The 72,089-nt window shown below is 37.6% G+C and overlaps 1 protein-coding gene across 6 annotated transcripts; it reads left to right on the top strand.

Annotated features, from left to right (window-relative positions):
• Positions 1 to 30,315: 30,315 nt before the first annotated feature.
• SALL3 (spalt like transcription factor 3) lies at positions 30,316 to 64,513 on the top strand. 6 transcript variants are annotated; one of them, XR_004593279.3, is made up of 7 exons: positions 30,333 to 30,487; positions 44,056 to 46,995; positions 47,212 to 47,552; positions 49,435 to 49,689; positions 54,379 to 54,526; positions 56,789 to 56,835; positions 64,498 to 64,513. XR_004593279.3 is itself a non-coding variant. In XM_060682066.2 (5 exons), exons 1-5 carry the CDS (start codon positions 30,409 to 30,411, stop codon positions 56,795 to 56,797), a joined length of 3,624 nt encoding a protein of 1,207 aa, XP_060538049.1. In that variant the 5' UTR covers positions 30,333 to 30,408; the 3' UTR covers positions 56,798 to 56,875. The 6 variants fall into 6 exon arrangements, 3 of the variants coding, with proteins under 3 accessions (XP_034285216.1, XP_060538049.1, XP_087746505.1); XR_015733330.1 differs by lacking the exon at positions 64,498 to 64,513 and adding an exon at positions 55,859 to 56,031 and having other exon boundaries at positions 56,789 to 56,991; XR_004593280.3 differs by lacking the exon at positions 64,498 to 64,513 and having other exon boundaries at positions 56,789 to 57,266.
• Positions 64,514 to 72,089: the final 7,576 nt, after the last annotated feature.

The following is a 72,089-nucleotide window of genomic DNA, read 5'->3' as shown; positions in this document are numbered from 1 at the left end:
AAGGCTGTGTGCTCTCTATATATCTTCTATATATATATCAATGACTGCATCTCAAACGATCCATCTGTTAAACTACTGAAGTTTTCAGATGACACAATAGTGATCGGTCTCATTCGAGACAATGATGAATCTGCATACGGACGGGAGGTTGAACAACTAGCCTCGTGGTGCAACCAGAACAATCTGGAACTGAACCAGGGGTGAAATCCAAAATTTTTCCCTACCGGTTCTGTGGGCGTGGCTTGGTGGGCGTGGCAGGGGAAGGATACTGCAAAATCTCCATTCCCACCCCACTCCAGGGGAAGGATATTGCAAAATCTCCATTCCCTCCCCTCCTGGGGGAAAGATACTGCAAAATCTCCATTCCCGCCCCACTCTGGGGCCAGCCAGAGTGGTATTTGCTGGTTCTCCGAACTACTCAAAATTTCCGCTACCAGTTCTCCAGAACCTGTTAGAACCTGCTGGATTTCACCCCTGAACTGAACACACTCAAAACCGTAGAAATGCTGGTGGACTTTATATACTACCTCCCATACTACCACCTCTTACAATTCTAGACAACACAGTATCAACAGTAGAGACCTTCAGATTTCTAGGTTCTACCATATCCCAAGACTTAAAACGGACACCTAACCTCAAAAATGTCATCAAAAAAGCACAACAAAGAATGTTCTTGCTGCACCAACTCAGAAAGCTCAAACTGCCCAAGGAGCTGCTGATACAGTTCTACAGAGGAATTATTGAGTCTGTCATCTGCACCTCTATAACTGTCTGGTTTGGTTCTGCAACCCAACAAGACAGACACAGACTTCAGAGGATAATTAGAACTGCAGAAAAAACAATTGCTACCAACCTGCCTTCCATTGAGGACCTGTATACTGCACGAGTCAAAAAGAGGGCTGTGAAAATATTTACAGACCCCTCACATCCTGGACATAAACTCCTATCCTCAAACCGATGCTATAGAGCACTGCACACCAGAACAACTAGACACAAGAACAGTTTTTTCCCAAACGCCATCACTCTGCTAAACAAATAATTCCCTCAACACTGTCAAACTATTACTAAGTCTGCATTACTATTAATCTTCTCATCCTTCCTATCACCCATCTCCTCCCACTTATGACTGTATGACTGTAACCTTGTTGCTGGTATCTTTATGTTTTATATTGACTGTTTCCTAATATGATTTGATTGCTTATTTGTTCCCTATGACTATCATTAAGCGTTGTACCTTATGGTTCTTGATGAATGTATCTTTTCTTTTATGTACACTGAGAGCGTATGCACCAAGACAAATTCCTTGTGTGTCCAATCACACTTGGCCAATAAAGTATTCTATTCTATTCTATTCTATTTTGCAAGATGATATTTCTAGATTAACGAGAATCTTATCACAAAATAAACTACCAGTGTGGTTACCTTGATCAAACTGAAGCCTGCTCTGGAGTTTTACAAGTTAAATAACACAAATAGATCGAAGTATATTTGTTCCATTAGGCATATTATAGAGATATTATTAATAAATTTTGCCCTCGTATAAATACAGGCTCAGATTATTTTTAAAATGCTTAAGGGCAGGAAAAGATTTTGATAGACTACTCTAAAAGCATTTTTTTTCTTTCCATGAAGAACAGTATATTATACTGAGCACCATAGTTTTTTTCCTTTTTTCCTTTTTCTCCATGTAGCATTACTCAAAATGTCCCCATAATGCATAATTTCAGTAATTATCCACCGTTCCATACCAATGACTGGAAATTCTACTTAGTGAAATTCCTTTTAGGTAACACTGTTTAATCAAAATCAAGGTATACTTTTTTTTGTTTAAAGCACTTACATGGTCACCCAACTTGAACAATTAGATTCTGTGCAATGTATAAAAAACTAATAACAAAAATGCCAAAAACAAAATAATAATGCCAACTAAAAAATCAATGTAACAGTTAATTGGAAATCAGGCACTCAAATTTAGTATATGTCACCGTATAGGAATTTGACACACCCTGACCCAAATGCTTAAGGAAAGAGCCAAACTTTCTCTGCCTTTCTAAAGGTAGAGACTCAGTTCTTTGCTAAGTCAGAATCAGGCATCTTTTGGGGAAAATCCTTCCATATAAAAGTTACACTGTCTGAATCCCCAGGATTACATCATTTCAAAAACGGTCTGTGCCATGTATGTCCTTGAATTGCATCTAGAAGCCTGTTGCAAACTAGTGCAGCTTGCAAAATAGTGGTGTTACTATTTGGACATATAGAGGAAATCCATAACAATCATTACCACCATGTTCTAGACCCATGATGGCGAATCCGTGCCCAAAGTGGCACACAAATCCATGTCGCCCGGCACACATGACTTTGCCTGTTTGTCTTCCGGGTTTCTGGTGCGCATGCACACGTGATGATCAGATGTCCTTCATGCACATGGCAATGTTGAAAACTGGTGTGCGCATGCGCGCCAGCCAGCTGATTGTTGGGTGCGCATGCGTGTCAGAACCTGGAAGTTCAGCTTTTCCAGAGCACAGCCCCAATGTGCGTGCATGCATGTGCGCAATGTTTCCGTTCGCCATCACTGTTCTAGACCAATTGCAGCTTTTGGATGGTCTTCTAGAGCACACTGCAATAGTCATGACCAAGGCATGAATGAGTATAAGAAGGCATCCTGATTCAGGATTGGGCACAAATGGAACACAAGATACAATTGTGCAAATGTCCCCTGGCCACCACTCAGTAGCTGTAAGTCCTGGGGGACTCCTAAACTGCACACAAGATCTGAGTGAAATAATGCAGCCCCATTCAGAATCACCCCTATCCAAGCCTGTCTCAGCCATTGACAAGTATGACCAAAGCTGACGGGGTACTATTTCCCAGTCTGAAACCTTGCTGGAAAGGGAACCAGATAACCTGCTACCTCCAACACCCATTCAATTTGTAGACTGGCCATCTTCTCAACCATTTTTCACTTACGAATCACTGCAGTTCATACATTAGTAACCCAGTTGTTAAGTGAATCTGACTTCTCCATTGACTTTGCTTGTCAAAAGATCACAAAAGAGGATTACATGACCTTGGGACACACCAATGGTCATAAGGATGAACCAGTTGCCAAGCATCTGAATTTCAGTCACATAATCATGGGGATGTTAACTATGAAAAACGGTCATAAGTCACATTTTTCAGTGCTGTTGTAACTTTGAACGGTCACTAAATGAACTGTTGTAAGTCAAAGTCCACCTGTATTTTTCCATCTATTCCAAAGAAAAGGTGTAGGAACATTTACATTTTTAAAACATGAAAAGTGTCCGCCAATCGCAAATTTGAGCACAAACTGGTTACATGGCCCACAGCCCCTCTCAGAGGGAAATGGGCTGTTAAGAAATATGAAAAGTAATAAATAAATAAATAAATAAAGTAATTAAGTAATTAATTAATTCCAAAAACTGTCTCATTCTAAGCTAAACTTGGAATGATTGCATAAATCAAAAATTTGGATTCCTGTTTTCATCCCTTTTACCAGTGGTGGGATTCAGCCGGTTCTGTCCAGTTCGGGCAAACTGGTAGCGGCGACTGCTGTAGGCTCTGCCCACTCACCCGGACATAATGATGTCCTATTTAGCCATGTTTTTGAAGCCGTGTGCATGAGTGAAAGGCGCGCGCACGAGCAAAAACCATGCATGGAAGGTGCATGCCCACATTTGTGAACCGGTAGGGAAGGAAAGTGAATCCCACCTCTGCCTCTTACTAAGATGGGGAATTGATAAAAGGAGTTAATTTCATTACTGTGTATAATGAAATTTATGGCAAGGGGAAAGTGTCAGTCATTGCCTCTTTTAAATTTTGTTGGGCTTCTTTTTACAGCAGACAAATCTCCATTTTTAGATCCAGTTGTCTCTTCTATGGGAATAAATACTGACAAATGTCCGACAGTTAAGTACAAAGGGAAAATGTAAAAAAAGGTATTTTTACAGTATGGGATGATTGAACAAGTTTATTCATCCTCAAATTGTTTAATAGGCAATTGCTAGAGTAGACATAACTATTGGTTGCAAAACAAATCAAAGCTATTCTGCCGTATGAAAGAAAGATAGCTGCAGGAAATGTCATTCTAAAGGACTGATTTAGGATACCATTCCATGGTCTTATTTCTCCAGAGTCCTCATTTTCCTTCTGCCAAAGCGGTATCATCCAACCCAGGGATGTCCAACCTTGTCAACTTTAAGACTTATGGACTTCAACTACCATGGCTGGCTGGGGAATTCTGGGAATTGAAGTCTACAAGTCTGAAAGCTGCCAAGGTTGGACACCCCTGATCTAACCTTAATATTGTTGCTTTTTTGAAGGGAAAGCTAAGCAAAATCAGTATCCCTGCCCCCATCCCACACTCCTGCTGACAACAAATAAAAGACATACCGTATTTTTCAGAGTATCAGATGCACCTTTTTCCCCCAAAAAAGAGGGTGAAAATCTGAGTGTGTCTTATACTCAGCTTCTGAGTATAAGAATGTAGCCCTGCCCAGCTTCTCAAATGGAGGTTTCAGAGGCTGAAAAAAGCATCAGAAATGAAGCTTCAGAAAAGAAGCCCCCAAACAATGCTTCAGAGGCTTTTTTTCTGAAGCTCTGTTTCGGAGGCTTTCAGAGGCAGAAATTTTTTTTTTCCTGAAACGGAGTTTCAGAAGTTTCAGAGGCAGAAAAAAAAGCAAAAAAAAAAGCAAGGCACAGAGCTCACAACCAAGGAACCTGTTGCTAAAATTCACCTCTGGGAACACCTGACTGGGGTTATTCTGGGAGGCTGATCCACCTGCCAATCAGCTTTTTTCTTATTTTCCTCCCCAAAAACTAAGGTGCGTTTTATACTCCGGTGCATCTTATACTCCGAAAAATACGTACACCCAAATTTTCTGTGGAAAAGGAAACAGGATTAGGAGCTGGAACCTGAATGGAAGGAGAGACCCCAACATCTAAATGAATCTGGATTTTGTGAAAAAGACAACCACTTATATGACATTAGACACAATTAACTGCATATAAAGATTTTATTTATTAATTGTATCCACTTTTGTGATCTTGCTTCTTTTGAAGTGAGACAGTTAGAAATAGGTTTGTTCTTAGTCTGTTGTTCAAGAACACCTAGTCAAAGTTACATCAACATTCTGTAGAAATCAGAAAATATATTCAACTAATTGAAGCCATGTTCTGTTTATGAGTAAGATTCTCTGAATTGTGTCACATGTGGGTACCATAACTCATAAATGCGTTCTTGGGGTTGCTTCTAAAAGCTATGTCAGAAATTAATCGAGAACCGGATATTTTATTTTTCCAATTGAATCAGAATTCAGTAGATCAATCATCTATCAGAATGTCCGAGCCCTGGTGGCAAAGTGGTTAGAATGCACTATTGCAGGCTAACTCTGCCCACAGTCTGGAGTTCAATCCCAATGGGCTCAAGATTGACTCAGCCTTTCATCCTTCCAAGGTCAGTAAAATGAGAACCCAGATTGTTGGGGAAAATATGCAAGTAATGCTGACATTGTCAACCATTCAGAGAATGTTGTAAAGCATTAAGGAACAGTATATCAGTATTATTTCTATTGCTACGGTAAGTGCTATTGCTAATAGTGTAGTATATTATAAAGATAGTATAATATGTTGTTAAATATTCAATGCAATTTTGGCTATTACTTATTCAAGATCAAATTTTTCTTCCATTATGATATTGATGGCACTTAGAAGCTTCCTCTCTCCATACATTTTTGAAGCATTCTTAATCAGGTAATTTTATTTGGAGGAATGAGAAATTCCCCATCTTCCTATGGGCTCTTATCTCCAAGCTATTTACACTATAGGAGAAGAGAATTACACATTGACATATACTTAGTTTAGATGTCTCTATTCAGTTTTCTGCTTTGGAAGAAAATTTTCAGATAAAGGAGAATTAAAAGGTTCCTGGCATTCATCCCACAACATTCTATTGTTCTTTTTATAAATAATAAATTAATAGTTTGCTTGGCTCACCACCATAACATGTGGACATAGCTGTCTTAAGATCTGGCGGGTGCTACTGGTCAGGTTGAAATGCCCTTCTGTTGTTCTGTTCCTTAAGCATTTTTACTTTCCTCAGAAACATTTGACCTCCTTATTTGCTTGTGTGTAGTGAGTGTTTGGAGCTCACACATGGTATGGGCCATAAAACTCAGCATGCATGCATAATGAAGAGATAGTCGCGTGACAAAGATTGTAAGAGCTACTGTTAAGGAAGACTGTTCAACAGATGAATAGATTAAAATCCATCCCAAATGATGTTGCAATCACAAAGGAAAACAAAAAAGAGGAAATGTCTTTTGTATATAGTTAATTTTCACTATATGTTATATTTTACTGCTGCCAATGAGAAGAGGCAGTTATGGGATTATCTGCCTCAGGTTTTATTACTGCTACTTTATATCATGACTGGGAAAGAATGACAGGATGCCCTTGGCTGCCACTGATTTGAAAACAATATTTCTTGCGTATGCCAAAGCAGAATGATCTGCTATAAATGTATATAACCTGCAAAACCTCAACTAGTGCTTCATTCGAGTATCTTCTCTCCATCTAGATTTGTGTTCTCTTATACTTCCAGAAGAGAAATACTGAATCTGTGCAAATTACTGCATTTCATGAGTAATTTCACAGGGTTTGCCCATGTAATCCATCACAAATCTTTAAAGCAGCTATGTCTTCTTTGAGATCATGTAGATCTCAGTCCTCTGCTTTAAAGGGATGCTATTTCCCTCCCCCATAGGCTCAAAAATATGTGAAGCATTGCATCAATCTGATACACAATATTGTCACAATACTGTCAACTTCACCTAATTAATAAAACTGGAAATGCTGGCTGGCTGACGGGGAAGGTAGCAGATTCTCCATGAAGTGACAGTCTTGTACAGTGCACACTCACACTTCCAGAGAAGAAACTGTGAACTGAAGATGGCTGTGCTAAAAGTGGAATTGACGACCATGATGGAATAAAGACTGACAAGTAGATTGTGACTGTGAGATTGTCCAGCAGGTTTAGAGCTCTGGGAATAAGCATCTCGTTCAAATCAAAGTTGATATCTTTAAAAAGACACTGGGTTCACACACTTCCTTTTCTAATCACTTTGTTAACTGCTTTTCAGCTATTATGAACCTTTAGATTGACAAGTCTGAAAACATTGGGTGAGTTTCCTTCAATCCTTAGTGAAAAAAGTTTCTTATACAAATTGAAAGGCTTAAAACATTTATTTGAATGTGATAAAAGGGTGATTAGAACTTTGATTTTGAAAAGTTACAAACGGACTAAGGGTTCGTATGGATCTGAAATAAGATTTTGGAATCAATTATAAAAATTGTTACTGTGAGCAAATGCTTTTGTTTTGAATTTGTTAAAAAACATGATAGGATGAGACTTTGAAGTTTGAACACAATAGGGAACTAGAATGAACTGAAGGAACTAAAGACTACAATGAATCTTAAAGGAGAAAAAACACTTTGACTTACTAATATAGAATGGGAGAAAATATTTTAACATTGGGCATATTGAAGAATAGTTTTGAACAATAGACCCAGAAGTTAATTTTAAGAGGGTCTGCCTCTAGAGAGAGAATATTCTTAAAACATGATATGACTGACCTGAAAGTAGATTTAAAACTGACAGCCTACAAAAATGATATGAAAAAATATGCTGCACTGTAGATACAAAAGAAACCAGCTGATGTCTTAATAATTAAAAGGGATGTATAATTAACAAACCAAGACAGTGACCTGGATAATCTTCCTATACTGGATTTACAAAAGAGGCTTGTTAAAGCTTTGAAGAATTTTATGAGAAGGGACAAAGAAAAAAAATGAAGGGAAATCAATTTTTAGAACTGTATTTGAAGGGACTGAAGTTCAAGATTGTTAAAAGTAAAAGGAAGAAATGTAAAGTTGGTTTACTTGATCAACATTAAAATAGATATGTTGTTATCTCTTATAACCCTAAATGGACTTTTGCTAATCAGGACTGAAATGATAACGTTTTTAAGGATTTATTTAGAGATAAGAAAAGGAATATGGGACACTGGAAGAAGAGATCATTTGCATTGTTTGAAGAGAAGCTGATAAGTTACTAAAATTGTTTATACTCATGGTGATGAATGGAGAAGTAATTTTTATATATTTCTTTTCCTTTACTATATTTTTTCTGCACCTTATACAATATTTTTTCTTTTTTTTAACTTGCATTAGTTTATCATTAGTTTTTTTTACAGTTGAAATTTTTAATAACATTCCTATAAAAAAAAAAAGAACAATGCAATGTTATACAAACATTAAGACACTTCAGATATATACCTTTATTTTATATTGTTGTACCAACCCAGTGGACAGATTTATTGACATAATGATGGGCACAACAAGCAGGAAAAATAATATATACCCCAAGATTTCATGAATTATCATCCTATTGCTACTATACTATAGCCAGTATGGATTTGCTGTCATAAATTAAATAGTTAAAGTTGGAGCTTGAAAGTCCTATTTCACTTGCTGGGTGGTAAAGTTTAGATGCTGCTTTCTTGTGAATGTGTGAATCAGTGGTGGGTTGCCCCCGGTTCGCACCAGTTCTATAGAACCGGTACTAAAACTGGCAGGAGGCTCCACCCACCAACCCCGACAACATCAAAATTCTTCTGCGAAGCAAGCGCACAAGTGCGGCCCCATTGCAAACCGGTTGTAAAGGTAAGTAGAACCCACCCCTGGTGTGAATGTATATTAGGGATGAAGAGTCTGTATTACTATGTTCTGTGGCTCCAGTCTAGCCCTAGTAATACTAGTTGCCCGATAGTAGTAAACCCAAACAGGTGCATTTTCTCCCAGCCGTGCAACGTCATATGTGTTCCTTGGATTCAAGCCACCATCTACACATGCAGATCCATCATAGGTCTGTGAAAAACATGTGAGATTTCGGTACAAATTGAATTGCACTGTAGCATTAAAAATGGAATGGGAGCAAAATAAAAACGCTGCCAAGAACATATGGAACTCTGTGGCCAGCTTAAAGTGCATACATAATTTTCTTCACAATAATTAGCCGCTTTGTATTATGCTGGTTGAGCAACAGTACATAGTCATTCAGTGCAATAGAAGAGTTGACATTCAGCGGGCCTGAAATTTCTATTGAAATGAGGCTCAAAAGAAACGCAGCAAATCCAGAAAAGCTTTATTTTTGTCATAATAAAAATTATCTTAGTTTCAGAATGAAAACCATGTCTGATTTTTTTGAAGCTAAATAATTTCCAGGGGAAAACAGCTTAATTTAAACAATGGATTTCCGTAAGAAAAATTTATCTTTTTTATTATTTCTCTATAACTTTCTCAAACTAGAGACTGTTATACACTACATGAATTAGGGGAAGTGTTCTTCTTGTACTTTAAGAATGAGCATATGGCTGCTTGCGCCAACATCAAAAATAAAGAGCTTGCACTAATATAATAATCTTGACAAATCTAAATAAGAAGCTGAGCTACCCGTCAGCCTGCTTTCCTTTCTTTGCAACTATCTTTTCTCGCTGTCTACGTAACACTGGTTTGTTTGTTTATAACAATTTGTTGATATTCAACCCTTGCTAAGCTTGTTGAGCTTGATTATTATTATTTTTTGTCTTTTCATATAAACCTTCAACCTCAGTTTAGTTTAGGATTGTGGGGAGGAGGGTGTGCACTGGTGATTCCGAGAAAATAAATTGATACACATCCATATGGTTTATGCTAGGAAATTTTCTTATGGATAGATCAGTCAAAAGTGAGCAAGTGCCTAAGAAGAAAAAGGAAGGCTTGTGATTAGAAAGTTCAGATAGTTATACTTCAGACTTAATTAACAAAACTTTTTAAAGCAGGAACCAGTAGATATGGAGGAAGTTAGCATTTGAATCAGTAAACAAAATAATCCCACAGTTCTTATATTATTAGTGGCTCGCAGTGACGTGAGTGACATTGCTCTATTAAAAGTTAAGTATAATTTTGGTCTATTCTTCACCATGGAGAAGTCCATGAACAAATGCCGGAGGACAGATGAAGAGAAAGCAAAAATGTGTGCCCCTTCCATATCTAAGATACTTTTCCCTGTACAGATTTGCATAAATGTAAATCCCTTGTAGATTAGAATAGAATCTGGGTGAAGCAAAAAAAAAAAGTGACAGGAAAGAATCTAAACAATTCATGAAATATAACAGAAATTTTCAGAAACCACAGAAAAACATACACTGCCTGTGGTTTTCCAAAGGGCCAAATAGCATATAATTTACCTAATCTCCTATCTATAGTGGTCTCCTTTAACTGTGACATGTCATCCTCAAATAGTTAAAAGGTTGTTACTTACATGATGATGGAGCAAATTTGTTCTTTATTGAACTAGGAACTATAACTTAAACAATTCAAATGGTAAAAGGGGATTTAAATTAAATAGTAGGGCAGAAAATCAAACATTTGTGGCAGAAAATGCATCAGAAATATTAGCTGAGTTTGAACTTTGAATTACATTAAAGTTTCTAATTTTTTCTAGATAGTTACCCTTCAGGATGTTAACAGTAGACCTATACTGTTCTGTCATTGGCGGGGAATTGTTTTCAAATCTAATATTTTAGAATATTAGGTGTTGTAGGTGGCAAATTATGAAATATTGCAACCTTCTGCCACTTTCCAATCTTCCTCAAATATCTTTTCTCTATACCACACTGACTTGCTCCTAAATTGTATTATTATCCTAAAATCAATCTACCACTTTAATAGCAACTTTCATCATTGAACCTGAACCTCTTAGTTTGTTTGTTGTGACTGTATGATTGTAGATGGGCTTCTTGTGATTTGAGAAAAACATTTCCATCAATATTTTAATCACTTAATTTTATAAAATTCATATTATTGTGAATCAAAATTGCCACTTTTGGTCCCAAGAAGTTCTTGGATTCACAGCCCCTCTGGCTGGCCTTTGCTTATTTATTAAGAACATGTGCATTCTTTATAGTATCATTTTGTCTGGTAACAGATTTTTAGCTGATGCATCCAATTATGCCTTTTGTGTGGCAGATTAAAGAGACATCTACCCTTGACAGTCTCATCTGAGACATTGTTTTATATGGAGTCTGTACTTCTAGCATGTAAATGTAAAATTCTTGATGCAGAGAACGGCTACGCACAAGCTATAGCAAGCTTATAAAATCAAAACAGTAGGATAAATGCAAAAATTATACGCCCGTGCAGTGACACACAAACAATGTTTTAAACCTGACTTGGTTGACATTTAAGGTCACAAGAGGCAATCTTAGTGATACTGAAATCTTTTAATCTTATTTACAGATTATTTCATCCACAAGTTCCCAAGAGCTAAGAAAGGATTTCATTCCCATATCTTTATTATTTCATGGACTGTTGACGGTGTCATGTACTGTATGTTTTTATTAATTTTAAATCACTTTTCTCTCACTTGGGTAACTACAAATACTGAGGCATGCAAATAAGCTTAATAATCTTCTGAAATATATACTGATCAGATCTACTATCTTTATTTCACTTCATTTGGATAGTATTAATACCTCTGGAATGGGAAGCAGTCTGTGTTTTAATGTCCCCTTAACATACCCATATCCATATATCCTTAACAGCAATGCAGCATTGTTCTTTGTGATACTGTGGCAACATAATTATTAATGCATCAATACCCAAACAACAATGTATTGGAATAGAAGCATTTAGGATTAAAACTGAAAGTTGTGCAACATCATTATAGGAGAGAGCCGGAATGCTTTCTGATTCGTAAGACTGCTCCTATTTCGATCTATTATAGGCTTCATTGGAGTTATTATTAGGCAAAGGAATACAGCCAACTTGGCAAACCCTCAGAATCAGGAGAAGTGGTCACTTGTAGGAACGAGATTTAGGTATGACATGTGACCTGATTTGTACTTCCTAAGCTAGGATGCAGTTTCATCATCAGTATCAAAGTAAGATTCAGCTAATAATCTTGTTGACTTTTGTATGACCTTTCCACACACAAAAAAAATGGTACTTGTCCAATAGTTTGCTTAACACATATCAGGTGCTGAAAAATTATAACTGATAATCTTCAACAGAAGCATGTTGAAGGTTATGGAAAGTTGTAATTTCAAGTCAGATCTTGATCTTCCAAACTTTGGAAAACTGCTGGTGTAGTACTCCTACTCCTACACCCTATAAAGTAGAAACAAATCCCTGTATTTTGTCAGCCTTCCTAGATACACCAGACGGGAAACACCACTAGATAAGCTAATTCTACTTTATTGCAAGACTACATGAACAAAATCTTGCAAATCTGAAGGTACAAACATCCCACTGCCAATTTTAACTGCCTTAAGCTTAGCCCTTTCCTAAGTTTTTTCCTCAGATCATTAATCCACTGGGGGCTCCTACCTCTCTTTTCTGATTGGTTCCTGGAAAGCATCCCTTTTCCTCATCCCCCAAAGTTATCCATACATTCCATTACACCTTGTAAGTGCAGGGATATTAACTTCAAATTCAAATCTAATTCCTCAGGAGAAAGCAGACATGGCTTAAAGAATCAGCATCCTGTTTGGTTAATACACATTTCTATTATACTTTGATAGTTTGGTGTAGTAGTTACAATACCAGGTTATGGTTATCAGGAGAACATAAGTTGTAGTCCCACTTTAAGGACAAAACCAACTGGGAATCAGTCACTCTCACTGAGTCCTGGGAAGGAGGCAATGCAAACCACTTTCAAAAGATCTTGCCAAGAAAACTGCAGGACTACTCCAGACAGTGGCCAAGAGTCAAAAACGGACTCAAAGGCACAGCCACACATACACAAAAGAATTATATTTTGTAGCTTCTGGTAGTTCTCTTATACTTTAGGCAAGCACTTATAGAAGGCCATGGCATCCTGAACAATTGTGGACTTGGATTCCAAGTTGGAAAAATCTGCTTGCCTAGATGTTCAGCACCAAGGATGGGCAATGAAAGGCCACTGGATTTCAGGAAGTTCTTGGTCTAATGTAGCACTTCATGCCTTTCCTCAAAAATCTCATTTTATGGTAAGCAGGGCTGTTCAATTGAACAGAATCATTTACCTTGATGTCAATATAATATTGCGGAATTACCTAGACCAAACATGGATAGCTCCTCATAGCATGAGATTGTCACGTTATCATTTTATGAGTAGGAAAATACACTGAATAATCAAAGGAGAGCAGATGATATGAATTGTGTTCTAGCACTTTGAAGAAGCCACGCAATGGCTATTTAGACTTCACATTGTTTTAATTTACCTCCACTGTCATTTGTGCAGGGGAACCATTCATGTCTCACAGTGACATTACGATCTCACAGAAGCTGTTTCATTGCTAAAGAGGCACAATGTAATTCTGATACTGTTGTAGAGAAAATGGACTTCAGGACATTTTGGAGATCCGGAGACAGCGACACGCCGATAAACTGGAGAATGTTCTGCCATTTCATATTATGGGTGGATAAAAGATTGACAGAAGGGGCGCCAGGTTTATGAACAATCTTCTTATACTGCTAAAAAAAATTTTTTTACTGAATTTTATGAATGTAACATGAGGAGTTTGGCTGATACCTAATTGGGTAATGAAACATCTGCAAGTAACAACCAAGCTAAAGGAGCATCAAGGACTCCACAGCTCAACCTCAGCTATGTATATTCTCTTCTGTAAGAACAATTAGATATTGTACTACCAGTATATTTCTTAATGTGAATGATTAAGAACAACAGTTATAAAATGCAACAAAATGTGAATCTTGGATAACAAATATATCTTAATAAAAGTTTTGACTAACTTTGATTCTTATACAAACACAGATTTATATTTTGTTAAAATATTTAATGTTAATATATTAAATTTTAATATTCCATTAAAAATAAAGCAATGTGTATAAATAAATACGTCACAGAAAGAAATAAAAATTTAAGTAGTCAGTTAATCATTGAATCTAAAGGAAATGTCCATATATTGTTTAATCCAGGGCTCTCAAACTCCCGGCCCATGGACCGGCTGCATCACATGCTGGCCACGCCCACATTCAGTTTAGCGAAGGGGGGGGAAAGTCCCGATACATCACGTGACACTTCCATGACGACATGAGTTTGACATTCCTAGTTTAATCTAAATTAAACAAGATACCATTACGGTCCTGTTTCTGCTTACAATGTCAAGGCCTTAAAGTAGATTTTCTTCTTTTAAATGTGTTCAAATAGCTTATTGTATAATAACACATGAATTATCATTGATCCTAGTCCAACGTTTTTAGCTCTAGAAAATATTTAATGCTTTGTTTAAATAAAGCATTGAGTTCAACAGCATAAATAAAATGAGGCCAAAATATCATTTCTTGTTGAAAAAGATGTAATCTAAAATTTTATTGATGTTAGGGTTTTTTAACATCTCTTTAAGTGGATAAGTAAAATATGCAAAGCAAAAAGCAAAAACAAAGAAAAGGTACGTATAATATACCTAGATATACACAGAGGATTTGGGTAAAATGCCTGAGCTTGCCTTGCTATGTGATTTGTTGTATATGAAGGAACCACTCCTGTTTGAATTTAGTTAGACCTTTATTGTAAATATATACAGTTAATTTTCCCACTGCCAGCTATGGTTCAATTTTAGTCTCCCGATCAGGTATCGATGGCAAGACTCCATTTTTTTCAATGATGAAAATAATTGATTCTTCTGACTGTCAGTCTATATTTTAGCAAATATGATGTTTTTTATTTATATTCTCTGGGATCCTATGCAATAAAAATATGTGTGGTTTTAATTTGAATTTTATTTTCAGATTTTTGAACTTTTTGATGTCTTTGCATATATTTTAATTGGTTCACAGATACTTCCTATTAATTTAAAATTAGCATAGCTAAAATTAAACTGGAATTGGAGACAGATACTGCACCCTTCAAACTATTCTTGATCTCGGCTCTCATTAGCTTTTGTGAAGATTCTGTGTGCACTGAGACAGTTTGGTAGCAACATGCAACTTATTCAATCTGGACTACAGGCCACCACTCCTCCTGTGGACAATTTCCCTTGCAGCTGTGACCTCCCACTCTTCCAATTGCTTTCTTTCCTATTGCCTGATCGCATTGGGCACACACACAAACATATGCACACAAGGTTAAATTTAACTTTTAAAAAAAAATTGTTGAAGAAATATGAAGTAGCCAGGGGTTGCCTAGAAAAAAGTGAAAGCAGACAGCAGCATTTGAAAGCTAAGCAGGAAAATGTACACAGAGGTTTCATTTATAGCAGATAGGCAGCTTCGTGTAGTGGTTAAGTCAGAAGGCTAGAAACCAGGACTCTGAGTTCTACTCCTTCCTTAGGCATGAAAAGCAAGCAGGGTGACTTTGGGTCAATCACTCTCTCTCAACCCATCCCTCCTCACAGAGTTGTTGGGGAGTAGAAAGAGGAAGGAGTATTAGGTATGTTTGCTATCTTGAGTAATTTATTAAAAAAATACTAAAGGCAGGATCAAAAAATACCTTGAAAAATAGACAGATGTAAACCATTCCTGCCTCCAAAAATTAATGTTGGGCCCTATTTGTAGTGGGGCAACCTTGGAGTGCAAAGAAACCCAATGTAAAGAGTTGAACATTGCTTCCTGGTTAAGCCTTTAAAATTACAAAGTGTTGTGTGCCTCTAGCTATGCCCTACTAATGGCACTAAACTAAAGCTATAATTCCCAGTCAGTGAGTTCTTCTTTATAACCAACTCCTGCCTCTTTACGCCACCAAACAGCTCATCTTGAAAATGCCACAACCACTAGAATAGAATAGAATAGAATAGAATAGAATAGAATAGAATAGAATAGAATAGAATAGAATAGCTTTATTGGCCAAGCGTAATTGGACACACAAGGAATTTGTCTTTGGTGCATATGCTCTCAGTGTTCGATGCAAGCCAACATGTGACAATACCACATGGAAGTCATGAAAAATCTTCTTCATTGTAGTTCTGCTGTATCACTCAGGATATGGCAGGAAAATTCCTAATGTTCCAAAAGAGCAATTTTATGACAGCTGGCTGGCACACACACACACACACACACACACACACACACACACACACACACGAAAACTGAAATATACAATGGACCTGTATAATATGACTATCTTATATCACTTGATATTCTTAACTATCATGGCTTCTTCCAAACAATCACTGCAACTGTAGTTTGGTAAGAGTGCTGAGAATTCTTTATTAGAAATCTCTCTGTTGTCAAGTTAAATTTACCAGAGTTCCCTGATGCAGGGGAATGGAGAATTAATTACAAAGGCTGTGCAAACTATGGTGAGAGATGCATCAGAAAACAAATGAAGTGCTTCTCTGAAGTCAATGCATTGAGTGTGGGAGGGATGCGGGTTGCATCACTTAAAGGTTCAATAGGGCTGCTTCAAAGCCCTTTCCCAGTCTTTTGAGCATGCAGCAATGTGGACCTTGCAAATTCTGACAGAAAGGACTTTGGTATACACACATATAGCAAAAGGCCTCTATCATACCCTATCTCTGAGAGTGGTAATCATCTCAATGCTACAAACTGCTTGCTTCAAAAGCTGCATTTGGTCTGCCCAAACTTTAACTCTATGAGTGGGGGGGGGAGTCCATTTGAATGACTTAAATGTGTAAAAGAGGCCTATATTATTCAAGGAAGGAAGGAAGGAAGGAAGGAAGGAAGGAAGGAAGGAAGGAAGGAAGGAAGGAAGGAAGGAAGGAAGGAAGGAAGGGACTTTCCACTTTCCTGGCAGGGGAAAAATACTCATGCTTATGATTCAAACTGATCATTGGAGAAAGGATTCAGGACATGTCCTCAAACCAGATCTTCTTCTAACAGTTTTGGTCTTCCATCAACAGCACTCACAGACTTGGTGAATTGCATGAACCATCTACATTTCATTGTCTTGATTACTGAGAACTGAACTCAGCAGTTTTGCATTTCAGGAGTTGATGTATAAACCAATCAAACTTTTAGTAGCATCTTTGGATATACACAATTCACTTCATATAATCAGAAAGGAATTGAGGTGCCATATCATATCGATCTGACCCACCCAAATGTATCTGCTGGATGTGCAGCCCTGCCAGCCATTTAACTACCATAAAGTGACCCTTTGCACATAGACATACATGGAGTGTCTTCAGAGAGGGAATTTTGATTATATATGCCTCTGTGCAGAATCCCCAAACTTGGTCAAACTCTCTTGTCTGCCCAATCTGGAAGCTAATTCTTGATCTGAACTTGGCCAAACAAAATAAGTACATGACATCTAAATCTATGTTTAAGAGGACAACTAAATATATTTGTGGAGGCATGCACATGCTATTGCAATGTAATATTTTCATTTAAGTAAAGTTATTTATCCATCCAACTAACATTCTGCAATGGAGAGAAACTTGTTTAAAAATTAAATAAATAATGTGTGTGTGTGTGTGTGTGTGTGTGTGTGTGTGTGTGTGTGTGTATATTACATTATAGTAGTTCATTATAAAATATCATTGGAGAAGCAAAGAGAAAACCATTAGACTCTAATGAGTCTGATTCCATTGTGCAAAGCTTAGTTTGCTCTGCAAATTCATTTTCTGTGCAAGGAGAGAGAAATTGGAGATAATATTTGACTGAATAATTGATTTTCATCTCAATAACAGTGAAGCTCTGGCTAATAATGACCAACCCACACTATCAGAATATCATTGCACACATTTAAGTAAATGCTCCCCATCCAAAGGTGACACTTCATAAATTTTGCCTGTGTTTTTTTTAAGCCCATAGCCTTTTATACATTTTGCTGACAGAAAAACAGAAAGTCAATACTTTTGCTGCCATATTGCTTTACCTTGAATGAAAGTGTTGTCAGGTGACATTAGCAAAAGCACAGGATACACATACACTCTGTAATGTGCACAATTGCATGGTTGTATCATGAACAGTTCAAATTTTGTTTAACAAAATACATTTTGACTCTGTCAGCTACTGCAAGCCTGAAAAAATAGGTAAATAAATACTCTCCAACTTCAATATTTATTTCAGCAGTATGGACAGGCTAAAGCATTTTCAAATTGTTTACGAAGACCTATATAAAGAAATAAATAAGTAGTTTGGAATAGCTCTCACCAAACTTTGGAGTCTTTTAGAGTTTAGTATATGTTAACATGGTGCTCAAAATTAATATTTTTCTGGCGAGATTAGGAAGAGCTCTAATCTTCTAAATGGTATCTTTATTATATTCTTTGCAGTGAAAATTCCAACTTTATTGTCATGTTCCAATTGTTCTGTGTTGTTGTTTTCATGTTTTGTTTCTGCCAAGTAAGATTGATCTTTTCTCCTAATCATCTTAATAGTTGAAAAGTTTCAGAGTGCTGGTGTGATGTGGCTATTTTTGCAATCATAGTTACTTAAAATGGATTTTGATGTTTCAAAATTACCTTGTATTTTGCCCATTTGAACATTGTAAATAATAAATAATAAATCCTTCAGGGCCCATGTCCACAATGAAATTATCCAAATTCTGGTCCTGGCATACTTCTTCCTTCCCTACATGCAGAACACCTGCAATATAATCTCAGTTTGCCATTTTATTTTCTCTCTCTGATTGGGTACATACATCATGCTAAGTCATCCAGAGCTGGACATAAAATGTTGTGAAAATTTGTCTATTGTGGTTTTAAATCAAGATTCCATCCTTACATATTAGTGAATTCAGTCAATTGCGGTCGATTCAATAAACTATGGTTAAGCAATGTCTGTTTAGTATCAGATATAAATCCATCCTACAATAGTGTCCTTTCAGTCTTGCATTATTTCAGCATCCATATAAGAAACTAATCTTCTCCTATTTGTTAAAAATATCCCTGAAAAACTAGACATATTTCATATCTTCACTTTTTTTCCCATTCTTTATACTATTACCATTTTAAATTAGCTTCTTTAGATTGTTATGAAAAGTTGCTGAAACCCTGCTGTTCATTTTAACACGATGAGCATTTCCTGAAAATACAGTGAATATATTATTCTAATCCAAAAAGTTTTACTAATTTTAAAACACTCACTTTAGAGCACATTCATACAGCTCACTTTAAGTTTTATAGCTATACTTACCTCTGGATCAAACATTGGTGAACATTTCATTGACTCTGATAAATGCCAAAACACATTAAATATTAGTTATATTTTCCATATTATATACATTAACATATTTAAGCAATGCTTATACAGATGTTCAGGCTGCCACAAAAAAAAAAAAAAGCAGAGACCCCCAGGGTATTTATTGCAAAGATGAAGAGAGTGACTGTTAGACAAAATAGGATTGTAAATTTCTTCCTGCAAAATTGTCAATTGTTTTTTTTCTATATGTCTCCATTTTGTGGGCATAACTGTTAATAATTCAAGGCTCACTGAATATGCTTGCATAGTCCTTAAAAGATATTTCCCATTTTAAAAACTTTTAACACATTGTGGCTATTTCCTCATTGGATATTGTTTTGTATTTTATATTTTATCGTTGCACCAGCATACTAATTGTTCTATTGCCTCAACAATAATATTCTCTTTTGGCTACAGAAAGATTGGCCTTTGAACATGAGAGCTGCTATTAATACATTGAATACAATGGCTTCTATTGTATACATGCTCCAATATAAATCTTGAAATCAATGTACCATTTTGTTTCCCTCTTATAAAATATTTAGTTTTTTATTCAGAACAGCTCCCCAAATAGCACAAAAATACCTAGTCACTAAAAGTTGTGCAGAATACATACACACTACTAAACAACCTACGAATCAGAAGTTTGTTGTTAGTATCAACTGGGATGGGAGATAGGATTTTTTTAAAAAAAATTCTCATCAAGGTACTGCCGGTAAGTAAACAGAATAATCTAATTTACAAGTAGGTGACCTATATGTCTGGACATCACTGATTATTTAACTAATCAAATTATATTGTGTCATTGGATGAGATGATGTTCATACTGCTGTTTTTTCTACCAGATAAAATGAATTGATTCTAACCCATATTACCTTTGTTAGTCATAAACCGCTACATTGTACATCTGTCCAAGGGAAACATGAATATGTTTGCAAAATTCAACAGCACCCAGAGTTAGCTAAGAGTACAGAGATGCACCGTTCAGTAAAAGGAGCATTTGATTTACAAAGCTTTGTCAATGTGGTAGCAGTTCAAGTGTCAGAAGATTTTTCAGTTCCCAGTCACAAACAAGCCACACTGAGACACTTGCAAAATTGTGTTGTGATGCACGTGCACATAGCTGGATCCATGAATCTATGTGCTTTAACTGAGTGTGCATCTGTAACAAAATAAAAGTGACATCCATTGTAGACACATTCTTAAAGTTACATGTGTAAATCCACGTGTACAGAACTTTACTTAGTAATGCATAAATTTAGTAATTTGTGTACAGTATATTGCAAATTTAGATCCCAAATTCTTATTCACAGAAGATGCAAATGGGTTTTTTAAAGAAAAAGGTAACACATGAACTAAGTATTGGACTGTTTGCTTTCAATAAAATAGGTCCATTTGTATGTGTGTGAGAAAGAGTACAGTGGATGTAAGATTGCAGTTTTGTGTAAAGACAATGGAAGGAGTGCGTATCAAAAAGGGAATCCTGACAGTGTGTGTGATTCTGTAGATGACAGAATGACAAAAAAAAAAAAAAAAAGAACTTCTGTATAACTATGAAATCAGTTGTGTTGAGTATGGAGGATCAAAACCCTAAGAAAATTCCCTGAAAAGTTGAAAAAAAAATTGCCCCAGGTCTGTTAGCTGAAAGTGTGGGGATTTAAAAGGAGCACTGTAATTTGAAATCTCTTTTTAGTTCTCAGATTGTTTAGTTCTATTGTAGCCTGCCAATCCCTCAATTTTTTTCATAATGGGACTGGCTATTTTTCTCAAGTCTCCCGTTTTTCAAACAAAATGCCTTAAAACTATTTTTTTTTTAAAAAAAAAACTTTTTTAAAAAAAATCAGGAGTAAAAAGCCTGAGCTGCTTGAAGAATTTGGATTCTCCACCCCACCCCCCATCCCCGCCTTCTGATCCTTGTGGTTGCCTTTTTTTTTTTTTTTAATTTGATTTATATTCCGCCCTTCTCCGGAGACTCAGGGCAGCTTACAATGCGTTAAGCAATAGCCTTCATACTTTTGTATATTTATACAAAGTCAGCTTATTGCCCCCACAAACTGGGTCCTCATTTTACCTACCTTAGAAAGGATGGAAGGCTGAGTCAACCTTGAGCCTGGTGAGATTCGAACTTACAGTAATTGCAGACAGCTGGTGTTAATCACAGTGCTTTTAGTCTGCTGAGCCACCAGGCCCTTTTTGAAGCTACAAGGCTCTACACGTGTAAAACCCTCGCTGAAGAACCCCAAGGGGCTTCCTCTGGAGAAGATTGAGAGGTCCTTCCTTTGGCTACTGTCTCAGGGAGACTGTTGCTGTCCAAGCTATTGCCACCGTGCAGTTCCCTTCCTGGTTCCAGCACCAAGGTCTCTAACGCGCTGCCATTTTGATGACCCAGAATCATGACCAGCGGTCGCCGGGACCTCTTGGTCGTCCACAGTAAGGGACCCTCCGGCGTTGGGCCTTCGACCCCGGAACCCGATCCTGCGTGTCCTCCCCCCCCCTCCCCAACTTCCCCGCCTGAAAACGAAAACGGCCGCTTTCGCCCCTATAGAGGAAGCCTTCCAAGCAGGCAAAGAGGGGACCTGTAAAAGTTGGCCGGGGCGTTGGTGGCGATCGCGGGGTGTGATGGACAGAAGGGGCGGTGCGCGCCCCCAAGGGAGATCCAGGGAGGGATCTGGAGGGAAACCGGGAGGGGGAGCGAGGACAGGCCGGAGAAGGAAGCCGAGAAGGCGGCCGGCAAGCTCGGAGGAGAAGCGCGTCCTGGGTGAAAACTGGATTCCCTGCAAGGGGCGGGAGGAGGGAGGGAGGAGGAGGAGGCGGAAGGCAGCAGGCAGGCAGAGCTGGCTGCGTTTGGAGGCGCTTCGGAGAACTGCAGGCGCATTCAAATCTCTCCCGCTCTGAACTGGGATTTGGTTCCAGCAATCCGTAGGATCGCAGACTCTAATCAAACCACACGACTCTCCTGGAGAAAACCACGATCTGGCTCGCTAACCTCACGTGGTGATGTCGCTGTTCATAACGATCAATCATAATCATAATCGTAATGCAATAAACGAGCGCTAAGGAGACATCGCTCTGATGGGAAGCCCAGGCTTGGGGCTGGAAGGAGAGGGGAGGGGCCGGACCTGGAGGTGCGCCAACAACTTCTCATGAAAATCCTCGCCGGGCGGCTGAGCTTTCGAGTTGTTGTTGTTGTTGTTTGGGGGGGGCGGGCTCTTTTTTTTTTTTTTTTTTTTTTTACTAGAATGCAAAAGCTGGCTGAACCTCGGGGCAGCTGGCCTACAGGAAGTAAACTTATTGGGTTTGTGTCCGCGATCTTCATCCCTTTCTCACCGGGTTCGTCTACCGCGGCCACCGCCTGGTGGAGCGGGGTTAAATGCAAAAGTAACCATACCCCACCGAGTAGGATCCGCGTATGCTGAGCGCGGCGAAAAGCGTGATTTCCCTCCGCTCGCTCCAAGAGTCCACGTGTCTATCTCCACTTTCTGGCACCCGCGCTTATTATGGTTGAGCTAACGTCACGTCTGTCACCTCCGCCTGAGCAAAACAAAAACAACACACACACACACACACACACACACACACACACACACACACACAAACCCCGCAGGAAACACTGAACGAGAGTTGCGGAGCGTGTGAATGCGCGTGGCGGGGGACGGGTGCGAGCCCGCGCTCGTGAAGACGCGCGATGCGAGGCTGCAAAAGGCACACGCGTGGATTTGGCTCTCTGTGGCTTTTCTGCGCGGCCGCTCGGCGTATGTGCTAAGCACCCTGTAAACTAGATTCGCCTTTGACCTCCTCATCGCCTAGGCTTCCGACCTCCCGCATAATTGAGATTATTGATGGATTTATATAAATGGGCCCCGTGGTGAACGCGAATACAGAATGTTTTGAAACCGTATTTCTTTCTCTCTTTAAAAAAAAAAAACTCTGCTTCTAGGCGGTCCAGAAGGAAATATGCTATTTTATTATAAGGAGTTTCTCAATGTATTTCCCCCTAAATATCTGTCGGGAGAGGGCGGCGTATTTTTCCCCCTATCTTTCTTAATCGACCCCCTCCCCCTCGTGATGTTTTCTTTTTTAAAAAAATTAAAGACCTTCTCGTTTGTCTTTCTAATATTTTGGGATTTGGGTCAGAGGACAAGCAGCCTCCTCCTCCTCCTCCTCCTTTGCCCCCATCTACCCGAGTCCCCACCCTTTTCTTTTCATCATCAGCAAATAAAGATTAGGAGAGCAGATTATAGAGAGCATTTTCCGTCCTCGGCTGATCTTTATTCCAGAGCTTTTGTGATGATATTGATGATGATGATCATGGCCAAGTGGACAGGTTGATTTTTGTGTTTGGAGCTAGTTATAAAGAATCAATATTATATCAAGGGGCAACTTTCGTGATAAAGGACTTTAACCACTCTGGCTATTCATCATAAGTCTGTAGCAAGCAGATAGGTCAAAAGAAATTATATTGCACTAAAGAGTGTGTCTTCTTATCTCTCCCATACCAGGGGAATAAGGGACAAGCCGATCGATACAGTAGCTGCCGTATACTTCTTGCAATTATCAATAGCTGATTTCGTCTTTTGAGGCCTGTGCATCTATTAATACCAGCTAATAAGAATCTTCTGAAAAACGCATTTGCAACAAAATAGAAGCCGAGTTTTCCCACCAAAGGGCACGGGTCATACAGTGACTGAAATATAACTTATAACTTGCAAACAGATGCACATAAAACGTATGGGTTTGGAGAGGGGGCAGCGAAGGAAGAAAATCGCATATGTCTGTATGGGGTGGGGGGGGGAGAGGGAAAGAATATGCTAACGTAATAGATTATGCGTGTGTGGAGACACAGAAAAACACTTCTCAGGCATCATTTCGTGTGATGCACATGGGTATTTGTATGGATTGACACGCAACTACGTAGCACATCCTGAGAATGGAGGGATAAATCCACACCCCTAGATACACTCACTGGGTGCAATTCTTTTTATTTATTTGTGGCAAGCGAATATGTGCCAAATCATAATGGCTTGGAAAGCAATTCCAGTTAGAAATCCTTTTGCACTGAATTCCAGGTAAGTATGTCTAAGGTGGATTCAGTGTGATCATTATGCCAGAATTAAGAATCAGGGTCTCCCCACCCCACAAATTCCCCCCACTCCTTAGGGCTTGATCTATTTATGATGGCATCTGCAAACAACACAGGTTTCTTTTATATGTGGAAGGAAAACCACAAACGCCCAGAAACGAAATATTTCGGAAGCTACGAGCAAGTAAGTGTACAGTAGCCCTTTCCTTACAGCGGGATTTTGGTCGGTTTCCGTAAAGATTCTGTAATGTTATGGAAAGGGAAATTGTCTAGGCCGGCACTGAAGAGGCGAAAGTAAGATTTTGGAAAGCCTGAGTGCCGAACAGGCTGCATCCATCTAACGACAGACATAGCTGCTTTCTGCCTAGGCGATATGCTACTCTTTTCCCCTTCTCCAAAATCGTAACAGAAAGGAAACATCTTTATAATTGACATTTGACGTGCCGTTTGGATTAAGCTGTGGTAGACCAAGCAGAGATTCCCCTTTGATGGAAACATTTATCATCCTGATTGCTCCGGAGTGGAAGGTAGCGTTATCAATTACCCCTTTCTTTTCCCCATATAATAATATTAATCTGCTAATATCTCCCGCTCAAGGGTGGACGGAGTTCCCGCGGATTTTAAAACCAGCCCCGCGGAGTTTCGGAAGGTCTGTGCGCCAAGCGCGCGCGCACTCCGAAGGAGGAATCCGACACGCAAAGTTTTCCCAGGAAAAATAAAGGACGAGGTGGGAGGCCCGAGAAAGAGACAGAATCTGGAGAGATGGAAAGAGAGAGAGAGGATCTGGAGGGGGTTTGGAGGAAGACCAAAAAAAAAAGCCCCACGAGCATCCAAAGAAAATTCTTATAATGGGGAAAACTGGCTGCCTACCGCACCCCTGTAAAGATCAAACCCGGTATTTTTTTTTTAAGTCCCTGTGTCTGAGGTATCTCCGGGAACTGTCAAACCCACTTTCGCTACACGTGAGTCTCTCTCGGAAGGCGTTGGGGTTTTTCAGCCAGAGTCTCGCGTTAGATAGCTAGTTATGCATATACACACGGGAGATTAAACTCTTTAGCCCTTTTCCTCTTGAGAAATCAATCTTGCAGATCGGCTGCCTTCCCCGCCCCCCTCCCTCCCTTTCCTGCCGCCGCCGCCCTTCTCCTACCCCGCTTCCCAGTGGCACAAATAAACGGAAACTGCTTAATTGTGTGCCCCGTTAATGTTATAATAAAATACTGCCCTAATTGGAAAAATATTATTATTAAGCAGACAAAATGATTACGCGTCTCCTTTTCAGATGGAAACACCATCGCAGAAAGGACAATTAACAGATTAGATTTAATTGCAGGGGGGAGGGGAAGAAGCAAGTTTGGGTCTGATGAGGATTCCTCCCCCCCACACACACCTATTAAGTATTAAGATATCGCGTTTCCGTAGTACACACACACCCTCCTCGAGGGGTGAGGAATATGGATGCAAATGATACCTACACGTTCATGCTCCCTAGTTGGGTTTTACAGATTAGTCAGCCTCTTTTTCTGTGTCGAGGCTGGTGCTGTAATCCGCGTGCAGATGTTCAGTTAATCTACCGTCCAAAATAGGGTTGTACTGAGGAACACATTTGGCTTCTTTTATTTCGGCTTAAAGATTAAAAGCGAAAGCTGTAGAAAAGTTTCTGTATGGGGGGAAAAAAACCACGCAAACGTTTGGGCGTGCTTGCGCGCGCGTATAAAGACAGAGGAACCGGCTGGAAGGCTGCTAAGATTATAAAGTTAGAATTCTTGGCAGACTATGGTAGTTTTCTGCTGCAAATACACTCTTCCTGCCCACTGACTAACCGAATAAACACGGCTGGGTCCAGGGATATTTACTCTCGAGTAAACACGCAGAGGATTGCGCTTGTAAATCAGCCTTTCAAAGTTTGAAGCCACCGGATCTGGCACATTTGCTTTCCAGCAAGATCTGAGAAAGTTTTGGGGAGGGAGGGCGGCGGGCAAGCAAGTGTGAGTTACAGAGGATGACTGATCCTGCACATAAAAGACTTTCCTCTGGAGGTGGCCCACCCCACCCCCAAATCCGAGGAAGGGGGAAGGGGTGTTGTTTTGTCTTCCCGCCCCCAAGCGATTCAAAACTTCAGAAGTCCTTAAACGCACGGAATGCCCTCACCCTTCTTCTCTCCGGAAACAAACAAATAGATTTTGTGCGCTTTTAAAGCGAACCCCTCAAAATACAGTATTATCAATTCACAATCTGAAACAAATGTTGCTCTGGCAAAAAAATCTGCTAAGGATTCCTTTTTAAATCATTTGTACATTATGCATTCTGAAGTGGGAACCTCCCCCTCCCCCCGTTTCCCTTTCTAAGCTTCATTACTTGTTTTTTTAAAAAAACTTTCCTATTTCTCGGGAAAGAAAAATCGGGGGTGGAATTTGTTTTCAAGGAAGCAAAACAAGAGTCGTCCGCGCCCGCTTCTTTTAAAAGGAGCAAAGGACTAGCCTTTGTGACTGGGGAGAAACTCTGGAGACCGTAAGAAACGACCTGGCCGGGTTGAAATGGGCATCTATTTCCGTTCTGATAGGGCGGCTGGGAACAGCAGGTCTGTTGCCTCTGGAGGCAGAAGGTATCTCGAGGCACGCGCTAAGGCGAGGTTCAGTTCTTTTCTTGCAAATGGATGTCATTGACTCCAAGGGGCCTTCCCTTCCCCGTAAATGGGCTTAAGGTCCTCACCAAACGAAAGAGCCTGGCCCCCCTTTCCGCCCTCTTCAGGGTGGTCGACAGAAACATCAGCCTGCCTTGAATTCTCCAGTCCCAGCTGAGAGGGCTTTGCAAAGCAGAGCCTGTTGCCCGCCTTCACCTGGATGCCCTCCTCGCTTTCCCTCCCCCGCCCTCCCCCATTTTCACATGCCGGGACTGAAAGGGGCTGTTGGTGTGACAACGCCCGCCCCAAACCCCTGGCCCTGATTTGTAGACCGCTCTTTCCTCTCCCAGCATCGTGGGAAATTGCATCTCTCTTTCCTCCTTCCACCTGAGGAGAAAGGATGCTAAGGATGACCCAGTCCGGAGGGCTAAATGCTGGGTTTCCCTTCACCCTAATCCGCGGAACCAAAAAAAAAAAAACACCTAACGGCAGGATAAGGAACAGTGAAAGAGAAAGTCAGGAGAAGTGGGTTGGGAACCGAACTATACACGCCCCAAATTGCCACGCGGTGTGAAAATAAGAAAGGCTATTTGGGGGGCTTACTTTCTCGGTATAGAGAGCCAAGAATTGGACCCGAGGGGCGGGAGGAATAAGTGTTAAATAAGCCTTTCTAGATTTGGCGGTCTGAAAACGTGCGTGTCTCCTTTTTTTAAAAGGAGGAACGAGGGGGAAAAGCAATGCCATAGCAGAAACCAGGTCACTCGAACGAGCAGCTAAAATTTATGTTGTTTTACTACAAAGGGGCAGAGGGCAAGAAAAGCCGAGTAAGATGAACTCGCTGAATCATATGGTCTCTATAGGCAAAAGTTTATCCAGTGAAGCCAACGTCCCAAGAAGGGAGGCCAGTTTTGGATGCCCTGAAGGGTCAGCGACAGACTGAATGAAAGCTAAAATAAAATAAAGCGGGGAGGGGGGAGTTGAGAGACACTCCATTTTATACAAATCCCCCTGAGTTCCTTTCCCGCGAGGAGGGCGCTTGATGCCTGACCTCCAGCTGGGCTACCCGGAGAGGAGAGGCTGAGGAAGTCCGCCGCCGCCTCTCGCGGAAAAGGATCCACCGGAGGTGGAGAGATATCAAATGCAAGCCAGGGAAATTAAGCGCTGATTGCAGAACACCGACACTGGAATGGGGGGGGAGGGGTGTCGGTGCACAAGTGGAGAAGGAAAACCCTAAACATGCCGGGGTGGGGAGGGGGAAGAATTGCACCGTAGTTTTTGGGAGCGCTCGGAGGACCACGACGCAGGCGACTAGGTCAGTGGGTGTAGTAGCGATGCAGCCCGGTACCTAAAGGGGTGCCTTCCGCGTTACTTTTCCCTAAGAGACGGAGGAAAGGGGAGAGGGGGGAAAACTTGTGGTTCCAGATCGCATTTCCCCTTTGGAGAGGGATCTGGCTACCAGAAGCGATTCTAACCAATCCAGCTTCAATCCTTTCTTTGCCCCGGCCAGTCACCACAAAACAGAGCGGGGACGGAGGTGGGGGGGAAGGGAAGGAGATCCAGGCCTGGGAAGGATCGGAAGTTAGGGCAGGGAATCCCTCCCTCTTCAAAGAGAGCGTGTGTAGCGACTGGCCTCAAAAGCCACGGGTGGGCGAGAGTTTCTTGAGGGGCGCTCTCAGTGGCGCCTGGGCGACAGCAGCAGCAACGAAGGGTGGAGACGGAGGAGGAGGAGGAGCCGCCGCTCCAGCCCCGCCGCTCTCAAAACTTGAAAGTTTCTCTTGCCGAAATCAGCGACGCCCCGGCTGTGCGCATTCCTCCTTTCCCAGCTCGCGGGGAGGCATCGATTGGCGAGCGCCCGTGTGCCAAGCCGGCCTCGCACCCAATCGAGGCTGCGGGAGCGGCGAGGAGGAGAAGGAAAACGGAGGGGGCCAGGAGGAGGAAGGGGCGGCGGCGGAGGCGAGGGGATACCCTCCTCCGCCCAGCAGCACAACAATCAACACCTTCGCCCACCAACACACCCACCCACTCCTCAAAGGCTCGCTGGGGGTCGCCGTCGGTGCCGGTTTAAGATTTTTGCCGGGGAAGTGGGATTGTCTCTTTCCAAACAAAAGCGAGATCTTTGGCACGGGAGGCGCAGCAACTCAACGCGAGCAGGACAAGAACAAGTCTGGAGGAGTGGCACCTAAAGGAGGGGGGGCGCGGAGCAACCTTGCCACCTGTCTCGGGGCGAGAGGGGTGGACCGGAGAGAGAGAGAGAAAAAACTTCCGACCTCCGGACAACAGGAAGTGACCAGCTGCAGCTACAGCGACAAGAACCAGGCGGCTCTGGACGAGAGGGGCTGTTAAAGCACAAAGAAGGGAGGACGAACGCAAGAAGCGAAAGGCAGAGAAGTGCTCAAAGTCCCCGAGTTTGGCTGTTTACTTTTTTTCCCCCTCCTCTTCCTCCCCCACAAGAGAAACAGAAGCCGCTTCCGGGCCAGGCTTGAAGGAATAAACTACGGGAGAATAGGACGCGAAGATTTAGGCAGCGAAAGCAAAAGAGATAAGGAGGGAAAATATATTGCTTTTTTTTTTTAAGTCTCCCATCAAGGACATTTAGAGGCGCCGCAGAGAAACTTAAGCGCGATGAAGAATAACTTCTGGGTAAAGAGGAACCTGGAAAAAAGACAAAGAGTGATGTAATTTCAAAAAAGAGACAGAGAAAGAAAGAGAAAGAAAGAGAGAGAGAGAAAAAAAACAACAGCGAGGAAAACAAGGGAAGCAGAGCTACCCAAAAGCAAACCGCCGAGATCCTGCCCTTCTCCCAGCAGTGAAGCTTGTGCACCTATGTTGTGTAAAGTCAATTGCACCCGCAGAGAGTGGTCCCCCAGGACTGCGTGCGTGTGTTTTGCTGCCGCCTGTGTCCCCTCGGTTACTGCCGCCGTCGCAGTCGGTGCCTCTCGCAGGAGGCGCTGCCGGTGCCGGGCAGACGCAGCATTTGGCCGAGCGAAGCGTCTAATTGCCGAACGCCCTCCCGCATTTACATATGCAGCCCGAGTCCACTGGAGCCGGGCCAATCCGCGCTTGCCCCCAGCATCATTAATCGCCATGCATTATTCACAATCATAATTACTGAGCCCCATGCGCGAGCCGCGCAGCCGCCCTATCTTTGCAAGCGCACTCAGCACACAGCCCCGCGCAACACCCCGCCCGGCTGATCCGCCGTCGCCGCTTGGCTCGCTGGCGAATTTTATTTATTCCGTTTTCTCTTTGCACGCACCACAAGCCACCCCCCCCCCACGCCCAACCACCACCACCCCGCGCTAATTTGTTGCCGGTGAAATAAGAAGGGGGGGGCGGTGGTGGCGGTCCGACGCCACCAATACACTTTTTCCTCGCCACCAAGTCTTTTTTTTTTCCCACCTACCTACCCACCCCACCCCACCCACCCCTCTCCCCGCAGCGCTCCACCTCTCGCCGATGTCTCTGCAAAAAGCAGGCACAAGAAGCCACCTCAGCTAGCAGTATGTCTCGACGAAAGCAAGCTAAGCCCCAACATCTCAAATCCGACGAGGAGCTACAAGCTGAGGTGCTTCCCGAACAAGGTAAGGCAGGCAAAGCAGGCAAAGCAAGCAAGCGGGATTGGGCGGCCGGAGTCGGGTGCCTACGTGCGCCTGTGTCTGTGAGTGAGTGAGTGAGTGTGTGTGTGTGCTTATGTGCGCGCGCGGTGGGTGTTTTCTAAGCCCGGGGATCTGGTGGATTTTACTGTCTTCGGAGGGAGCTTGAGCCAGCCCCAGAGAAGGCCACCTCGGGGGGAAAAAAAGAGGTAGGAGAAACTCGGGTGGGAGTTTAAAGTTTAAAGCCGAAGTTTTTCGCCTCCCGCCCCCTTCCTTTTGGAGCAAGTGTTCGCTTCCACATCGAAGTCCCTCGCTGGCAAACTCGGCGTGCAGCGGAGGGCTTGAATTATGGCTGGACATCGGGGTGGGGTGGGGTGGAAAGAGAGAGAGAAGAGTTAGACCGTCCCCCACTCTCGGGAGTTGGAGGGTGGGAGTGAAGGACGCACTTAGAAATTCGCGCTCCCCCCCCCACCACCGGCCACCTCCGCCCCGAGCGCGCGCGCCGCTGTTTCTCCCCGCCGCTCTTAGCCGAGCCTGGATTTGCCGCCTTTTCATTTCTTTCTTTTCTTTTTTTTTAATCTGCGTTTCTTTCCTAGCGTTTGACTTTTCGACCGAAACGGCCTGTCTTTCTTTCTTTCTTTCTTTCTTTCTTTCTTTCTTTCTTTCTTTCTTTCTTTCTTTCTTTCTTTCTTTCTTTCTTTCTTTCTTTCTTTCTTTTTTTTTTCTCCCTTCCTTTCAGCCGTTCGTTCGTCCCCGTTCCACAAGCGGCTTGTCGTCTTCTTCCCCCCCCCCCACTTCACGGCAGAAAAGTTGCCAAGAGAGTTGAGGACGGGGGTGGGTCGGTGTTCGTGGGGAGGGGGGGGGAGAGGAGACACCAAGCGGTGAAAAACCTTTCTGGATCTTTATGGTGGTGTCAGACCTCCCTTCCTTTCCCCTCCCCTCCCCCGAAAAAAACAACAACCCCAAACCACCCCGGAAGCGGCCCTGCTGGAGGCGGCGGCGGCGGCTTCCCTGGCCCTGGATAACAAATAAGCCCAGGCGAGGCGCTCCCGCCTTCGGCCTGCTGCGCGTCTGAGGGAGAGAAATATATATATATCTTTCGCGGTTCACTTCGGCTTTTACTCTGAAAAAGCGGCGGGCTCGGCTGCTTGGCCGACTCGATTCCGGATTAGAGTTTTAAGTGTAATTCCTAAAGTAACCGAGGGGGAAGGGCTCGGGGGGGGGTTTCCTCAGTGTCCCCCCCACACACACACACACAGAGCAAAGATTGCGCAGGATTAGTTCTCTGAAGCAAGGTTTCTCTTTGGTCCGCCGAATTTTGGGACGTAGGCCTGGCTTTTGGGGTGGGGGTGGGGGGGCTTTTTCCAAAGGCCAGGGAGTGTCCCATAAATAAGTGGAGGTGGGTCAGATGTTCAAAGGCAAAAAAAGAGGTCTCTAAGTGTTAGGGAGGGAATAGGGGGTGACGCCTGGGAATAATTGTCAGTGCCTGGGGTGGATAAATTGTCTGCCCTGGGGCAGAGCTTAACTTGCCTCACGCCTGCTTTCATTTGCCACCACAATTTCCATGAAGATGTTCTTGGGTTTTTTTAGGATTTGAGGCGGATTATAAAATGGGATATTTGTTCCGCGCTTATTGAAAAGATTTTTTTTTTTTAAAAAAAAAGAATTTATTTGGGCCCCTTGAGGCCAAGAGAGCCTCCAGGCGTGCTCAGGCTGCTTATAAAACAAGTTGTGTCTGGTTTCAAAATGATTTAGCTGCAGTTGGTTAAAGGGTTTTTGAGCTGTCTTTAGAAGTCAATTTGGAATAATTCTAAGCTCCAGAATCTGCATATGACATTAAAATTTACCATTCCGGGTTGTTTTTTTCCCCTGTAGCTCAGATTGCATTTTTTTCCCAATTATGAAGGCAGAATGAAGTATTTCATTCTTCCTGTGGTTATCACTTAAAATTTCCATGCTGATCAGGATAGTGATAAAGAGGCAATCATTGGGAGAATGATTCTGTTGCTCCTAAACGGCACATTCTAGCTTGATTGCTTTCGTTTTTAAAAAGAATCTCCAAGGAAAATTACACATTTAAATGCTTCAGGAAAAAAAAAATACTCACACACTTCATTGGGCAAGAGGGGCTTGTGGAGGGAGAGAACTAAGCCAGAAAAGATTTTTGGCTACTTTAAATCATCACTGCAACCTTGCAGTTTAGTGCAACATGAACTGACTTCCCAAGGTAAATGCATTTGCTACATTGGCAATTATTCAGAACTTGTAATTTCCTCCATCTTTTTTTTTTTTTTAAATAAGAAAGTTCTTGGAAAGAAGGGAAAGTCTGACCACTGCTGATTTGAACAGCTTCTTGGATAATGGTAATAATAAAAGGAAGTGAAACAAGTTTCTTGAAGGATAGTTGCAATTAAAACAAAATATTCCTTATTTTTTTTAAAAAAATTAAAGCCTTCTGGATACTTTAGTAAAAACAGGATATTTATCTTTAGTAAAAGAAAAATGATAGGAAAAATAATCTATCAGGGTGGATTGATAGATTGTAAACAATACTCTGAATACTTTAAAAGTTAACAAGGAAAAACCTCAGTGCCTCATTATGGCACTTCTGGTGAGTTAATAAATTGAAGAAAATTGTTCAACTAGGAGGGTTTTTTTTGTTTTGCTTAGTGAGTCTTATCTATGTAGCCATGTCACCCAAGATTAGAACAGGAGATATGCTAAAAAGAAACGCTTGCATATGGTGTGTAGATTAAGAACAAAGAATCTTTTTGTCATGGAAATGGATTTTCTCTCTCTTTTTTCCCCTTTTTTGGGGGTTTTGTTTTGTTTACTTCATCACATAGAATTTCTCACACTTGGTTTGTTTTGTATCGCCCTCAATGACTACATGATCAAATGAATGGATTTATTTCTGGCGAATAAGAAAGACAGTCTTCCCATCAAAAGGACTACATTGCATCCCAGTGAGGAATTTTAAAGCGTTATTATTGTGGTCACTGAATAGCTCAAAATCGGCTTTACCAGCAGCCTTAAAAATGCAACAATGTAAATACTTCACTATTTTAGAGAATTGTGATCAAAATGTGTTATTCTCTTGGTTAATAAATGCATGTCAGTATATAGAACATAATATATCTTGATAATTAGTTACATGCAGAGTTCTGCAATTTCAGAGCTCTGATTTACCAAAATCACATCAGGAGCTAAATTGGTTAAGTGTTCAACATTTTTATCTGACTTACTACAAATATTTTGCCTGCAAAAAAGATTTAACTAGTTGTGTATATTCTAGAATAAGATGATGTTGTAAATCAGACACATCAGGCCTTTTCATTTCACTTTACAATTGTAAGCAATGCCACTGTTCCTGATTCTTAGTTCAGCAACAGGCCAAAAACAACACTTTTAAGCACATAAAACAGGCAAAAATGTGCAGATAATATTTTTCAAAGATACTCAATATACTACCCTTAGTTCTCTTCAGTTTTTTAATTCCTGACTCTCTAAAATAATTCCTCAAGCTATTGTGATAACTAATAAACTTACACATTTTATTATACATGAGAATACACACTTAGTGCTGCATTTTAGGGATATAATTCATTAAGAAAAGCTGTTAAAAGTAGGTGTACTTTTTTTCTTTACAGAAAGGATTTACACAGTAGCAGAAAGAAACATGACAGTTTGACAGACTGAAAGATAAATATAAGGCTATATTTAAAATTATATGAAGACCAGTAAATTTAGGTAGCAGTCTTAAAATAGGTGTTTTAGAAGCAAATTAATAATTTGGACTTATAGAGAAATGGGACTTTTTCTCCCATAAAGCAGAACATTCCAAGAGATTCCAAAACTAGTCAGAATAACATAAGCTACTGAAATGTTTGTTGTTGGAGAGAGAGCTCATGCTTTTGGTAATTTGGAAAATGAATGCTTACATGCAGTGATTAATTAGAATCTGCATAGTAGTTGATGCTGACAAGTCTAGGAACAAAAGGTATTTATGCACAAAACATTTAAAAGGATGCCATATTGAAAGAAATGGTCATTATAAAGAGTGACAAAATATCTGAAGGAATTGTTATAAATCCCAAGATAGTTAATTTGCTATTCTATATGCTAAATGAATTAATCTTGAGTATCAGAAGAATTTACATCTCCATTTTAACATTTCTCTAAATCAACAGATTACTAGTGCTATAGAACAGCCTTGTTTTGTTACAACAATTGGAAACACTGCATTCACTTAGGAACCAGATGCATTCACCAATTTCTGGGGGGAGGGGTACCACACAGCACTTTCAAGTGGATAATAATTGAATAGAAATTAGCTATAAAATTGCTAAAAGGGATTTCTAGAATGCAATTTGTACAGATTAAAGTAACATGGTTTTTTGTTTGGTTTCAGTTTAAAGTGGGCCAGCTCTTAGAATAATGATAGGTGGTTTTCAAATAATTGTAAAATGCATTTATATTGTATTAAGGATTTTTGTGACATACTAAATTTATTTTAAAAACCTGTTCACCAGAATTCTTATATTTAAACTATACATCTTTCCAAAATCCAGTTACAACATTTTTTTTATTCCAGTTCATCATTCAGTTATTTTGTTGATTTATTCCTTTGAATGTATTCTTTAAAAAAACATTCCTGTTTACTCTGAAGTAAGTTCATTTAAATTCAATAGGCTTATTCCAGGAAATATAAGATAGTAGGATTAATGTTCATAAAATTCATATAGATAAATAGAATGTGTTGCTTTCTATTATACTTAATACTCTTAAGAACATTAGAGATGATATGAAACATTTAATTAAACATTAAATTTTGTGATTTTTAGCAAATTGCCTTTTAAAATAATAAAAGGTCCTTGTATTTTCCAATTTTAAAACAGTTCTTTAAGATATTAGATTTATTATTATTGTGAGGGAGGAAAATTACCCTATATTATTGTGCACAGCTGTATAGTAAATATTCGCATTATATTTTATATAGTATTCAAACTAAAGGATGGTTTAATAACATGTTAATTAAAATTTGCTTATTTTAGTATACAAATGCAAAAATAAGTGTACTTTTTGTGTGTCATTACTGATGGGAGGAGAAGTATATATGTGCTCCCATAAATAAAAATACTACAAACATTAATTATCTATATATGATTAATATCACCTGAACATTCATGTTCTTAAACATAAATATCGATTACTTCTAAAAATATTTCAATATTGAAATATAATTTTAAAATAAAAAACAGTGCAAATAAATTTGTTATTTTGGGTGAACCACTGAGAAAGCAAAAGCTTTCAATTTTTTTGCATGATTTATTGACTGAGTGCCAACCTAACAACTATCTAAAGAATATTCACTGATAAGAACAAGATGTATTAAATTTTGCAAATAGTGAAATAGACTGCTGTGATTGATATAAATAAATAGTTTCTTACATAGTTTAAAGAAATCAAAAAATTAAACTGAAATGATACATTTTGTATTCAAAATGGCTTTAAGCTTTAGAAATACAATCAAAATATTTAGGACAGATAAAAGTAACTTTTTTCACAATAAATAGCAATATGTAGATCCAAAGTTATATTCACAATATTGCAATTTATATCATGGAGCTATGTTTCTCTACAGATAAAAAGTATTCATTTCATTTTACAGCGTTATTCTAGAAAATGGTTTCATATAGATCTATTTATATGTGAAAAATGAAAAAGTAATACATTCTTATATCAATTTGAGAACAATCCCTTTGAAATCTATTGATCTTTATTCAGAGTAAAGTCAGGATTGTTATCGAATTCATGGCAAATCATGCATTATTTAACTTATGAAATGTAAATACTTTTGAGAGCATTCTATTGTTAATTGCATACAGAAAACAGCAACAATCATGCAGAAGGCAATCCTTTAAAAAGTTTTCATTATTACTCGAGAAAATAAGAACATCAATAGAATCTTAAAACCCATTTTTATGACAACAGACTGCCTATATATTTTAAAAAGTAATGCATACATGTTATTTTTAGTGTTTGAGACCAAATTGTTTCTGTTTTCTGTGTCTAAGTGTTGAGTGTAGGAAGAGTTTTTTGTTTGTTTTCAGTGAAAAGGTAGGATTGCTGGAGTGCCAACAAGCTCCCAATGAACTTTCCCTGAGGGTAGATAGTTAGAAGTGCTTTGACAAGGTTTGCTGATTTAACCTTTGCTTGTTTTGCCCTGCCAGGGGTGGCCACTAGTTGTCAAGCTCATAATACAATTAGTACATCTGTGCAGTTGACCTTGGCAGCATGGCTTACCACTTGTTGTCTTAAGTGTTAACATCAAATCTGAGTGTCAACTAGAGATGCTTATGAGTTTTTATATATGATTTTGTACAGCTTATCAAATACCTATGTAGTTCAACTCCTAAACTGGCAGTACTAAGAAAAGAGTTGTAGTTTTACACAGTATTTCATTACTTAATTAATCTTATATAGTGTCAATTACTTTGGTTAGGAAAATAACAGTGATTGTTCTTTCTCTAAGCTAATATTCATTATTTAGGTGCATCAATATTTCATTGCATATGCTTTATTAGTTGTATCAATTTATTTATGCAGAATATTACAAGAAGTTTTATAATGCTCCTTGGCTAGATTTTCAATCTTGATCATTTACCACATACATATGCAAACATTGAAAGCATACATATGCTTTCAATGAGTCAGTGCTCCATAGAAAATTTCATAGTATCAAACCTGGATATATCTTCTAGTGTTCCGCCTGTTGGTTTATGTCTTTGAAAATGGAAGGTTATACAAAAATGGATCAGTCTCATATGTTATTTAGATTCCTGTTAGGCCTTGATTCCTGTTTCACCTTAAATTAATGAAATAGTCAACATTTAATACTACATTAACTCCAAATAAAATCTTATATCACTGTAGTCTAAATATTGAACACCAGCTAGTTTACACAGAACTTTGGCGCACAACCAAATATTTGAGATTTCAGTCAAACAGATACAGTAATTACATTTTAATATGTTATGCGCTGATAAATGTTTTATCAGCAGACAAAAATGTTGATCTGTTCTTAATCTGAATTCACAAAGCTTTAGCAGTTGGTTAAATGTTGCATATGCTCTCTGCAGAAGGCACATGATGACTATGCCACAGGTGGCTGTTAACTTAAATTGTGAAATTTAGGCCACTAAATAGATGGAAAGAAATATATCAGGGCAATGCAATTTTTGCATAGCAAGAGTGCCCTCCACTGTTCAGATTTATATTGTCGGCTTATGAGGCCTGTAGAAAAAGGATAGAAATTTTGCTATTGCACTTGAAATTTCTTCTACATTGTTAAACACAGTAGGGGTCTCTATTTGTCTCCTCCTGTTTCACAGCTTGGGCTCTGTGTGTGATAATTCATCTTTCTTTATGGGATTCAAAGCTATCATAAAAAAAATTAAAAGAATTAATTCAGAGAAAAAGGAGGTGGGGGAGAATGAAATCAAAATGTAATGTTTTCAGTATATATATATATATATATATATATATATAAGAATTGTTTGAAAGAACTGTATGCTAAAAGTTAAACTATTTGTAACACTAGTTCTTAATGAGGAAAATTGTATTTGAGGAAACATTGTCATTGTACAAACTAAATATGTTAAAATCTGTTGAGATTTATTTTAGTAGTTATTAGTAATCTAAAATCTAATTGAATTATTTGCCAATACCCATATTAAAAGGGAGTTATGCAAGATCTTTCCACACTGTTTGTGTCAGTGTAGATATAAAGGCATTTACAGTTGCATTTTTTCATTGCACATGTTCCTCAAATTGGCTAATTGGGCCATTAGAGGAAAATGAATATATTTATAGATCAGTGTTGGGATTTTCTGTCCTGACATGCTGAATGAATGTATTTATTCATAGCCATTTAGTGTAGAATAAGTGTAAAGTGTAATTTTATAACTGTTATTGCTGTGGTTGGTAGCAAAATGCAGCCAATTTACTCTTGCCAGGTGAGCAAGAGCAAGCCTATTTGAAAAGAAGGCCCATTGAATGTATTATAGCTACATTCTGCATAGATACATCTTATTACTATATCTTATTATTTTGTTAAACTGCCTATCTTGCACGTGCCTTTTCAATGATGCAATCATTTAAAGGAATGTAAAGAAACAGTTTCCGTGGAAAAAATGTAATGGCCTAAGTAAATAATTTAAAAGGTTCTCATTTTAAAAAGTAACAATGATACAATGAAATAGAGAAAGTGCTTACTGAAACTAGAATAGTTTTTAAAATCCTTTCTGTTTGAAAGCTGTTTTGCACAGTTAAGAGTTGTTTAGGGGGGCATCCTTGCAACTCTTTTAAGATTTTTGTTTTTGTTCATCCACTTATCTTAGAAAATGTTTCAGTAATAGTTAAATGATAGAGTTTAGTTACATGACCAACTGGGCCTTCTCTCTAATGGATAACCTGTACTACTTACAGTGGAAAGGAATAAATGTCCTAATATTGTTCTCATAAAATAAATATTGGGGCAGAATGTATTATAACACTGCATAATACATTAACTGGCACTGTTGCAAACTGAAAATTTTTAATGCTGCTAACCAAAGATATTCCCATTTCCATTTCTTTCTGTCTTTTTCCTCTTTTTGTAGAGAGGGACATGTTTCATGCAGGAATATAATAAGGATAAACCGTAAAGACAATTCAGTAATTACCCTTAACAATATTTTTCCACTAATGCAGTTGGAATTACTAAGGTGTCAGTTTTCACTCTTCTTTACATACAGTAAATTTCACAGTTCAGATGTCCTTAATGATTATTGGCTTCTGCCCAAATATTTTGATTAAATTATTTCAGAACATCAGACTATATATGACATTAATAAAGATCCAAGACAAGTGATGATATGAAAAAGCCATGAGTAACTTGATGATCTAAAGAAGAAAACTTAAGATATTTTATATTGTTATTACCTTATTTTTCCACTTAGATTAAAGTTTGACTTGGCCTCAAAACTGAAGCAGATTCCGTAGTTTCTGTGGAATATAATTCCAATACTTGATTTATAATTGCAGTAACTTTCTCATAATTTATAATTCCTTTCCACATTCAGTGTTATAACAAACATACAGTTTTCAAATATATTTATTTAATGAAAATATATGTCATTAGTCATTCTTAATACGATCAGACTTTAAAGCCCTTCATTAAAAGATATATTGTCTTTTTTAAATGTTCTATTTTAGTCAAAAGAGGGAACTCTATACAATTCCCAATTTGTAGTAATGTTTATTTAAATAATAATAAACCAAATAACTAAAAAGCTCATTTAATGCATATTTTTTCATTCTTAAATTAATTTATCCTTTTTATACAAAATAACAGCACATGAAAATATTTTTACACACTTCTGAGGATGTGTGCAGGTATGAATACATTTGCATATTAAATCTTGAATAAGGAGTGTGTTGTATACGAATCTTGAGGACAATTCCAAGTTTCTGCATTTCAAAAGGATTGAACCATAGTTGTTAATAGGTTATCATGAAACATTAGATGTATTTTCAATATTAAGTTATTTTGTTGGTAGATGAAATTTTTAAAAAATCCTGTTCCTAGCTAAAATATGTCTGTTCTTAATAGACTAAAATAGGTGTCAGTTTTTAAGAGGCAGTTTAATTTTCATATCAACGCACTGAAATCTAAAATGCAAGTGCAAGTTTCAGGGGAAAAAATCTTCAATATCATAAAATGTAATTTGATTGTCTCCAATATTTTTATATGCCCATGATAAACTTGAGACCAAACTGCCTGGAAGAAGCAGTTATAAAGTTCTATATTTAACATAGGAATTTTAATTCATTTTAAAATAATTCATTTTAAAACTCCAGTACATACTATCTTCTAACAGTGATGCCCTAATATTTCTTTATAAAATGTTGGTAAGCACATACACATATCCCATTTTATCCTTAGAGCATTACTGAAAAAAGTCATTTCCTACTGAATATCATAATTGAATAAGATTTAAACTGAAATTTCCTTTAACAGATCTAGTTTTCTATATCATTTTGACTCTCCTATATTGTCCTTTGGGACTTCAATCTTAAATATGCTAACATAAATGTTTTAAATTGTGTGGTCAACATGAACTGAAATGATGTTCAATATAAAAATCATTTTAAAACCTTTAATACATTTATATAAAACCTGTATGTACATGAAGATTCTTTCCAAATCACCTAATATACTCTTTACTTTTGCATTTAAAATTAGTACAAAACCTCATGCTTGGTTTATGCTTATAGTTTTTAACCCAACTATAATTTGAACTCCCAAATGTACCAGCAGACCATGTTTGGAAAGCCTTGTTTGCTGTAACATTGTCATAGATGCCTAACACTTGAGTATCCATACCAGTCTTTCTGAAGAAGACCAGTATCCTTTACATGTGGAAAAGTAGGCCATAACTGTGGCTTGTCAGTCAGATATTAGCAGAAAGAACACATGAAATAATACTTAATTTCTTATTTTTTCAATAAAAAAGTTGCCAGGCCACAACAGCTTTTTTAGAATAAGCTACTTCAAGAACACGGATTTAAATTGTTGCCATAATAACTCTTACACAGGTAAATTAATTAGGATAGACTGAAGTACACAATAGTTACAGCGGTAGTTCTCTTATATTCTGATTATTGAACATAAAAGGAGACGTGCTTGTGAAACAGAAAGATGCACTCAAATAATTACAAACATTACATCACATAAATAAGTGAGGATGTTTTGAATTGCAAAGTGATACACTCCCGACCACGTGAATTTGTCTTTAACTTTTGGTTTTTAATTTCCTTTTAAAAAACCTTGCTTTTGTAAAGTTTGAATTAAAAACTTGCAGTAGCATGCAATAGAAGGTTTGCAAAAACATTTTGCTCTAAATTCTGATAGGTAGTACTATTTTGATGAACACTCTGTTAGAATGACTGGAAACTTAATTTTTTCATATATGTTAATTAGATTACAGCTATGAGCAAGCATCAAATTTGTAGATGGAGCTAGTTCTTAAATTTTAAGGGATGAATATATAAGAAATATTGTTCTTTATTATTTTGTATATTCTATACTTCAATGACACTTAATTTTAACGTGAAGCTCCATTGATGTAGATTAATATTTAAAATAATTTCCTATTCATTTTAGAGACTCACAAATATGAATTAACAAAACAAAAATAAAATCACAAATACAAATTAAGCTTTTATCTTCTGCTGTTGTGTTTTTAAAGAATGCTGACTCTTCATTGGAAAGCTGATATGATTAAAATCATGTGATCTTACCTGAAATTAAATATGTCAAAAAATATTTCCTAAGGCTGTAAGATTAAATCTTTAGGTGATCTCTTTGGAGCTAGGCTTTTTCCACTAGTAAAATACAGTTTAGGTTGTACTTTCTATTTTATGAAATTAAGTTAGCTTGGGATATTATTACAATAGGAAAATTTTAAAAATTAAAAATGAAATTTATCTGTAATATTCAGTACTGAACATTTGGCAATATATAAAGATTCATGTAATAAATACAATGATTAAAATTAATAGCAAGTTTTCTCTAAACTGCATGACAAAATGTTTTGGAGATGGCCTCTGAGATTATTTTTCAGTTGCATAAAAGACAGTTCAAACACCAGGTACAATAAAATTACAATTAAACCCTTAATGTTCTTCTCTTCCTATATTTTCATGTAAATCATTTGTAGTTTTGCTTCCAGTAAACACAACCAAATTCCAAATATGTATTAAATGTTTTGCTAAGGTGTAACTTTTAGCCGATCTGAGTTCTAATATCAAAATATAATTCAGATGGAAAGCTGAGCCACTTACTGCTTTGAACTTTCTATTTATTGTTGCTTGGGTTTTTTTTAGTGATGTTAAAAAAAAAATTAAACTGCAAAAGAGAAAAGAAAACAACTTGAAATACCAAGTTTAAAGTGTTTATCTGTCATGCAAATATTTTATATTCTAAGAGGAATATTTAAAATGAGCAGGATTTTTCTTGAATATTCTTCCTAAATGTAAAAAGGAAATTAATTAATTGTTCCTTTAATGTGAAAGAAACTGACATGTTTGCACAAACTGAAGTGGATTTTCTCATACTTCTATGTGTAAAGTACAAAATGGTTTATATCTATCATCTTGCTGTGTGGAACTGATTTGCATCTGTCATTTTATCTGTAAACTAACAAAAAACAGTTATGCTTCAGTAATGACTAGAGCGTCAAATGGAATCTGTATAATTATGGCACACTGAAGCTGCACACAACTTTCAAAGCATACAGGTGCTTTTATATATTACAGTGCTCTTAAAGTGAAACCTTACAGTCTCATCAAATGTTGATTTTTAAAGTTTGTCTTCAGCTATTAATATGATCAGGTGTGAATTAGAATTCTGTTCATTAGATATGCTTGTTATTCAGCACAAGAGAGTAATGCGAGTCAGAGGAAGTAGCTGCCTACAACAGTAATTAAACATGTGTAACCAATTAGTGGGTTTTCCACTATGGCACAAGCATATAATTTGCAGAGTCTTTCTATGAGAATAGAAGAAAAAAGGTACTAAAAGTGTGTCTTGACTACAACATTCTCATGTTAAACATGTCAATGTAAATGAACTTTAAATATATAATTTCTAGTTTGTTAACAAACCACTGAACTCTATTGGCTAACAACAGTAACATGTAATTTTAGTACTTCTTGCCAAAAAGAAAAGATATTAATTTGATTTATATAACTGGAATGTACTATCACATTTTACATACTTTTAACAATTATGTAATATTTGCTTCATGGACTGTATAGGTAAAGTACAAAAACAAGAGAGGTGAAAATAGTTTAATTTTAAAAAAAGACTTTCCGTATATCAGATGTATACATATAGATCCTTTAAAATTAAATAAATTGTTGATTTAACAGGTTATGTGGAGTTATATTGTGCCTATGGTGTCTCTATGCAGTATAAAGATAATAAATCTAAGTAGCACAAAGACCCCACTTGAGTAACAGAAGCTCAGTTTGTCGTGTCAGGTGCTGATTTGAGTTTGAAAGGTTACAGATTAGTTTAGCAATGTTAAGTGAACTGGCAAAGGTATCTCTAATTTTGCTGGAAATGAGGAAGCTTGATGGCAAAGGGGAATCCTAATGAGTCCATCGAAAGCTTGCTTTGTACCCAACAGACAAGGTAGCTGTGAATTGTATGAAAATATTGGAAATCAATTGCTTCTATGGAATTTCATTAAGAAGCAGTATCCACAATTGATAGGGCCTCATAATTTGATGGATTGCACTAAGAAAATGATTAGCTAGGTAGAAAGAGTCATAGAATACACACACTGAGGGACCTCAGAAATGTTGAAGTGGTGTAATTTGTACAAAATAAAAAAAATATTGATTCTTACTCATGTGCAAAATTCTAAAATGCAGGGAGGGCTCTTTTGCAAGTCATTGGCTGATACAATCTTCTGATTTCCCCCCCCCCCACTGCCTCCCCACAGTGCCAGGAGAAGGAGCAGATGATGGTGATAGTGGGAATGAAAGCCGGAGTGGAAGCGAGGAAACAAATGTTTGTGAAAAATGTTGTGCAGAATTCTTCAAGTGGAGTGATTTCTTGGAACACAAGAAGAACTGCACTAAAAATCCACTGGTGCTCATTGTGAATGAAGATGAAGCCACCCCAGCTCCTGAAGAATTTGCAGAGCCTTCTCCTGCAAGCTCACCTAGCGATCAAGCAGATAGCGAGGCTTGTGAAGAAAGCGTTCAAGCTGAGAACAATGAGATCTCTGAGATAAAGAATACAGAAAAGGAAGAAGAACCCATGGAGGTAGAACCTTCTGTAGAAAAAAGCTACTCCAATCCAGGCACCTCTAGTACAGCTACGCCACTACCTCAAATTAGCGAGCCACCTTCTTTGACAGGTTATAACATGCCAAACACTAATGTAACCTTAGAGACATTGTTGAGCACTAAAGTGGCAGTTGCACAATTCTCGCAGAGTACAAGGTGTGCAGCTAACGCAACCACAGCGAGTGGGGTTACAGCAATGGCCATCCCAATGATTCTCGAGCAGTTGATGGCATTGCAACAGCAGCAGATTCACCAGTTGCAGCTGATCGAACAGATCCGGAGTCAGGTGGCAATGATGAACCGACAGCCATTACGTCCCACTTTAAACACGACTCCTTCCCAAAGCACTCCTGTGCAAGCCACTAACCAGCTCCAGGGATTTGCAGCAAACTCTGCTCTTCAGTTAGCAGCAGTTGTTCCTTCTGCCGTAGTGGCTCAAGCCGCTGGCAACCCACCAACTGCCTTTGAGAGTACTCAGCACATATCAAGGCCCACGTCAGGTGCAAGCACTCCTAATATGTCAAGCAATGGTTCTTCTGTCCCAAATGAAACAAGCACACCATCTTCCTCTAATGCAATTACTTCTTCTTCATTAACACCGGTTTCTGTGTCAAATATTACTAGCAGCTCTTCACAGCCCCCAAACCCTTCAACTCCACCTTCAGTAGGACCTGGAAATCTCCTCGCCTCAACTTCCAGCCTGCCAAACCCACTTCTACCTCAGACTTCATCCAGTAGTGTAATTTTCCCCAACCCGCTGGTTAGCATAGCTGCAACAGCTAATGCATTGGATCCTCTCTCTGCTCTTATGAAGCATCGCAAAGGAAAGCCACCAAATGTATCCGTTTTTGAGCCTAAGACAAGTTCTGAGGACCCTTTTTTTAAACATAAATGTAGATTTTGTGCCAAGGTTTTTGGGAGTGATAGCGCTCTACAGATTCACCTGCGTTCACACACAGGAGAAAGACCTTTTAAGTGTAACATTTGTGGCAATCGGTTTTCTACTAAAGGCAATCTGAAAGTTCATTTTCAGAGACATAAAGAAAAGTATCCACACATTCAGATGAATCCATATCCGGTTCCAGAGTACCTTGACAATGTTCCCACTTGTTCCGGAATTCCATACGGGATGTCATTGCCACCCGAAAAACCAGTTACTACATGGCTGGATAGCAAGCCCGTTTTATCAACTGTCCCAACTTCAATTAGTCTGCAACTTCCCCCTACAATACAAGGGGTAAACAGTTATGGGGATTCCCCAAGTATTACTCCCATGAACAGATCACCCCAGAGGACATCCCCCGTGTCAAGTGAATGCACTTCTTTATCCCCAAGCCTAAACAATTCTGAGTCAGGCATTCCTTTGTCTGCAGAATCCCCACAACCAATTCATGGTAGTTCAACCATGACTAAAACTGAACCTGTCAATATTCCAGTAACAAATGCAAGGCTGGGAGATATTTCTATAAGTGGTCAGGTTTCTGTAGTACCCACCTCTACAGCTTCTAGTGCTGTTACTGAAAGCAGTATTTCTACAAGCCTCCCAAACACTGTGCTTCCAGCATTGTCTGACCAGTTCAAGGCTAAATTTCCATTTGGTGGTCTATTGGACTCTATGCAAACATCAGAAACCTCAAAACTGCAACAGCTAGTAGAAAACATTGATAAGAAGATGACAGATCCAAATCAGTGTGTCATTTGTCACCGTGTGCTCAGTTGTCAGAGTGCTCTCAAGATGCATTATAGAACTCATACAGGAGAAAGACCATTTAAATGCAAAATTTGTGGACGTGCGTTTACTACAAAAGGCAATCTAAAAACACATTTTGGAGTTCATCGAGCGAAGCCACCACTTAGAGTACAGCATTCATGTCCCATTTGTCAGAAGAAATTTACAAATGCTGTTGTTCTTCAGCAGCATATTCGTATGCATATGGGTGGACAAATTCCAAACACGCCATTACCAGATGGTTTCCAAGATGCTATGGACTCAGAGCTTTCTTTTGATGAAAAGAATGCAGAGACACTAAGCAACTATGATGATGATATCGATGAAAATTCCATGGAGGAGGACATTGAATTAAAAGATAATGTAAGAGACCCCTCCAAGCCACTTCTACCTTATTCTGGATCATGTCCATCTTCTCCCCCATCTGTAATTTCTAGCATTGCTGCTCTTGAGAATCAAATGAAAATGATTGATTCTGTCATGAACTGCCAACAGTTGACCAATTTAAAATCTTTAGAAAATGGGTCAGGGGAAAGTGACCACTTAAGCAATGATTCTTCATCAGCTGCTGGAGATCTGGAAAGTCAAAGTGCAGGGAGTCCTGCCATGTCAGAATCGTCTTCATCCATGCAAGCTCTCTCTCCTGAAAATAGCAACTGTGAAAGTTTTAGATCTAAGTCACCAGGTTTTGGTAACCACGAGGAACCACAAGAAATACAATTAAAGACAGAAAAATCTGACAGTCCCCCACCACCTACTATTGAAAATGGAGGCGCATTGGATCTGACAGCCACCAACCCCGGGAGACCAATCATCAAAGAAGAAGGTCCTTTTAGCCTGCTGTTCCTGAACAGAGAACGCGGTAAGTTTAAAAGTACCATTTGTAATATCTGTGGCAAGCCTTTTGCTTGTAAGAGTGCATTGGAAATTCACTACCGCAGCCATACTAAAGAGCGTCCATTTGTATGTACAGTCTGCAATCGTGGGTGTTCCACTATGGGTAATTTAAAACAGCACTTACTGACACACAAATTAAAAGAGCTGCCTTCTCAGTTATTTGAACCCAACTTTACTCTAGGTCCCAGCCAAAGTACTCCTAGCCTGGTCACCAGCACTGCGCCTACTATGATCAAAATGGAAGTGAATGGTCACAGCAAGCCGATCTCATTGGGTGAGGTTCCATCGCTTCCAGCTGGAATCCAGGTTCCTGCTGCACCACAGACAGTGATGAGTCCTAGCATCACCCCTATGCTGGCACCCCCACCACGTCGAACTCCAAAACAACACAACTGTCAGTCATGTGGGAAGACCTTCTCTTCAGCAAGTGCACTACAGATACATGAACGCACCCATACTGGTGAAAAGCCATTTGGATGCACTATCTGTGGTAGAGCTTTTACCACAAAAGGGAATCTTAAGGTAAGAAGGTAAACTTCATATTAAAAGAAATCCTGTAAAAATACATAAAGGGCTCACATTGAACCTGATTGTTCAGCAGATGCTGGCTCCTCCTCTTCATCTTCCTTGAGTCCAAATCGGAGCAGGAGAAATGGATTGAATTTGGATGTTAGGCTAAAGTATTGTTTTGAATATAAATGATTTTTTGCAACTAGAGTTTCACTTGTTTTTTCCTATCCTCCTTGTTAGTGACTGCAGTTTAGTATTTAGATTAATTCTAAACTACAGTTTAGTATTACGTGGTATTTAATCTTATTTGTGAATAATGGGAACAAGTCAATTTCATAAAGTTAATCTGAAGATCAATCCAGTTTGTCAGGTTCAAATGACAATTCAGGTGGAGGCTAATCAACGAGGGATGTGAACTCTTCTAAACCTCTTGAACCCACATTGGAAGGTGGAGGGAGAGAAGAGATTTGCAAAATTGTGGTTCATTCTCATTCGTCATCAAGCTAAAGTATGATTTGGCCTCATATCCAAACCCCACCATTCTAAATATCATCACACATCAAAAAATAAATTTTTACTTATTCATTTATCATATTTATATAGCTGCCCATCTTAAAATCAAGTGAAAATTCTGTTTTCATGGACAAGGTATTCTATTTTTAAAGAGTGTTTCTTCCTCCTTTATTAAAAACAATGGTTTTTGAACTATTGGAATTATTGTTTTAATATTCAAAAATGTTTATAATTAAAAGAATCCCAAAAACGATTCAATTCATGAAATAATTTTATGTCCACATTTATGAACCAATTTTCATCCCATTTTCCTGCAAGTTTCAGATTGCAGCTTCTTTCACCATTGTGTCTTAGAGAAGCAGGGCTTTCAGTAGTATTTTCCAGATACTAAGGTTACATAGTGGGACGTAGTCCTTCAGAATCGACAAATGCTCAGTGAGAAGGCTTTCTTGATATTTACAGTGGTGTTTTAACAAAGGGTAATACAATTTTTTATACTAAAGAAATGTGAAAAGTAGACCTATAACATTTTATATCTCCACATAATCTAGGTAATTATAAGATTATGGGCAATCAAGGAAGAGCCCTTTAACTGATGTTAGCCCAAATCTAATATATAATTATATAAAATGTATTTATAAGTAGTGCAAAATAAATGAGTTGTTGTAAGAAATATATTTGAATGTTTCTTAAGATATTTAGTCCCTGGCAATTTTAGATGAATCAAACCTAACAGTTTGGGTAGAAAAGGTCTATTAATGTAAACGGAAGATACCTAGACTTGTTAGAGCAGTCTTCAGTACCTCTAAAAAATACTCTGAACATCTTGAACATCTGGAACTATTTTTAGGAGAAAATGAAAACTTGCATGCGAGCTGAATCAGAAAATTCCTTCTGCTTGACTGACAGGAGGTTTGTATTCAGACCATTACAAATAGAGAAAAAATAAAATAAATATTAATTTGGAGAATAAGAAAAAATAGATAATCTTTGCTTTATCCTTTTTTTAAATAATTATTTGCCATGGGTCTTGTGTTATTGGGCCGGGACATTGTGCTTTACTGGAAACGTCATATAACAGAATTGCTCCCAAGTAAATATGAGTAAAATTCACATATATTAGTTCTTAAAAAGTTAACGAGATTTACAAATTTAGGATATAAACTCCCTGAAATACAACATAAGCCTGATAATCTTGAATAATAATAATAATAATCTTGTGCATGAGAAAGTTAATGTTTAACATTACTTGACATTTTAAATTGTGAAATTAGAATGTCTTCTATTGCCAGTTTAAAATGTATGCCTGGCATCTTTGTAAATTGTGTAAATCTTCTTGCTCGTTTGCCCATTTTTTTCCCTGTCTGTTCTTCCTCTAAAGGTTCACATGGGAACTCATATGTGGAATAATGCTCCTGCACGGCGTGGGCGTCGATTGTCCGTGGAAAATCCCATGGCTTTGTTAGGTGGGGATGCTTTGAAGTTTTCAGAAATGTTCCAGAAGGATTTAGCAGCTCGGGCAATGAATGTTGACCCAAATTTTTGGAACCAGTATGCTGCAGCTATTACTAATGGACTTGCTATGAAGAACAATGAAATTTCTGTCATACAGAACGGAGGCATTCCCCAGCTCCCAGTAAGTTTAGGCGGAAGTGCCATTCCGTCTTTAAGTAACGTTTCCAGTGGAATGGACAAAGCTCGTACTGGTAGTAGCCCTCCCATCATTGGTTTGGACAAAGCGAGTTCTGAAACGGGAGCCAATCGTCCATTCACAAGGTTTATTGAGGATAATAAAGAGATTGGCATAAATTAAAAGCATTCAGTACAAATAACTGTTGGACCACTGCTCAGATACAACATTTGTTCTTTCATGTACAGTTTGGGAAATTAAACTTTAGTTTTGTGGCCTAATTGCCTAGATAACTCTTATGATTTATCAATAGCAGAAATACAATAACTTTGTGTCTGCTGAAAAGTTGTCTCGCGAGATTGCATGGTACTACTTCAACAGTGAGCTGACCATTAGTGAGAACTTATGAACCTTTTTTTTAAATTTAAGCAAATGATAAATCATTGGATAATTCCATTAGGGACTGAAGGAGGCCAAATTGTTTCAAATTTTGTTTCAAAAAAAGCAAAGATACCACCAGTTGAGTAAAAGTGGGGTTTCACAATGGCATTTCAGTCCAGTTCTATCTTTGCTGATTTTCTTCGACTCAACTAGAAACTTGAACTGTTTTTAGAATTCCTCTAAAATTCAGTAAGTGATTTAGTACCCTAATGCTGTCTAAGATTACAGTATTCTTGTCTGTAGTATTTATAATGTAAAGATAATGCGGGTAACAGACAATATACTAGCCCCATTCTTAAATGAAGCTTTTGTATGGCAAAATACACCTGGCTATGTGACTTTTTTTTAAAGCAAGTTTTGTTTTACTATAAATAAGTGGTTTATTTTGATGCAGGCAAAATTGTGAAGTTTTATTGGGAAAGATAGCATGCTTTCAATGTGCAAGTACCTGTCAGTAACAAACCATTTTAATTTAAATCTTTGTAGCTGCTATGTGGACAGTTGTTCTATTAAATGGAAAAAGTGTAGTGTGAACTTCAGTTCATAGTTGGAAAAACAAGTTACAGACAAACCTTATTACAGTAGATTATTCACAACACTATAAGCAGTTGTGAATAAAACACTTCATGTTATCAAAGGCTGTACAATAAAAGGCAGTGTTTGTATAATGTGGTTGCAAACTCTTAATTTATACTATTGCACTTTTAGTATTTTATATTTAGGGAGGTTTGTCTATAATTTGAATCTGAACAAAGATGTAAACTATTTTATAAATAGTACTTTGGCTTGAGGAAAAATGGGAGAAGGGTTTGTTGTGTTTGTCTTTAAGGTCAAACAGTATGAAAGATCTGTGCTCCTTTTAATAATAAAAAAAAATCTGCTAAGAACTGTCAGATTCTTGGATATAATGGGGCCTGCCATTTCTTAGACCAAAATGATTCATTTAACTTTTTTGTAAGCCCACCCTCCAACAGACCTTTGATATGTTAATCTTAGGGCTGTGATATCAGTGCAAGTCTAAGAGAGGCTAAAGAAAACATTGTGTAGGCTTAATTTTGCTGTAATCGGTTCTGTCTCTTTCACTCCCACCCACAAACTCGATGCTGACTGCTTAATAGCACTGGTATGTAAAGCAAAACAGAAAACAAAAATTCTAAAAACTTGTACGTAAATTCCTAATCTCTCTGTTTTATTTAATATTCTAAGATTTACTACAAAGCACAATGTACTCTGAATACGCTAATATAATTTTCATGTGTTTAAAGCATTGTTTAAAATTGTGACTAAAGGGAATGTTTCCACTCTGAACTAGAGTGCTGATGAGGCTGGGGCATAATCAAAACTTGAACAGTAAATGTTTTGTGTACTACCTCATTTTTGTGCATTACAAGCATGGTGGAATCTGACAGTAGGATCCTCCGTTCAACAAAATTGTTCAAGGGACATTATGGGTAGCTGGGAAACAGCACACAATGTTTATGCCCCTGAAGAAAGAATCAGACAGTGAGGTCTTCTCAGTTGTGACTGGAAAAAAAAATAGGACAATCTCTTTCTTGTGCAACCACAACAAAACATTACTATAAGAGGATGGACTGTTTCTGCCATCATATCACTGAATGGAAAGTTTAAAAGACTTACTAGTGGTTTGTTACTATTTTGAAATGAACAATGAATTATTACAGCTCTGTTTTCTACAGCAATGATAGATAAAATATAAATATGGACATGTACATATTATTAAATATGTATGTGGGGTGTATGTGTGAGTGTGCGTAGACATACCACACACCGATACACACACACCTGTATATTAAAACACATTCTATTATCAATGATTGAGCAACATTTGTGTTTGGGGTGTTTCAAAATTGGAAAACAAAGAAAACTGAGGTGGCTTAGTGTTGCTGTTTTTTTCAGCAAATGAATGTTTTTATTTATCTGTGTCCATTTCTGGTGTGCTTTATTTTTTAGTGTTTGGTACCATGTAGTGTTATTTCTTTTCCCTAAAGGATGTGCATATCTTAAAAAGAGATGTAAAGTGTTGTAAATAAGATGGCTGATGAAGGTACAGTAAGACTGACCCCACTTTGTATTCAGGGTTAGGTCCTTCCTCTCTGCATGGTGAAGAGAGACACTTATTTTTATACTGTGATACCATGTAGGGCTAGGAGCCTCCCTGAACCAGCTGGGAATTGTTACCTAGATCCAATATTTTTTATTATTAAATCTGTTGGCTCGACACATCTACTGATTGAAATGGATGTCTTAGTCTAGGTTACTATTTTTGTCACATGAAATTGAATAAAATGCAGGATGTAATATTATTTATGAATTGTGTTCCATGCTTATTCACTAATAGGCTGTGGTACAGGAGTAAGGCTGTTCACACAGCTTTGCAGTTAAAAGCTCAACACCTTGTATTCACCTTCAGCACCTATTTTCACATATGCCTAGTATTGAGAAGCTACTTCTTCAGTTTAAAAAAAAAACACCTCCTACAAATTTACCATATCAGCAATGGGAGAAAAAAGCTGTATAAAAAATTACAATGCTTTAAAATAGTTACTTGTAGCTACTTACCTTGGAAGCAATCATTCTATTAAATTCAATTTATGCAAACTGCAATGCATACTCTGAATGGCTCTGAACTAGTAATTTCATGATGCACCATTGAACTATTTTTGTGCAGTTTTTATGTCCTTCAGAGATGCTGAAGGAAAAATGACAAGGAAACTTGAAGGTGTCGTGTAGAATCTTGAATATATTCCAGTGGGTAACTGAAACACAGCTTTATTATAAATAGAAATATACTCTTTAGCAAGTGAATTGGCCATGAATCTGGTTGGATGCAAAGAAGTATTACTAAATAGATTAGTCATAGTAAATTTTCTTGAACTAACAGAGTAATTAATCAGCTGTAGTTTCATAGGCATAGGCATCTGTTTGACGCTATGTCAAAATGGCATATGCATTGGGAAATGACAGTATTACTGAACGTAACTGCATTGTGACATCTGATGCAGGAACAAAAGTTATGTTACTTACCTGGTAATGTTGGAAATATTTCTTTTTCTCCCACAGAAACCCATGTGTAGCAACTTTTAGAGCGTAGCACATACTCTTGACAAAATATATTTTGTATCTAGAAAGCTTATCTTATAAGAAATATGTCTGTCATATAGATAGGGAAATGCCTGAAATGGCTTTATATTTATGACACAACAGTGTATGATCTGGGTACACTGTTAAATAACACTCTTTAGAACTTTCAAGATGGAAATGAATCTTGGTGGGAATGTTATTGGCTAATAAAATTATAGTATAACACAGCCTGCAGATGTTAATATTTTTAGACTAAAATGTTCTAAAACGTGGGATTTCATATTAAAAGGAATAGTCATTTTGTAGAAAATGGAAAAATAGAAATAACATTTAAAATGAATCTATTTGTGTGAATGTTCACCACTCATCTCTGTTCTACTCTTTTTATGTCTCATATAATCTATATTAAATAACATTTTGGAAAATTCAACACCAACCATATTTAAGGTTTTATTTCCTGATGTGAAATACTTCAGAATTTCCAGTCACCTTGATATTTAGCTGACCTGGAGAAGCTGAAATGTTCATTGTTGAACATCTTCTGTGAGAATACTGCTATTGTAACCATCAAATTTCATATTTAAGTAGAAAAATGCTGAATTAATAGGTCATTGGGATATTTCATCCCACTTAGTTCCTAAAATCATTCTAGGGAACTTGCTTCAGTGTACCTGCCAAAGATATGTATAATGTCTGTGGCACACTATCTATAGAAGTAAGGCTTTCCCACTTTTCATACGCTACAAGGATAGTTAAATAAAATTTCTATTAATGTGACTCTCAACATGAAATAAAGTTATTTGAAAAAAATTAAAAAAAATATTTTCACATATTCTGTTTTTTTCTTCAAATTATATGGAAAATAATAAGTAAACTTTTAAAAATTGGGATAGGAAGATAATGATTTACCAATGTGGAAAAAAGCAACTGTTGTCACAGAAATAAGATAATGTTAATGAATGATAGATATGAATTGTCAATTTAGATAAACATAGATAAACATCTATGAAATGATTAAAAGGAAATTACATAAAGCCATCTTACTTGATTTTCTGCACTAAGGCAAAAGTATAAATTCTCCATAACTTGTCAGGTTAATCCAGATAGACAAAGCTTTTTGAGGTGAAATATTTTTCTTTGTTGGTAAAATAGGTTTATCTCATGAGCTTCATGTCTCCTTCCTACAAATGAATGTGAAGCCAAAGATGCAATCCTAATCCAATTTATGTGGAAATTGCTATGCAATCCTATAACAATTCTCTCAGAAGCAAGTTTCACTGACTTGAGTGGAATTTACATGGTAAGCATGTATAGGACTGAATTACATATCCCATTTGTATTTATGGCAGTGACACATCTTTATTAGAATTCTTAGCTATTATTCTCTACCTTTATATACTCTGCTTATTATATGCAATCAGTTGTAAGAGCTTGTGCCTAACTAAGGAAGTGATCCTTAATTTTACAATGTATTTGTACTTATTTGTCAGTCCACTATTTTTGTTTTCATTTCTCAAACCCATACAAGTTTGAGATCTTTTCAAAAATATAAACAGTTTATTAAAAAATATTTAGATGATGGGTTCTTTTTAATCATTATAGTTTTATTGCAATATGGATTTCAATGCTTCGTACAAATTCATTTATCATTTCAAGGAATCATGACTCTGCAAAGTTTGAGACACACCTCCCCCCCCAATTAAGAAATGGCTGATATAACTCTGAGCTCATGTTGTATTTCATATGAGGGAATTTCCAAAATTACTATAATTCAGCATTATTAATATTCCCAATAACATAGAGATGCTATTCATTCCCAAGAACAAGTAAAAAGATCATGAAAATGTTCCTGCTGAATGCAGGGAGAAAAACGATGCTGAGAAATTGGTATAAATCAAGTAATTGAAGCAGGAACAAATATATATGGTTCATGCTAATGTACACTAATAACCTAACAGACATATACACCTATGATTTGAAATATCTACTTGCTGTGTTCATAGGTGTCTGTTAGAGTTGCTGCTTTTGTCATAATGCTGAAAGCAATGATGTATGCTCTGCTCCTTTGATATTATAACATATGTATAAAATAATTGTAACATAATGCTGCTTTTTTTTTTCATTTTGCTGCCTGTGGATACTATTGATCAAGTTTACACTGCAAAATGTTATGTTCACTTTGAAATTGTCTTAAATTAAGCACACAAAATGATCAAAGATGGTTGTGTTGCCTTGCTAGGAAATCAAATTGTTGCAGCATTAAAAGCTGTTCCAAACCGGTTGGGAGAAGCAAAGTTCTGGTCTAACTGTCCAGAATTACATTTCTAGAACTTAACTTACACTGAGCATTTTCTGTTTTGCTAAATTCTATACTCTTGTAATCCTAGAACATGCATTTAGCCAGCAGCCCTTAATAGTAGGAGACTCAAGACAGACAAAAATGCTTTAGAGATAGCACATAATTCAACAATACAACTGACTACCACTATCATACAACAAGGTCAAAATGAATTGTGCAATATATTACAGGTAGTTCTTTACTTATGACCACAATGGAGCCCAAACTTGCTGTTGCTAAGTGAGACATTTATTGAGTGGGTTTTACCCCATTTTATGATCTTTCTTGCCACAGTTGTTAAATGAATCACTGCAGGTGTTAAGTGAATCTGGATTCCCCATTGACTTTGCTTGTCAGAAGGTCGCAAAAGGGGATCAGATGACCCTGGGACACTGCAACCATCATAAATATGAGCCAGTTGCCAAGCATCTGAATTTTGATCATGTGACTATGGGGATGCTGCAACTGTAAGTGTGAAAAATGGTCATAAGTCACTTTTTATAGTAAAGTTGTAAGAGTCACTAAATGAACTGTTATGAGTCAAGGACTACCTGACTCACACAAGTGTACTTGTGTGAGTCACTGCACAAGTGCAAAAATTATGTAATTTATGCTCCCCTCCTCCCACATAGTTGTTTGTGTTCACTAAATACTAATTGTAATGAGGATTACCAATGTTATAGAAGATAAGACTGTCACTGGCTATTAGTCATTATTGCCAAACAGTACTTATATATGCTATTTAATATTATTAGAGATGGCATGATTCCTGATACCATTTATAACAAGCTTCAAAAAATAAATTGATCCAGAAAGGTGCTGTTTTTAAACTGAATTCGAAGGACCTTAAGAGTTTAAGACTGCATAATATAATTGTTAGAATTATTTAGGGTATGCTAAAATAGCTGCTCGTCTTACGTATCATAACCCTGGACAGCTTACAAACAATTAAGATTTCTCATAAAACTTCTCACATGAAAAATAAATATGATACATTTACAGTTACTTTCTGAAGTAGATTTGTGAATGAGGTGCACAATATTGTCTCCCTTCAAAATTTTGGCAATAGTTTTCTATAGCACTCCCCCCTTCAGAATCACTTTTTTAATCTTTAGTTTTCAAACTGCTTGCTAATAAGATTAATATGGATTGCGTAGCACATAATCTATATAACACATTTTTTTTTTAAAAAATCCACAACTAATATGGCTATTGTCATTCCAGATACCTTGAGCTACACGAGACTGCCATTATTCTTTCATTTTACTCAGGTGAGTTTCTTCTTTTTGGAACAAGATGATGATGAAGATTTCTGGCACTGTAATTTGTTACACAGAGTAACATCTATAGTAATGTAGAAAACTTGAATATTTTGAAATAATGTACTGAAGTATACTAACCCAATAAAATATGACTATGTTAACTTTGTTAAAATTTCAGAGAAATTTCTATAAATACATGTAATTAGTATGTCTTAGAACATACTGTAATCTCATCTTCATGCAAATAACTTGAACAAGGATTGTAAAAGGTTGTGGCAATTTCAGAAGTACTTATAAAATGTATAGCAAAAATGGGTCTGAAAAAGAAATTAAAATCAGCAGGTTTCTGAGGTTCAGAATAGCTTTTTGTGGCTTAATACTTAATATGCAGAGTCAAATAAAAATTCCTTTTTAAGAAAGGCGAGGACCTATCAATCTGATTTTCTTGTTTATCTCATATTTTGCCATACAAATGTATAAGAGAGATTCCACATGATTCCAGTCCTTCTTAAGTTTGTGCATATGTGCAAAATAGAAATTAAAGCATTGAAAGGTTAGCAGAAAATTACATTTCCCTTCCATTTTATTACTAATTCAAACAAGATTCTTTCAGATAATGGCTTGGAATACCAATTATAAAATGAGTTTGGGGAACAAATAATATAGGCATTTTCTATTAATGTTTTATTTGGATATCTTTTAAAGAGTGTTAAAATGGTGTTAGACAGATTATTTGTAATTTTGTACTAAACATTTGAGATTTACCACTACATGAAAAAATATGGGCTGACTGAGCATCAGGACTAGAGAAGCTCACTGTTCAATGCTGAATTTTGAATACCAAATTAATAATCTTGGATCTTGTTTTCTGTCTATGAACTGGCCATGATTGATGTAATGGAAAGAAATGAATTATTTAATTATTTTCTCATCAAGATTAATGGTTCATTTAAAAATTAGGATGAATTAGAATTTCTTTTCCTTACGTTTTTCTTTTTCCTTATCTTTTTTGTACAGTAAACAAAAATTAAACAATAAAAAATCATAAAGAAATGGAAGTAGAAAATATTTAAAAATAAAATGTAGTTTGGCAATATACATGCTCATATTCAAATGTTTCTAATATGAAGATATGATCTTCATTCTAATGATCTGTTCTTCATTGCTTTACAATCAATTTAGTAATATCACTTTCACTTAATCCTAATGCCTGTTGATTCCAATATCATTATTTGATATCACCCACAAGTCCAGCTCCAATTTACATAGAAGCAATAATTAGACATTCAGGTCTCTGCAGAAAAGTTTTGCTTTGATTGCCTTCCAGATAGACATAAAATTAACCTAGAGGGAAGTTGATCCCTAAACTTCCCAACACATAAAAATATTGTCCCTGAGCTGTTCTCTCTGTAAACTTGCATACATTATTAAAATTTTGATTTAACCATTAGGATTAAATATACAGCATAAGACAACATTCTGGCCTTCAAACAGATTAATAGTCTATCTAGAGATGCCAGAAGAGATGTTTCTTCTCATGCCTTCTACCTCTGCATTTTGGCTTCTTCTGGTACCCTGGAACAAAAGATCATTTGACAGGTTTTGTATTGGAGGGATGAATAAATATTTTTGTTATGGTCACTGACCAAAATTTGGAAACAAAGACACATAAAAAATGAAGTCTAAAATAAAACAAGATAAAATATCGTAATAGATGGTGGATTCTTTATAGACAATCAGCCTAATTTATAGCCAGTATAACAAAATTTAGCTACGTCCAAGGAAACTGAATCATGCTGATCTGATAACAGATAAAAATGATCAGAACTTCCAGGGCTTCTTACCAGATAAGACGTGAGTTCTTATAAAGGGTACAGGACAGGTAGTCCTTGACTTACAACAGTTCATTTAGTGACCGTTCAGTTACAACGGCACTGAAAAAAGCAACTTAAGACCGTTTTTCACACCTATGTCGGTTGCAGTGTCCTCATGGTCATATGATCAAAAAATTCAGACACTTGGCAACTAGCTCATTTTTATGACAGTTGCAGTGTCCCAGTGATCACCTTTTGCCACCTTCTGACAAGCAAAGTTATTTGGGAGGCCAGATTCACTTAACAACCATGTTACTAAGAACTGCAGCGATTCACTTAACAACTGGCAGAAAAAGTCATAAAAAGAGGCAAAGTTCAATTAAAAATGTCTCACTTAGCAACAGAAATGTTGGGCTCAATTTTGGCCGTAAGTAGAGGACTATCTGTATACTAATTGCCTCTTGCCCACAGTTCATAGGGGACTTTTTTGTATTAGCCTGCTAAATTTTCTGTGGGGGAGAGCATTGAAGGTCGTGCTTTTAGAATTTGGAAACAGTTACGTGATGTAAGTATTTGTAAAAAGACTGATATTTTACTAATATTCAAAGACATTTCAGAGGCTTGACTATCAGGAGAACATTCTTACATAGAACCAACAGCTTCTGATGGGCTTCCAGGTCTTTGATATATTGTTTTAAATGTGCCAAATACATGCTCATAACCCATAATTAGCAGTGCCTCTCCAGAAAAGCCGAGATGTTGACATTTTTGTGAGATTCTCCTGAACCATGTTGTTCTCAAATAATAAAAGAACTTCAACTTATGGAAAGAAGAAATACAGTCAACCAATATTTATGAAACAGGTTCATGCACCGGTTTCAACTGTAGATAACCCTGCCTCTATCCTTAATACTACATTTGAATGCAAGGGACTACCTGGAATACAGCCCTTAGGAATTTACAGATTCCTAGATTGCATTTTTAAAGCAGATTAAAGGAAGTGTAAGATCCTACTAGGCCAGTGGTGTCAAACTGGTGGCCCATGGGCCGGATGAGTCATGCACAGGCCATGCCCACCTTCGCTCTGCAAAGGCAAAAAAGTCACGATACGTCTTGTGACACAATCAAGTTTGACACCTGTGTACTAGAAAAATAGAAGTATTTTGCCTGAGTCTTACCTGAATATAGCTTCAGTGCTAATGAGATATGCTGCACTCCTCTGGTAAAGAGAAATGATTGAATTGTGGCCACTATTTTTACATAGATATACATACTTTTTTTTTTGAAGTTTTTAATAGACATGCTAAAAATAAATACAGACTAAACTAAAAGATAAAGAAGTTTAAAAAGTACAAGAGAAAGAAAAAAAATAAAAACAAAAAAAGGGATCAGAAATAAAGACAATAACAAAGTGGTTTCCATCTTCATCATTCTTGAGTGTAAGATAACTCTTTACCCTGTTTTAAAATTAAAAATAAATTTAAATTTATTCTTCCTATATCTAACTTTTATTTACCCACAATCCAGGGATCATTATATTTTCAGTTCTGGTTTAGCAAAATGTCCACTAGAAGCTATTAGAAATAAACAAATAATTTATTCCTGAACAAATAATACAACTTCATACTCCTGCCTTTTGCACTTCAAATCTTGACGTCTAAGTCATTTTAGTGGTCAGATTTGGTCTTTCATCAATTTTTGGCATTCCAAACAATTCTTCAGATCCTATACGGAAGGATTTTGTAAAATCAGTAAAAAACGCATCATTCAAGTTTTCTTGTCAAAGCTGCTCCTTGTCCAAGTCGTCTTAATTTATCTTTTGTATTTCCATTTTAAAAATTTTTTCGATTTTATTATATTCCATACTTTCAAGTTCTATTATGCCTATGTCAGCTAAAATTAGTTTTTAAAATCTTCCTTAACATCTTCAAAAATTTTAACTGTTGGGACGTGTGATTTCTAAGTTATTGTTAATATCTCAGTCCATTTTTAAATTTCTCCTTAACTCAAAATTTATACAGAATTGCCCATTTTTAAAGATACACCTCAGCCTGCATTTTTTCTATGCTTGGTCCATTAGTCCACTGTAATGTCAGAAGAAGTCCTTTGGTTCTCTCAGTTCCTAATATGGATTTAATTCTATATCCGTTATTTTCCACAAGTGTATTATTTAATTATATACTTGTTTTTCAAATCTTAAAGCAAAAGTGCAAATGTTCCAAAACCTGGTGGTGCGGCAGACTAAAGCACTGTTATTAACATCAGCTGCCTGCAATTACTGCAAGTTCAAATCTCACCAGGCTCAAGGTTGACTCAGCCTTCCATCCTTTCTAAGGTAGGTAAAATGAGGACCCGGATTGTGGGGGCAATAAGCTGACTTTGTATAAAAATATACAAAAGTATGAAGGCTATTGCTTAACGCATTGTAAGCCATCCTGAGTCTCCGGAGAAGAGCGGCATATAAATTAAATTTAAAAAAAAATTTATCTGGTCTCTTAGTCCATTCGTAACTTAAATCAAAACCTTTTTTTTGGCCAATTATATATTGTTTATAAAACCATTAAGTCTCTATTGAAAATTCCCTATATCAAAGAAAGAATATAAAACCAGGTATTAAAGTTGACATTTTGAAGTCTCTAATATCTGTGAAATACTTAGAGTTCATTTTTTGAAAGTGATTAGAAAGTGAGTGCACCTGGCTTAGTGTCCTTTTTAAATTCTCAACTGCAGCTAAGAGCAAGATATTATCTCTCTTTATTTCCTGCTACTCAATCTCATAGGAGACTGCTGTTTTGCAATCCTCTTGCAAGGAGCTGCTTTTTGGAGTTTTGTGGGCAATGGCCTGTCTTCCATGTTTCTAAAGAAGTTGCTGGTCCTTTGTTCTTCACCACGGCCATCCAACTCAGCTGTTCACAAGTCTTCAGCCATGACTCTTGCTGTATGGCCACTGTTTTTTTTTTAGCATTTTTATAATTTAATTTATAATTATAAATTTATAATTTTATAAACCGTAAGTTTGGTTTGCACTGCATTTTGTGAAATTGAAAAACCATGACTAAATATTTAAAAGATTTTACTTACCTCCAGGTGTGCAGTTTAGGGTTCTCTATAAAAATCAGGATCTTAGTTTTATTATAGTTGATTTCAAGTGCTTCCTCAGAGCAGTAATTGGCCAGAGCATTCAGAAATTAAGTCCAATTAACATTTGAGATAGAAGTACCTGCATACAACAAAGTTGCAATGTATTTTCTAGTTTTGGCACGATGTTCTAATTGATTTAGTTTGGCACCGAGGGGATTTATGTACAAATTAAGCAAGGATGCTAAAATACATTCCTGCTCACTCCTCTGTAGCTTGGAACCTCATTACTAGAGTAGCCTTACTCACTGCATCAAACTTTGATTCTAGAATTCCTATACAGATTATGCATAAGCAATAGTAACAGTCTGTCAGTTGTAATATTTTTAAGCTTAGTCCTCCTTAGCCTTGCTCTGGGAACTAGATTGAATGCAGACCTAAAAATTTCTAAATATGATAAACAATAAATAAAAGTGATAAATGCAGTGAATAATATTGACTGTTTTAGAGGTGCCTTTTTTGGCCAGGTGATAAAGAGCATGTCCATAAACAGAATATCTAGCCTTGAAGCCCATTTTCCCATGTGCCAAAATATGCTTTAGATCAATCCAGTGAACTAATTTTTTGGATAAGTGTCTGGCATAGAACTTACTTAAAAAGTTAACAGACCTATATAAATAGTAGTCAGGTGTCTGATACCCATTTTATGAATGGGCACTGTGAAGGCTAGGCCCCAGTCCTCTAGAATTTGTGTAGTGGATTAATGTAAGTAAACAGGGCAGTAAGAACTGGGGTCCAGTGTTCCAAAATATTGCATATTTCAGAGTAATAAATTCCTTGCCTGGAGCTTTACTAGGCTTTAGCTGATTTATGCATCTTTGTTTCAGCAATTGAAGCTAAGGCCCAATTAGGGATCATGTTAACATTAAGATTTAATGGAAACTCTTCCTGTGAATGTAATGCTCCAAAGTGATCCTCCCACAAAGATGCAGGTGAGAGGTGCAGAAGTGAAAAGGGACCTGTCAATTAAGGGGGAAGCTATCAAGATGCTAGAGTAGAATGGGTTTTCGGGCTTAAGATGCTATTATCAGTTGTTGCCAGAAAGCTGATGACTGAGAGGACTGGTCACTATTTCACTAATTACCGGTAGCTTGCTTGTGTCCTCTCTTCAGTCTCTGTCTTGTCTATTCTGCAAAACGGTTCTCCAGGAAAAGATGAAAGGCTCCTGTTAAGATGAATGCCTGTATGATTCATATCTGTTAAAGTCCTTCTATATATTGTATGTTTTCATTTTATTTGGAAGTATTATGACTGCAAAAGTAGAATGGCCTTGATTAATCATATTTTGTTTTGGTCTTTTGGATGACAAACTTATTTCAAGTCTGACTCCATCTAATATGGTTATAGCTTGCTGCAAACAAGCTATATGTTACTCATAGCAATGTTACTCATTCCAATGTAAAATAATATAGGGTTGAACTACGGAGTCCTTGGAGCTTGTTTGCTTGCAGATGTTTCATTATTGACAAAGTAACATCACAAGCAGTAATGATTTTACCTAGTCTGGTAACGAAACACCTGCAAGCAAACTGAGATCAGAGAACACCAGAGATTCCAGAGTCAATGCCATTCTTGAAGAAACAAGGAATAAGAGAGTTCTGATCCCCAAGGACCACTGGGGTTTATTTTTTAAGAACTCGTTAAGTTCTTAACATCGTTAAGAACCGACGTCCCGATATAGTCAGCTGGTGCCATCGCTGACTATTGGGGGCAAATCATTGGCCCCCACGGAAAGGGCTTGCAACTTGGGTGTCCTCCTGGATTCACGGCTGTCTTTAGAACAGCACTTGACGGCCGTGACCGGGAGGATTTTTCATCAGGTTAGCCTGATTCGCCAGTTGCGTCCCTTTCTAGATCAGGACTCCTTACACACGGTCACTCATGCCCTCGTCACCTCCCGTCTGGACTATTGTAATGCTCTCTACATGGGGCTCCCCTTGAGGAGCACTCGGAGGCTCCAACTGGCGCAGAGTGCGGCCACGCGGGTGGTGACGGGAGCGACGTGGCGCTCCCATGTAACACCTCTCCTGCGCGAGCTGCACTGGCTCCCGGTGGTCTTCCAAGTGCGCTTCAAGGTTTTGGTTATCACCTTCAGAGCGCTTCATGGCTTAGGACCTGGTTATTTACGGGACCGCCTGCTACCACCAATAGCCTCCCACCAACCAGTACGTTCCCATAGAGAGGGGCTCCTCCGGGTGCCGTCGGCCAAACAATGTTGACTGGCGGCCCCCAGGGGGAGAGCCTTCTCTGTGGGGGCACCTACTATCTGGAACGAGCTCCCCCTGGAGATATGGAGGATCCTGGATCTGCATACCTTCCGTCACGCGCTCAAGACTTTCCTATTTCATCAAGCCGGACTGATCTAAGTCTTTCCCCTTTTAAATGGAAATTTTAAATCTGGTTTTAAATTATTGGGGTTTTAAATTTGTTCAGCCAAATTATTTAATTCGTTTTAATCTATTTTAAATTTTGTATTTATATGTTTTATTCTATGGCTGTTCACCACCCTGAGTCCTTCGGGAGTAGGGCGGTATACAAATTCAATAAAATAAAATAAATAAACTCAACATGAATGAAATCCTTGAGTTAAATGGGATTTGAGCTCTCCATTACTCTGAATTTACCTAAACTGAGAAAGAGTGCTTTATCTATATTTATTTATATTCCTATAATTATACTGATAATACTCGACTGTTATGTTTGCGTTTTCAATTTTTAGATTTATATCCACACAGAAGACATCCAGATCCATTTAGAGATTAGTAAATTGGGGAATAACAACTCTTCAGTGGCTCAAGAGGAGGAATGTGCAAAACATATCATTCAAGGAATGGTATACTCTGGAAATACCAAATGTTCCTTCGTCCCCCCCCCCCCCCGGTGAATGGTGCATTTTGTCCATCCCTATTTCAGATTTAAATCATGGTCCTCCAGCTTTTAGAAGAAGGTGGTCCATCAGCGTTAGTATTCCATTTCCTCCATAAAGGTATATTTATTTATTATTTACATTTTATTTATTTATATTATTTAGGGATACTGCACCTATCCCAGGATCCTTGGCAGATTACCACCATACCAAAAGAAATACCATAGCATCTAATAAAATATCTCTAAAACCACTCCAAACTCCAACCAGCCCAATGTCATTACTACACCTTCAAAGGTCCATCTAATTAAAATAGTTTTGACTGTCTTCTTCATGGCCAATAATGAAAGAGTCAAATCTATCTCTTTGAGCAAGAATATCAGAGCCACAAGATTAGACTGCCTTCTTCGTATCTATTTTCGGATTTAGAAGAATAGATAGTTACGTTAAAGTAATATTAGGTCAATTGGGTTTAGTGTGCACAAACAACCGGACAGCATAATTTGATATTAAACTCCATGTCTAGTAAAATACATTTTAGCTGTTTTGAAAATTCCTTTATCTCCAATATAAAATAGATGTCAGACAGTTGGTTGATCCACTAAATACTTATGCCTGAGGCAGTTGCAAGAGACTGACTTCTCTCACTCTTCTGCGTATTATGTGTTTTCTACTGATAATGTAATGCCCTGATGAATTCAATTTCCCTTTTATAAAGGATGCTTTGTTGATTCAGACAGAGATATAGGATAAAAGTATACAACTGAATTTAAGCACGATTTGTTTCTTCTGAAATAAATCAAGACAGTTCTTACAGATAACTTTTGTAACCTGATACCCTCTGTATTTGAACTGTGGTTCCCAGAACTTCTAGCAAACAAGGTTTTCAATATCCTAAAATATTTGGAGGGCATCAGGATATGAACAACTGAGAAAAAGAACTGTGGCTACATCAAGACCCAAATGTAAGTAATTAGAAATACATTAATCTACATAATAGCTTTTAGATGCCCAACTTCAGATACATTCTGAAAAAATATATAGAGACAAAAGCCTCTTCTTTAAATGGATCACTTTTATATTACTAAGTAAAGCTAGTTACTTACATGGCTGTAGCTTAAAATAAGGAAGTTATACCAGCAATTCTTATACCAATTAGCTCTATGGTAGAGACATTATAGATGTATGCAAATAAAGATTAAACGAGGTATTAACCAATATGAAGTTTCTAATAAGGTCATAATTGACATATGAATATAAAAATATTGTAAATATCACACAGGGCAAACTGATATTTTTACATGAATGTGGAATTGTGTATCAAAATGTACAGAAGGCGTTAAGTGGATGACAGGTTTTCTTCCCAGGCTGGTAGAAGTTATTGATTCAAGCCAATTTAGCTATCCCAGTTGTTTGAACATCTGCCAGGAGCTTGCTATCTAAATAACCTTCTGTTTTCCTGTGTGCTGTGTTGAGGGGTTGTGTAATTATTTTTTTGTAATAAAGAGAGAGACTCCTTAAAACATCAAGAATTACTTCTAATCTGAATTATCCAAATTCCACTCTGGGAATATATATCCAGATTACTCAATGTTCCCTTAGAAGAGGAGGCAGATGTTCATGATTGTGAAACAGATATTTTAAGTTATGGGGTTGTGTGTTGCTCTCCTCCCCCGCTTTTTATTTTTCTTATTCTGCTGTTCTACGCTCAGCCATACTTTGAATACACAGTGGTAGGCATATGGACAATTTTTAATCTCCCAATGAAGTAAATATTTGCATATCCTCAGTAACAGGAGTACACTAACCGTAGTACACATACTGTTTAGTTTTCATTTGGCTGCCAGTTAAAGAAACAAAATTCTTTCGGAACTATAACACAAAGAAATGAAACTTCTTGACTCATTATAGGAAGATAAAGCTTTCAAATATGAGCAAATTAGAATTGGTTTAAAATATACTGAGCTCTTTTAATGACAATGTGTCTTTTTCTTCAGTATTTTATTTCAGATTTTGTACAGAATCTTTTCGATTTTTTTTGTAAGGCAACTTTATATACACTGAGAAATGGAGAGACAGAACATTTAATATATCAACTGCAATGAAGAGCATATACTATAGTTGTCTCAAAAATGGTATAGCTAAGTAGATTCAATTTATAGGTTTAGAAAACAAATATATGAATAAAATGATAATTAAAAAACCCTCCCTGAATAATATTGTATTTTCAAAACAGACTTTAAAGGGAACAAAAATAAAAACACCCTCATAATTCCATAGGTTCCTGATATTGCTAAAATATATCTTAAGAAGCAAAAAGAGAAAGGAGAAGAAGCTGAAATGAATGAAAAACTGCATAGATCCCTCAAAAAGTAATCCTTTCGAAAGCAACTACAATCCTGAGTAATTGGGGAAAGGGTGGAGAACCTCAACCTATCAGGTGGCCAATCCAACCCCTCAGGGCTTCAAATTACTTCTTCCTGCCCCAATAATTAGATCTACTCATGCAGTTTCCTCCTATAGTGCATATGCAAGAATAAGACACAGTAAATTTAAGTAGGTTCTACTCTGCATATTCCTCAATTGACTGCCAGGTTAAATTACTGCTGAAGACCTATATGATTCAAACCTTCCATGTTCTAGAAGTAGATCCCATCAAACAAAACGGAATAAATTTATATCTCATTATGCATACAGAGAAAAATAATTTTGATAGAACCAGTTTGGTATTGTGGTTAAGACATCAAGTAGAAACCTAGAGAGGATGAATGCTCATAAATCTGGCCTTAGATAAAAAGCCAGCTGGGTGATTTGGGGCCAGACACACTCTCTCTCAACCCTAGGAAGAAGGAACTGCTATGTCACTTCTGAAAATAATGCCAAAATTCCCAAAGAAAATTCAAGCAAGAAGGGATCTCTCTCCCTCTCCTTCATATAATCATGAACGCATTTTCAGAGAAGAAGATGTATTGGATATGTTTGCCACTTTGAATATTTGTAGAAATAAAGGCAGGATGTAAATACATAAATAAAGATTGCATTGAAATCATAATGCAAACAATCCATTTTTATTTCCAGTATATTTGAATACAGATAGACATACATACACGCATTGTATAAATATTGAAAAGACATATTGGAAGACTTTAAAAAGATTTCTACAGTTATTAATGAGCCATCCCTAGATTATTTTATATTCCATTTTTGTTTTTAGGATAATAGACAGACAGACAGGGAGAAGCAGTAGAGACTCACAGTTTTTGTACTGGTAGATGTGATGGATATGAGCTATTTCTATCAAGACAACTGATGATTGAGAAGCAAAGCTTTCATTTATGATATTGCATCCAGGAAATAATAATCTCAGAATGTAACTCTATTACCAGATCCATATCTGAGAAAGAGAAAACATATGGAGTAAGTAAACATGTCTAGTCTCATAAAATATTTCTGAGACTGCATACCAAGACTTTTGGTATTAAAAATAATACCAGAGAGGAAGTTTTGTTAATGTGTTTGCTTATTCAGCTAATAATACTAAAAAGCAAAATCTTTATCCAAACATCCCATAAAAGTTACTACAGGTTAAATAAACACAAATGTTTAATAATGAATTCTATCGTATAGAAAATTGCAGATAGTGCAATCCTGTACATCTGAGGTACAAGACACCCCAATTTTATAAACTTAATTTTTTAAAAAAGACTGTCCCATCGAATTCAATTGGTAGCATTTTTAGTTTTGCAGACTGAGGGAAAAAACCAAACTTGGACTGTATTCATAAAAATAAATATTCCATATTATTTTTTCAAGAAGCTTGCCTTATAATTATTATTAAATGTTAATAAATTAAACTTATTTTAAAATGCTGAAAAATACCCATAGTTATGGAAATTAAGAAGCTGTCACATAGTATAATTTTAAAACTTTAGGTTCCAAACAGCTGTAAAAGTACAAGCTTAGCATGGTAATTTTACCTTTACATGAATACATCAACAGTATCTCTCTGACAACCAATGAACAAAAGTATGGCAGTAGAAATTCAGCATTGCACTATTTAGGTGGATACTTTTTAGCTTATATCAATGTTTGGTATTAATTATAACTAACAAGTTTAAAAAAAAAGACATCTTGAAGAGAATCTGTCTTTGTGGTTGCTAAGAGCCAACAACATCACTTGATGGTGCTTAATCATTAAGTCAATCTGCAACTCTTGACCCGTTTCATTGGAAAAATCCACCGACAATGAAGATAATCAGGAAGATTCACACCAAACCAAGCAGCAGAAAATGAAATAAGCATTTGAAATGTATAGGTATGCATTTCAACCAGAGGTAAATGTATCCTTTGACTATTCATGACTACTATATTTATTCCACTGGACTGGAGATGAGGTAATAATATATAAGGATTGAAATTCTGACGTACTTCTTTCTTTTCCACCCACCATTATTTTGGCAGAAATTTATTATCAGTACAGTTTTCAAAAAGCTTAGATATTTTAATATGCAAAGTAATAGCAATAGCACTTAGACTTAAATACCGCTTCATAGTGCTTTTACAGCCCTCTCTAAGTTGTTTACAGAGTCAGCATATTGCCCCCAACAATCTGGGTTCTCATTTTACCGACCTCGGAAGGATGGAAGGCGGAGTCAACCTTGAGCCCATGAGAATTGAACTGCTGAACTGCAGCAAGCAGTCAGTTGAAGTAGCCTGCAGTGCTGCACTCTAACCACTGCACCACCTCGGCTCTTATAATAGTAATAATATTATGTAATAGTATTAAACATAATTGATTAAATATTAAGCCATTAAATATTATTAAATTTAATAATAGTAAGTTCCTTCTAGAAGATGTCAACCACTTATCTCCCAGAGGAAGGAAATGCCTCTTCAAAACTGAGATGTGCCACAACACATACTTGCTGATAAAAATGCCACAATATATACTATTTGTGATATAAAATGCAGTTAAGATCTTTGTCTTATACAGTTTTGATATGGTGGGGAAACTCTTTATTATATAGGCAAATAAAGATCTTTCATCTAAAAATCTTATAGCGCATTATTCAGTGATGCCTAGACTATCAGTGCTGTTGATAGTCCAATGTATAAACAGTACATCCAGTTGCATGGCAAATTTTGCAACTGAAATCAAAAGTGCAAGTACCTTTCTATCTATTTACTTCTTTCGTATTTGTGATACTCAGCGCTTACTATAATTGAATGACATACTAAGATTTAAGTATAGGTGTCTTTTTTCCAACCTACAGCAACTAAACTGCAGAATTTCAAATCAACTTTAGATCAATAGCCTATGCAAAAGCTATCTGAATTACTAGAACATGGAATAACAGGAATCATTTTCTATCTATAGTAAAAGCCATGCCTTTGGGACTCTACCTATCTTTACACATCATAGAACAGATTTCTTTTATTAAAAAGAATTTATGCTTAATTTTTTTCCTCAGAATATCAATAAAATATAAATGATCCCTTTCTGTATTGCAGTTTATTTACAACCTGTGACATAGATGAAGCTAAGACAGAACAGCTGATTGAGTCATTTAGTGAGCTTCACAACTTAATGGCAATTTAAGCATGGGCATAATTCTAGTCCAGAGGTGTCAAACATGTGGCCCACACGCCAGATGCATCACACGCTGGCCACCCCCGGTTTGGGGGGAAGGGTAAAAGTCGTGATACATCATGTGACGTGATGTGAGTTTGACACCCATGCTCTAGTCCAACACTCTAAACCAGGGGTGTCAAACTCAAGGCCAGGGGGCCAGATTCGGTCCGTGGGGTGCTTAGATCCAGCCCACAGGGTCACCCTAAAAATAACAAAGGACCAGCCTGCAGCCACATGCAGCCCTCCCAGGCTCCATTTTCAGCCATGATGGCCTCCTGCCACCCTTTTCCAGTGAAAATGGAGCTCAGGAGGGCCACGTGCAGCCCCCCCCCCGAGTTCCATTTTCACTGGCAGAGGGCAGCAGGAGACCTTCACAACAGAATGAAGCTCGGGAGCATGTTTTCACTGGCAGAGCGCTCAGATCACCACAGACACTCCTGACACGAGTGACATCAAACTGGCCATGCTCACCCTGGCCACACACACCCCGCCCCCCCCAGGTCAAACACAATCCTGATGTGGCCCTCAATGAAATCGAGTTTGACACCCCTGTTCTAAACACTGTAAGTTTCACTAAAATGAATTTCTATGCTATACCATAGAAAATTGCAAGTAAAATATGAGATAACTGATTTCCTTTAAAGTGCATTATTCCTATTTTTTATTTTTTGTTGGGAAGTAGGGAAGGGAACAACTTTGGATCAGAAAAGTAAGATGATTTCAATCAATGAGAGTTGATCTGGATGAATCAGAGGAAAATGTGCTTCCAACCGGTGTACTACTCTCTCTTTTGTTCTTATCCTGGGTCTGAAATTGGAATTTAATTGGCCTAAGATTTAACAAAATAATAGGACTGGGAGAAGAAGTCAGTTGACCTCCCTTTCCTAGTCAGCGTGAACTTAGATGTCTATTGGAGAACGGCATTCAGCACTACTAAAGAAGATCTATAGCAAGTCTTCCCTTGCATAGGCACTCTTTATCCATTCCAAGGATGCAACTGTTTTTTTGTTTGTTGTTGTTTTTTTAGAATGAAGCACAGCTAATTCTGCAATGGAATGTGGTATCTTGCTCTCCACCCCAGGCACACTAGCTAAACAATCTGAAGCAGGAGGCAAAAGAAAACACCATAACTTATCCAATTGAAACTACAGGGGAGATTAGGTAGACAGAGTAATTACCTGAATTGGAAGTTCGCCAGGACACCAGGGCCTAGCAAAGATATACTTGCACACTGTAACATAGGGTGTCTTAATGACTGCATGTGGCCGAGATCTGAGTTTTGCATCTGCTACCGCAAGATGTCAATTCTTTCCAGTCTTGTCTTAATTTAAGAATTATATATTACAGCCAAATCATAGACTTCCGTTAGCAACATTTCATAGACCCTTCATCAGTGTAATCAATGTAAGTAATTTACAAGATAAAAGAATGTTAATAGCAAGGACTGTATAATTTGTGTGGCTACAAATTGCACCTGTCTTTCACAGGATGAAAGAGGCACCGCTGTGCTGCAAGAGCAGATGAAGCGCAAGGTCAAGTGTAAGCACTTGTGTTTAACACAAAGCTTCTGGAAACATCCATCCAACTTTCAGGGAGAAGTGGAAATTATAGCCAACAAAGTTATTATAAATAATTGTTGTGTCTTCTCTTCCCAGTGAGCTTGATAAGGCAGTCATAATTGAAACCTAGAAAATATTAATTGGAAGGTGTCTTAAGATGAGTCTTTTGCAAGTGCAGAAGTTTTATACTTTTGCTTTGTGACTTTTCAGCTTAGAGGCTGGTTGAACGAACAGCTTGAAATGCTTAGACTAGC

Source organism: Pantherophis guttatus, chromosome 3 (genome assembly GCF_059756535.1).
Source record: "Pantherophis guttatus breed Tessera chromosome 3, ASM5975653v1, whole genome shotgun sequence".
NCBI classification, from domain to species: domain Eukaryota; kingdom Metazoa; phylum Chordata; class Lepidosauria; order Squamata; family Colubridae; genus Pantherophis; species Pantherophis guttatus.
This window is presented reverse-complemented; position numbering and strand designations above follow the sequence as displayed.

Bases quoted from the DNA above. Each gene is read 5' to 3' on its own strand.
- SALL3 (XM_034429325.3), top strand. From the start codon at position 30,409: ATGTCTCGACGAAAGCAAGCTAAGCCCCAACATCTCAAATCCGACGAG. The intron at 46,996-47,211 runs GTAAGTTTAAAA...ACTTTACTCTAG, and splicing joins GTTCCTGAACAGAGAACGCG to GTCCCAGCCAAAGTACTCCT. The intron at 47,553-49,434 runs GTAAGAAGGTAA...CTTCCTCTAAAG, and splicing joins CCACAAAAGGGAATCTTAAG to GTTCACATGGGAACTCATAT.